General features: G+C 33.3%; 2 protein-coding genes across 2 annotated transcripts in view; one reads left to right on the top strand and one right to left on the bottom strand.

Moving 5' to 3' along the window:
- Nucleotides 1-3,195, bottom strand: part of LOC119829079 (venom protease-like) — a 6,276-nt gene extending 3,081 nt beyond the window's left edge. Inside the window, exons 1-3 of the mRNA XM_038351455.1 lie at nucleotides 3,057-3,195; nucleotides 1,650-1,750; nucleotides 61-197 (exon numbers count right to left, since the gene is read on the bottom strand). Of these exons, the coding sequence (XP_038207383.1) occupies nucleotides 61-197; nucleotides 1,650-1,750; nucleotides 3,057-3,117 (299 nt within the window). The 5' untranslated portion in view covers nucleotides 3,118-3,195. The remainder of the gene's footprint in view (nucleotides 1-60; nucleotides 198-1,649; nucleotides 1,751-3,056) is intronic.
- Nucleotides 3,196-26,481: 23,286 nt separating this feature from the next.
- Nucleotides 26,482-69,511, top strand: LOC119828928 (semaphorin-5B). Its single transcript, XM_038351244.1, has 20 exons — nucleotides 26,482-26,928; nucleotides 36,269-36,390; nucleotides 39,834-39,936; nucleotides 52,975-53,182; nucleotides 55,997-56,151; nucleotides 56,386-56,545; nucleotides 57,953-58,152; nucleotides 58,665-58,826; nucleotides 59,119-59,410; nucleotides 59,890-60,100; nucleotides 60,526-60,681; nucleotides 61,103-61,306; nucleotides 62,206-62,457; nucleotides 62,575-62,651; nucleotides 63,162-63,378; nucleotides 63,887-64,045; nucleotides 64,575-64,721; nucleotides 65,045-65,164; nucleotides 65,833-65,975; nucleotides 66,258-69,511. The coding sequence occupies exons 2-20, from the start codon at nucleotides 36,294-36,296 to the stop codon at nucleotides 66,492-66,494; spliced, it is 3,300 nt and encodes a 1,099-aa protein (XP_038207172.1). The 5' UTR covers nucleotides 26,482-26,928; nucleotides 36,269-36,293; the 3' UTR covers nucleotides 66,495-69,511.
- The last annotated feature ends 2,578 nt before the right edge of the window (nucleotides 69,512-72,089 follow it).

Raw genomic sequence — 72,089 nt, 5'->3', positions numbered from 1 at the left:
GTATCTATTACAAATGAATATAAAGTTTTAGGCAAAATATTGCAGGTACACAATACTCACGAATGTTGTATAATACAGATATAGTCCATAAACTTCATGAAGTCTCGCTTGAACTCATCTTGAATACAATAGTGTAAATGCCGGCAGTGGCCTGTTTTGCCATTCGGGAGCAGGCAGGCTTGGTAGGGCACATTTGGCTGTAAGATAAACATAATTTGTACTATAATCCTCTTACTAGACGCAATGATGAGCTCATTGTGTGGTAGATAATGTTATCTGCGGCTAAAAGTAGCGCGGATTCAAATAGTGCAGTGCAGTTTAAAATATTTTTATAGATTTTTGTTATATTGGAAAATACTATGAAGGATCTATGTTATAATTTTTTTATAACGCTAGAAGTTAGGTATAATAAGATGTAACAACAGCGACATAGATGTTTTACCAACCATCAGTCTTTTAAATAAAACAACGTTTTCGAAAACCACAACATTAAAGAATTTTATACAATATTCTTTAAGTAACAATATATACTCCATGCATAAAATTTAAATATTGCAAAATAATGAAAGCGATCATTCACTGCGAATATTAATAACTCATGTTTATTTTAATATGTCAGCACCTTCAGCCACGCATATTCACAAATTACGCTGACATAGTAATTCATTATAACCACCAAATTCAAGATCAAGCCGATATCAAACAATACGTATATATACTTATATTATACTGTATAAATACAATACGTATATACAATTATGACGCGCGGTTTCATACAAAACCACGAACATAATATACTTGTATCCGATATTTCTACCATTAAGGCAGTGGCGTTAGCACCCAGGCTACACCAGGGCTCCCTAATTTGTGTATTATAAACAATGTCCAGCTTTCCTTTCCAAAAAATTAGATGCAAGGTAACTGATTATTAGATTTAATTGTTTGATTTAAAAAAGCAGCCTTTGTTTGATTCTGAGTCTTTAACTTTTTTAATTCCAAAATTAGCTTAGCTTTTTTAGATTCAGCCACGAAAGCAAGTAAGACGGAATTTCGCATTTATAATATTAGTTTATAGTTATAATTCATTCCGATATTATGCAGATTAGGACACGCGGACGGTGCGTGGGAGGCGCCACACGGGCGCCAGACTTGAACTCAAATCTCACATAATTGAATTGCCCACTCTCTCCGATTTGATGATCATTCAAACTGCTTTTGCAATAGTGATGAAAATGTTATGCTTGCTTGACTGTGGCGCCGGTGTTAAATGGATGTCCTGCTGTTTTATTTGCGTGTTTTAAGAAGTATTGGTAAATAATTAAGCTAAAATATGTTATTTTATAGGTTATTAATTTTACTTCAAATTCAAGTTTTAACAAAAATGTATCATTATGAATTCTTTGAAATCTTGTTAGCTTTAAAATAGGTACTCTGTGAATACTTATTTTAAAGCTAACACCAATATACAAAAATACATTTAATAAATTACAGTAATATATTGTTCTAATGGAGATAATATTTTATATTCGCAAGTTCCTAGTTAATTCTGGTCTCTGCTCTAATTCTTTTATGGAGAACGACTACAGGGCTCGACCAATATGAATAATTATCAAAATTTTACGTACAAACCAAAAGCAGATATCATTTACCTGATTCTTGTTCAGTTCGACGAATCGTTTGGTTCGGCCGTGACCGATGTGCATGCCACCAGCGGCGACTAAATCATGCCATGATGGATCCAATTCATCAGCTGTAAAATATATTGTAGTGTCTATAATATTACGTACCATTTTTTATTGGATTCAATTTAATTTGCTGACAAATTTGTGGCCGGTAGTCATCCTTGGTATTTGTAAAAACATAATTATAAAACAAATACATGCAATTATAATCATACGAACAAAACGCACAGAACATATTTCCTAGCTTGTACTACCTATAGCTGATGATATACACCTTTATTTCGTCACCAAATGGAACTTATAATAACCCATAAGGCAATAAAATGTTACCGCATGGTTATAATTTAGCGACCATTAACAATTAATATGTATGACTCGAACAAATCAACAACCTGCGTGTTATGATTTAGTGTGATTAACGTGCTATGATAATAAAATTGATTGAGCAAATATGTTTAAATAGAGAACATTTGAAATTATATAAAAACACAATTAATTTTGATCTTTAAACTTAATAGTTTTAAAGGGCTGTTTGTATGCAATGAACGATACCATTTCGGAATCTTAATGAAACACGCATGTGTTTTCGGAATTTGGATGGGATGACCATATATTTTTTTTATACCGTGTTAGAATAAAGCTAATATAAAAGTAAGCAAGCCATGAAATTTGAGTTACATTTCTGTTAAAATAAACTATGGATGCGCGCCATGAAATTATTGTTTCAATATTGCTTGAATAATGTAACAAAATAAATTGAAAAAATTCTTTCATTTGAAGTATTACTTGTGGTTTTACCTATAGAAAGAATGGCGACGGTATAGTTTTTTCTTTGAAATTCTATTTCTTCTAACTTTCATTCTATCTCAATTAACCATTTGTCGTAATTTTAAATATAGATGACTAGCACAGAGAATTCATGCAACTCGATTATCTTACAATATTTTATATAGGCTAGTACAGTATTATGTAATCTGTGATATAGGCATATAAAGTATTATAAATAAATAAATAAATAGATAAATAAACGGACAGATAGTCACAAAATTGTCAAATTTACATATTGTGTTTTATAGTATATTTAAACGCATTGCTGAGATTTTATTTTCTATTTGTATTTATTTTTACAATTGTTTATAGCGACGTTTCTATTTCAAGACCTCAAATTCATGAATTGCGATAAGTGTCCGGTTTGAATTTAGTTGATGAATTAACGAAATGGATTATTTCTCTTTCTCTCCGTAAATTTGGAGCAACGTCTATTTTGCTTTGCAGACGTAACGGCTAGGTAAAAAAAACAAAACGTATACCTAATTCTGCAGATATACAAACTAAAATTATGTCTATGACCGTATAAAAATAAAAAGATCTTACAAATTAGGCTAGATCCCTCAGCGCTCAGCACCGCCACAAATATTGTCAGGAGGAACAACATGGTGGAAGACCTCCCAGCAACTAAATCATTATAAATTCATAATTGGGACGCCGGATGTTAGTCGTGATATATAATCCACAGGAAGTTACTTTGATAGCTCAAAACGTATCACCGCAAATTTTTATTTATTTTCGCATATTATATTTTATAAATTAATTAGTCGTAGGCGAGGAATTTTAACATGAAAAGCATTGTTCAAAACGGCATAAATATATAAACACTCCTGAGTATTTTAAAATCAATTTGTATGATGCTTTATGATAGGCAAGCTCGTAATTGAACTTATCACTAATCACTAACATAACCTATAAAGATACCATTTGCATCTACGTATATATGGTAAGTGGTATTTAAAAATACATAACTGTATGATTTAATACGCATAATAAATGACTGCTTCAGGCGCAACTTTATAAATACACAAGGCTTGATACCATATATGAAAAATTGAAAATTCAACGACCTTTAATTCGTAATCTAGTGACCGAAAGGGCCTTGATATAAACAGACTGCTTGTAGTATTGCTAATGTCTGATGTAATTTTAATTATAATTTATAAATGGTACATATTGGTGCTATTTATTGGAGTTACAACGAGTATGAGTTTGTACTGTTTATGAGACAATTTATTTTGAATCTGAGACCTCGTATAACGTAGGTAAACTTTCCTGCGTAAATACGAGTATCTCGTAGGCTATAAATCATAATGTAGAATCATTCAAGAAGCTTGTAGGTGTAAACAAACCAAGCAATTCATCGAACAATAGCTCTAAAATAAATCGTAACCAGCAATTATAAATAATATGAACAGATAAAAGGAATAGTGAATACGTCGTAATAACGTGGAGTGAACACATGTTGTGGGCGCTCGTAAAATCCCTGCTATTCAATTATACAAGTAATATTAACTGTGTGGCGAAATCAAAATATTACTCGGCATTCCTCTGAGTAATTGTTTAGGCTAAGCGAGATTACTTGAATATTTCAACGCCCATTAGCGGCGTGGGCGGCGAAGCCTTATCACTTGATATCTTTTATGACACTTTGACGTTACGATGTATGCGATTAGGTATCAGTTTTGCGTGAACAAATTTATTATCCGAAAATTTGTATTCGGTACACAACTAGCTGGAATTAGACTTGATTTATTTAAGGACGAATTGTTCTATTATTAGACCACAAGGTGCCAACGTTTGCAAATGCCGTCCAGTTCTGTTGTTGCATAATCTTCGGTAGCGTAAAAGTATGAAGCTGGAATGTGGAGCTAATTTGTAGGTTTTGAAACAATTTATTAATAGCTGCATTTTAAAACACGTACAATTTGCGTAATAATAAATGGTCACCTCACCTTTATAGTATGGTCGACGGCGATTGCGCTGCACTTTTTAAGATATGTTCTGTAAGTGAAACGAGTTTATATTTTTCTATGGATATTTCTTTTGTAGTATCTTAAACAATATTCAATTTGACATACTGCAGAATTAACATTCTCTTCGACATTTATTTCTTAGGACAAACACTAAGCCACCGGCCACTTCAAACGATTTACCATTGCATGAATTGTTACCCATATTCAGGTATTACCAAATTGAATTCATTTCCGTTGATAATTATTGGTTGTAATTAACCGTTAAGGTAATAAATTGACAATGGCGCCGGCGCAGGTGGACAGTCCACAAGGCCTTAATGCAAATACCGAACGCTAATGCTTTTCATACCTTCAATTTGGTCCAAAATGCCTTAAGCTATAGGCCGTAAACGACTGATTACAATATTTATCCTTTGAAACCACCAATTTGAGTAAACATCGATATAATCAATGGCAACTTCGATGTATGGTGCCTCGTAATGATAGTCTATGACTAGAGCATGGATTAGAGTCAACAAATTAGGTTCGCACCAATCATGCAACGAGTCGATACTTATTGCATGTTACAAAGAAACAAACTACGCATTCCTTGTGAAGTATTGTCCATTTTCAATTTGTCAATTAATATATATTGCATATAAATGGAAATTATATAGATAGCTACTGGCTATATTAGTTAATGCATTTATCGACCTGAAGCAGTGGCGTGACTGAAAGAGATAATTTATCCAACGTTATGTGATGCCTTCCAATAATTCTTTTATTTATATTGATGACCACGTCCTTGTTAAGAGATATTCGTAATTAACAATAATACATGTATATTGTTAATTTGTATTTGGATAATAAAAAATACAATCCCTTTTATTGATAAAGAACGCAAGTCATACGAACGCAGCTATTATTTTTATCTGAGTTCTTCTTGTAACAGTCTAAGGTTTACAAGTTGCAGTACTTTTAACTCGTTAGGTAAATGAATGTAAAACAGTATAAATTGAAGTGAAGGGAACGCGTAGGTAGACGCTTCGATTGCATTCGCTAGAATAAATTGAAATGACTGATGTCTATGTAGATGCTATTGGAGCCACGAGATCATTCGTCAGTCGTATTGTATCTAGACCACACGAGCCTGAGAAATTACCTAACGTATAAAGTAAATCTAGAATTTAATTAGAAATAACAAGAAACAGCTAGATTTGTTGAATTTAGATGAATTGAAGATTCGAAGTTGTTAACGCGTAGCGCAGATATGATGCCGATAATAAGCGGTTAAAATAACAAAAAGTTTCAAAATGATGTGCTAATTGTATCTTTTAAATTTATATCTCGGCTCTTACTTTGTGTATTATACAAACTCTTCGTGACTAACCTCTTTAATAGCACGTGTCAGAAAGTCGCACGCTCGACCCTCGGATGGGTCTAATTACAATTATGTAATTAGACAAGACTTTAAGTTGAGCTTTAAGTACATACGATTACTCCGATATACGTCCGTCATTTCCTGTAAAGAAACAAGTAATAAGAAATACAGTAAATCATTATGCGACTTGGTGTTCCGTATTCTTTGTTATTTGTTTGTCAAAATGTATTTTTCGAAGATTTTTTAATTTTCCAGATGATAGGATGCAGAGGAGATAAAATAATCAGGAGTTCCAAAAGTAGTGTGGAAGATTTATTTAGGGTTTTACTTGCACGTTAATCAAAACTAGGCAAGGAGGTAGTCGGATTGGTTTGGATATAAACAGGTTAAAAATAATGTTATAATGTGGGAGGAAATTTTCTAAGTTGCAGATTGCATTATAATAAAAACTTGTTTATTTATTAGCGGCATTTTGCAACTTCATTTACATGTATCTCATGATATTAACATAACGTGATCAGTGATAAGTATAGTGTATAATGTATTATGGAACTAGGCTCTTTTCACTAAGCCCTTAGCGGCCAGATTGGATTTTCTGGATATATCCAAACTCTGCATGAGCATATTTAGTGAAATATTCAAATAACGATATAAAATTAATTATTATTTCTAACAAAAAAGCACGATCAAATTTTAAAAACTGGTCCAAATTTAAATGGGACTACATGGAAGGCACCAACTTTAAAATAAAAAAAAAAATGATAAAAAATCGAGCGAATAGCAGCATATAGCAGAAAAGTGTCGTGATTCATTGCTTTTCATTTGAACCCATTTTGTATGCTTTTATTTTAAATTAAACATACAGAATATTTTTAATTTTCCTGGTTCTCAATTTGAACACTTTAGCCTTCACTTCACTTTAGCTGAGGCTTAAAAACATCGAGGTTTAACACGAATGTACGTAATACCACAGATAACATAATACTGGAAATACATAATAGTTAATAAGTATCTGTTAAATTAAACATATTTAATATCCCCATTTATTCCCAATTCCTTAACAGTCCATTAATTTCCAATATCCCTGCGATGAGAAGGTCCGACCGGCCTAGTTCTCATAATAGTATTGGCAGAAATTAGTGCTCGCTTTCTGAATTTGATTGACGAGAAAATCTCTATCTCCTTATGTATGTTCGTGTAAATAGAGTATTAATGCAGTAAATGTCTTGTTTCGCCCGTTTAAGCCGACTCAAAACTGATTGGACATTTTAATAACGCTGCTCCGATGAAAGTTGCATTAATAGTGGAACTTCAGTGCACTGGATCATTAAGAAAATGGTTGAGAATGAACCAGATCTATGTAGGGTTCTGTGAAATGCTTTTGTCGTTTCTTTTGGATGGATTTTACATCTTGACAATAATCACATAGGTATATTTTAGTGAAAATATTTAGATGCTAGCTAGCATACAAGAGCTGGATTATTTAAGCAGGCGCGCACTTTTAAGCATTGCCGCAGGAGACGACAAATGAAATTATATAAAAAACTAGCTGCACCCGGCAAACGCTGTTCTGCTTTACTCTTATTGTATAGGTATGAAAAATAGATGTTAGCCGATTCTCAGACATACCCAATATGCTTACCAAATTTCAGAGGAATCGGTCAAGCCGTTTCGGAGGAGTATAGAGACTAACATTGTAACACGAGAATTTTATATATAAAAAATATATGTATACAAATAAGTAATAACCATTGTGCAGTAGGTGGATATCGAGATCCATACAACATACTCGTACATGAGTTTTTTTAGACTATTTAATTAGATGGCGTTTTTCTTAAAATATTTTATATATAATTATTGAGAAGAGTTTGATGCAAATAAATGTGTAAGTAAATATGAATATGTGCCCACTGATGTGTACCAATTTAATACAAAGAAACACTTACAAGTCCAGGTTAAGGTCCAAGTGAAGGTCCACATTACGGGACGCTAAAACAATAAACCCGGTTTGCTAATTCGAAATGCAATTGTATCAAGTTTATATGTTCTAGTACCAATAGTGCAATAAGACTCTACATTTTACAATCATTAAAATAACATATTGTCGGTGTATAGCCGATGTTAAAGATAACGGAAACTGTTAGGCCTTCTTTACTTTGATTGTAAATTTGTATTAAATACAAAATATACTGTTTGCTGAACATTATACACTGGAATTAATAGAGATTCAAAACTATCAAACAACAATAGAAACTACATTTCAATTGAGAAGTTTGGTAGCAGCTATCTATATAGGTGTCTATACTGTCATAAGTAATAATTTTTAATCTATGAATTTCCAAATATTATAATATAAACTTCTACATTTTCCCATGAAAATACAAAACACATTTCTCTTTAATTCATTTTCTATCCTATATATTATACAGGATTCATTAGTATTAGTTTTGCAAACAATAAATATTTAGTACATTAATTTACATTAAGAAATCTCTAGATCACGTTTCTGTGATATAATTTCCGATGGCCTGACCACGTCTGTGACCTCTGATCTCATCTCATCTAGACCTCACATAGCATGCCTAATGCAGCCTTAACTACACTGTACATAACAAACCATTCCTTAGCTCGCTACTGATGCGCCATAGAATTTCAACTGCAGGCAATTATTGTTCATACGATATTGTGTTTATTTTGTGGAGGTTATGGTTCATTGCCTTGTGTGCGGATAGTGGACGCGTATTTTACAGGTATTTATGTATATTTATATTCATAATTATGCGATCAAACTAGTTTATTGTGTTTATAGTTTATTAACATGTTTTGTCACAGAAACGGGTAATTAAACCCGTATTTTATATACCCCGGTGTTTAAAAGTTTAAATATACATAAAATATTGATATAACACATAATATACATACGATGTATCGTATGACCTACTGTAATATGTTTCTTGATGCTCAAAAAAGTATGTTTCTCTTATTATCCTCTTATCTTAAATATATAGCTTTTACCTTTATTTTTTCGTTATTAAGAAATTGTCTCTTTGAACACGTAAACTTAGGTTCAAATAGTCGCAGTTTAAATAAGATTACAGACTCAAGATATATTTAGAAAAATACTTATTTATATGAATCATGCTATAGAATTAATCAAATAATTGAGAAATAGATTCAGGATTCCAATTCAACTGGGTTATATTTAGAAGAACATTGAGTGGGTATACAAGTAATACAAAGTATTACCACTGGAAGGTATAATTTCAAAATCCACGGCGGAAAATGTGGCGTCAGTTTGCTTTATCATTAGACTTGTTAGTATCACTGTGATTATCACTTATCACTCACCGCACCAGCTTTTCACACATATCGACTTTTTGTACGAACGCATAACAACATTTGAATTTCGAACAGATCGAATTTTTTCGTTTGAAAGTCAAGTTTCTTTGTAAGGAACCAGTTGGTTATCTTGTGTGAACGTTGCCGCTACGTTTTGAATTTTTTTTTAATTCTCGTGCATCAGTAATATTATAATGTTATCTTGTATAATTTAGAAAAGAAAAGAGACAAGTTTAGTAATAATTATAAAGTTATCACTAAACTGAAATAACAATCGTTAGACAATTTAAACTTTTATTTTGTATTTTAATTTGAGGATGTAATGAGTAGTTCTGTATCAGGTATTTATATATTTTATCAGCCATAAGTTTTCGTAAAATGAATAATACGATATAAGAAATTAAGTTGATAGGACAATTCCACTTGATGCCTTCTACTCATAAAAATGCGATCAATAAATGCAGTTTCGTTGAGAACGGGGGTCAAAAGGTGAAAAAACATCTTTAATTTGCCGCTTTACAACCTGTATCGATCACTGAATGACGGGACGTTGTTTTTAGTTGATTTTAAATTCTCGAATTTAAAACTGGTTTATTTCATTCATTTATACGGCTCCTGTTCGATCGATTGCATTGTTCGTCTGATCACGTACCCATCAAAAAACACTTGGATAAGCACATTTGTAGTTCCGTAGTGAAGAGGTATTATTCTGAAACGCTTTGCACACAATGTCGTAGTTTAATCTGAAATGAATAATGCACTTCTTTGCTATGTAATTGTCATTTATAGGTTTATTAACTACTTACGTTGTTATGAAGTTTCGCAATAATCGTTTAGTTTTACTACGTTGTTGAAATATTATATAAAAAAAGATTTTTACATGAAATCAATACTGTAGGTGATTTAAAAGAAAAGTTTTTAATTTATCTTTGAAAAAACCGCAGTGTTTAATTTCGCTGGGATGAAATCCAGTCTATTCAGGTTTTTAGAGTTAAAGAGAGGTGTTATTTTGTTCCTTATATGATTTTAGATATTAATAATGCAGAAGCTAAGAAAAGCAATTAAAACAACATATTTTAAGAATAGTGTTCAAAATAATATAATGAGTAATTTTTAGAAATATTAAGGATAAAGATGCGGTTTATTTTCCGTAGGATACCTTTCCAAGTGTGAATATGGAGTTTCAGAGAGATGTAAGAGGATGTACTGAAATAGTTCGGATTCCACGTCTCAAAAACGAAAATCATTTTTCGTGAGAACTATAATACATGTATATAAAAGATAAACACCAGGTCCAGCGAAAACTCGTTAAGTACCTTTTGAGCTTGAAATCTGATAAGATGAAATTGATAATATTTTTTGCGCGTTGCCTTTGAAGCTAACCTCAAGATCCGGAATAAGCACGTAGCGGTCAGGCTGAGGTTTGTCAGTAATTAGAGGAGTCTTTTTGCTCGTCGGTGTACAGTTAGCGTCCAGGGCGCTTTCCTTAGAAGGAGACTGGTCTCGACCCCAAGAATGCATCAATATTGTGCCGTTGGCGATGTTCCGTTCACTATCCGCTTTCTATTTAGTTCTGTTATTGACACTACAAGGAATTTCATTATTGGACAATTAAATGAATATATTCTATCTCGATTCTGAGTCAGTTGATGTTAGATCTATGAAATCTGTCTTTCTTTGAGAATTCTTTGAGTTGATTATCACCAGAATCAGATTTAGCTCTTAAGTCTGGTAATAATGCGTCGCTCAATGACCATTAAGGAAACAATTAAGTATACCAAGCGTACACATAAATAGCCTTGTGATTAATGTAATTTAAATAAACCTATTATGTGTCCGCTCAGGTTATGTAAAATAGATTGTAAAATTACCATAATCCAAATATTGTAACTTATGCTAAAGTTTTTTTAGGCGCTCGTTAACTAATCTCATCGCTTTTAACTCGCAAATCGATTGTGCCTTATTAAACAAAGCCGTTAAGGTACTCAGTATGATAAATTGTATTTAACCACATCGTGTTAGCAAAACATCGTGCTTCATTCGTCATCTATAATTAATTGTATTTGTTAGACGCATCGTGCGTGTACCATTCGCATTGAAGGTTTTTTAAATTCATTAAGACAGTGGTCACGTCGAAGCTCTTCGCTGCGGACGCCGGCCATTAAGAGGTTCAAGAAACTGTCATTAAAGCAATTGTACGCTCCAGTCTTCAATCAAAAATTCTTCGATAGCATTCTCTGGTTTTTTGCGCGTTAAACAGTCTTGCTTTATTTCCTTTCGTCGCGTTGCATTCACCTTGGCGAAGTGATTTGAATGATTTGGAATTACATTTGAGTTTTATCTCTAGAAATTATTAGAACTGGTTCGGCTTGTGGCTTTTTTGCTCAGCTTTATTGTACGTGTATGTCCAATTTGAGAGTAGAAAGTAGTAGGTATGTAGAATGGGAACATTTTGTGTGTAAATAGCTTCTTCCGGAGAAAGAAATTAGTTTTATAGAAATGCCAGTATTTTTTTATTACGCATTAAAATAACTAAACCACTTTTTCTAGGAGCTATGTTTGACAACTTACAAACATCGAATAAGTTGTTAGTAGTTACTTCTATAAACGTTTATAAATCTACCAATTTGTTGCTCTCTTGCAGTAGATAGGATAGTAGGTAGTGTACATGAACATATGAATAAAAAAAAGTATATGTAAAAAAGTATGTGAATATAAGTATGAATTATAAAAAAATGTCATACAGGGGACGGTGGTGCCAAATTGCATTTGATGGACTTTTATGAATCATTGTATTATCCAAAATCGGTGTCAATATTTCCCTTAATCCTAAATTATCTATGATAGAATATGATAAAAGATTATGTGAAAGGTCAATGGAAATTGAATTTCTATACCAGAAAGATCACCTACTACCTACAGTTACTTTCAAAGATAAACAAAAGAGTCTTTTATATTGAACAGTAAGATCATAAAAAAATATACTTTCATTAAAATTACTTCGGGACGATTACGATTTTTAAAATTTGTTGCATAAGAGAAAAATACCAGAGTTTTAAGATAGACCACATAATATGTACTATTAGTGTTACCTTTCGAGCTAACTTCTAGAAGGAAAAGAGCACTTGGTCACAGCACGTTGAGAATTACAAAGTATATTACTCAAGATTATAAGAAGACAAGGGCCAATAAATTAGTATTATCATATAAACGACATCCATTTTTACAGCTTTTTTACGACATTCTGATACTATATAAAGTGTATGGTCAACATCGGTCTATATTTTATTCTTCTGACATAATAGGTACATATAGACGACATCGCATTATGCTAATTTATAGAATCAATAAAAATATCAGATATGCTTCGCCATAGTTCTGGTTTGACGGGTTATAAATCTTCAGATTTAGATTTAGGGCATCTTGAAACCTATACGTGTATAATCTAACGATAACTATATCCTCATTCTACAATTTTTCGACTTCATAGCTAAACATGTAAGAAGAAAAAAATGATCAGTTTCACTAAAATAACCGCCACATAGAGTACAAGAGTGACAATAAGAGTTAAGCAACAAATTTCTAACTTAATTATCATATGAGGAATACTAACCAGGAGATTAAGATTAAGACAATTAAGACTTCTATAACATCGCCTAGATACGAAACCAAGCGTATAGTAGGTAGAAAATCGAATAGCCATGATATACAACTTCGTTAATCACTGATTAGTACAAAACATTAGCTATTTATTTAAATAAATAACAAAGTAAAAATCACTTCGCTGCAAAAGATTAATAATTATAGTAAACATTATAAAAACCTATTGCTTAAACTCTCAGTCTGTAGTAGTTACTGAGCCTATTGATATTCCATCGTGGGATATATATTTTGGTACCTTCTATAAAATGTGAATTTATTCGAGGTTCTTATACAATAGTGAAGAATCTAACAGTAATGTATCTTCAACGAACGAGTTTCTCTAGTCCCACGTCGGCGCCAGCATTCGTCACAGCGAATGGATAATTAATTGCAAGCATTATTCACGCCTTTTAAATTATAAATTTGTCACCCGATAGTATCTCTAATCCAGTTATTATTTAACTCCCATCGATTGCCGTTTCAAGCTGAATTACAATATTGTAATTTGCATTTTCTTAATGATCGAGTTGAATTATCTACGTCCAGAAATTGCAAATTTTTGATTCGGTTATTCATCATATTCATTACAGGTACTCAAAATGAAATATTCATATGCTATGAGAGATTTCTGACGTTTATTATACGGTTGTGTGTTTATTATTTGACAAAACTTAAGTCCACATACGAAGATTTCCTTCGTCAAATTATATAAAAATGAAACAGACGTCGACAACAATGACCACCTTATATGAATGATCTGTTTTTAGATAAACTTTATATCAATTTGAAAATTTGTTAGTGCTAAATAAATAACAAATTACCAGAAAGACCAACAAATTGAAATGTTAATATTTAACTCTTAAACTCTCTTTAGAAGTCAAAACAAAAATTAAGTTATAACGCAAATCAATTATTTGCAAACCTTTCTTGCTTTATAGATTCCTTGATTTCAAAATAGCTACTTATCAGTATTATAAAAAAAGTACAAACATGTAATAAGCTTATGTGATAGTCGATGTAACATATCACGTATAAAAAGGAAATCCGAATTCTATAATAATTGATAAACCAGGAATATCAAATTTTTCGTTGGTTTTCACAATAACAATTCGGCATCTTCGCAGACGAATTATTTTTATATTAAATACATTACGTAGGTACGTGCCAAAGTAATTGTTACCAGACGAACAAACATTAAAATTCATCAAGTCCCCCAAGATTGCCAAGTTTAGCACAAAAAAGCTTTGAATAATCAATAACGTCGACAATGTTTGAGAGACGAATTTTTATCGATAAATTTAATCTTCACATAATCTGACAGAATATTCCGCTAGCGTTGACTAATGTGCGTATGGAATAATAAATAGACAATAATACTTCATTCACAAAACTTGAACTTTTATATCATTTTAGGTACAATTCAAACTTAGACTGAATAGGGTACCTTTTAGTGAAGCGCGGTCCATCTCAGACCACGTCTTAGCTTTGTTTATGTCGTAGTTGACAACTTAGCTGGTGGTTCTCCTGACGTAAGCGATCACCACCACCCATGAATATTTGCAGAATGACGGTTGCTGCAAATGCGATTCTCGCTTCAAGGAAAGAAAAAAATTGATAAGGATAAGGAAAGAAATTGAAGGAGAGAATAAGTAATGGACTGGGAAGGGTGAGGAAAAGGAATCGGCTATTCAGGCTTCCGGCCGGCTTCCCCACTCACCTTACGAAATAGTATCAGAGAGCATGCTATCATTATTTAACGCCGATCTTGTGTGGGGGCGTGGTGCATTCCCCGGTGCGAGCTAGCCCAATTTGTGCCGAAGCGTTCAAGCACGCTCACACACACAAAATACTAACCATCCGGCAAGATCGTGGTCAAGCGCTTCTCTATTGAAATAAAAAACGTTGTTAACATTTCACATTGTCGTAAAAACTCCGATGGATTGATAATTTATCTCGACTAAGAAGAGTAAGAAATAAAATATGGGATTTGCAGTCAACTTATACGAAAATTAAAAAAAGACAGTCTTAACATTCACTCGTAGTAAGCACTATTACGCAACATTTTTCGAATTTTTAAATAAAAAACCATTTAATATATCAATATAAATGTACACTCAATAACAGATCTACTTAAATATATATTATGTACACAAAAAATGATTAAAACGAATACACAATTCTCGAAGAGTTAAGTAAACAAGTTCGAAACTTAATTGCGGGCTCGATTACTTAATTTGCCTTAATGGCACACGTTTTAATGTAAAGACAATTATTAAACATCGACCAGGATATTAGTGAGGGCATTGAGGCAATCACAACTGAAAGCATTACCTGTGGCATTACCACCACTTCCCGGTTCCAATTAAATGCACATTCACGAGAAAATTGATAAAGAAATATTTACTTTTGGTCTGTTGCGCAATGTTTTACAAGCCCTATTAGTACTTGGTATTGTTACTAATTGCTGAGAAATAATTCAATTTATCATCTAAATTTTAAAAAACCAAAACTCTTACTATTTTACCATTTCCGGTAATAAAGAACCGAACGAGTAAACTCTATGCAATTTTTGAAACTGAAGGCTTAATATCAGCCTTCGCAGTGAAAAGTACTAAAAATTTTAATATCGTTGCGGACTTAAGCTATCTTTGGACTGCTTCAAATTGTCTCCAAACAATGAATTTGTTGCTGTCCTGTCGGATTTTCTTGCTATATCTACATTTAGCTTAATATTATGGAAATACACATTTTTAACAGATGGCCCGTATATTTGAAAATTATTGTATTTTGTGTTTTACTCTCTTTACTAATATAAACTTAAAAGCTTGGCGGGAAACACTAATGTGTGTAACTCATAAATATAATAAAATCAGTCATTATATAGGTAATTGGTAGTAACTAGTTACTTATAAATGGAGAAGAAAATTAAGTATGTATGTCAGTTTGCAGGTGGTAATCTCGATAATTTTTGAAACAATTTCATCATCGTTTTAGCAATCACAGTAGCCACGGGATAACTTTTTTAGTAAACAAATAATGTCAAGCGATAAAATAAGGTAAGCTTATTGATTACGAGGTTGAAATCCTTTTATATTATGTAATAAGTAAGAATCGTAACATATAAAAAGATTTTTATTTAATTACTCAATTTAATCTTATTTTTTCCGATTTTCATAAATGTGCAAAATATTAGTGTAATTTTTTCGAATGCGCATGCCAAAGCAAATGCCTAAAAATATCCGGATAATTACCTATGCCAATACATATCTACATTCAATTTATTGTTATTGATTATGGTAACTAAGGAATAAAAGTATTTAAAATTACATAAAATTTTTCACTTGGTAGATACGTAACAGTACCTCGTTAAATCTATTAGGTAATCAAATAGAAAGAAGAAAAAGTAAGATATAATTGACAATTCAATTTATATTATAATCTATAAAGATGTTAACACCTTGAGTACAAAGAAAAGCGAATCTTTGCAACACCCACGAGAATGCGCCCGCGGCAAACAGAAGTAAGGAGAAACGCTTCATTGTCCAACATAACTAGAACTTTCGATATGTCGCTAGTGATTCCACTTCGTTAGCCAGTTGTAAGCTGTCATGTTAGTACCGACATTTACCGCAGGTCAAGCTATGATTGCCGATTTGGTAGAAAGTCGCGGCTTACCGTATTGAGTGGGTTGTCCACTGCATCGTGTATTTAATATCATATCCATGATTAATGGTTTGCGTTAAAGAACACTTTTTAGGGCTATCATATAATATTGAGAGACGAGTATACAGCGTTGAATAACGTTTTTTATTTTATGTATTTAAAGTTTCCATACTTCTTATAAACAATTTTAATTTTGAAAAACAAATTTTGTTTAATGAACGATTTAACAAAGAACAGTTTCTTAATGGAAACCCAACAATAGAGTTATTTGAAATCATTAACAGCCATTGCTTCTTCGGCAATAAAAATGAAGTGGTAAAATTTAAATTGAAGGCAAATTTGACCTTAATTTCGGCCACTCAGGTTGTATTTAGCATGTATGTATGGCAATATTGTGGTTTATTGCATTATATTTACATCCGTTTTATATGAATTTTTTGTTGCTGAATTAATACCGATGCAAGTTACAATTTATTTTTGAAAATTATATTTCTTTATTATTCTATTTGGTACTGATCGGTTAGTTAAAAGCTATTGGTTTTTGCATTGAAATAGTGAAAGTTCCAGGTATGAAAAATAATATTACGGCTTTTTTAACTATAATTTTGTATTTATATTTGTATTATTTTACAATATGAAGTGCACGAGTGCAATTGATATGGTAAATTATCACGTATGATCGTGCTTATATCTATATGGTTATTACAACGTTCATTAAACAGCGATCTTAAATAAGATATGCACAATAGCACCTAGAACACAACATTTAAATGAATATAAGGTTATAAAATCGATTTTCCTGACATTCTACGATTCTCTGACCTTTTGGTATTAACATCAAGGCTTTATTCCATATTCTATTTGTTGTTTCGTGGTTTGTTTCTAGTAAAATATTATATTTATGATTATGAGAGTAGTATATTGTGTTTAATTAGATGTCATTTGTTAGTGTTATATGGCCCTCTTCATATATTATATCTGAACATATTACTATAAATAAATAAATTGGCGACAAGCGCAGGTATTTTATGTTTTTCGTTTTACGACTGAACTATATTTTTAACTGCGGTTAAAAGTAGCCTATGTCACTCTCTGACCTTACTATCTCCAAACACAATGTGCGATGTGAAGGAAAGACAAACAAACAAACTTTCGCATGTATAATTAGTCAGGAAGAAGAGGAAGATTAAACGAAGAAAAGTTTACCTTTTTAATGACTATTTATTTTTCACAAGATTACTGTGCATTTTTAAATACTAAAAGGATATAAGATTTCAACAATACCAAGTCAATGAAATATTCCTTAAATCTCGAATGGTATCAAATTTGATCCGCTGGATATAATTGCTCGAGAAACTAATACGCGAAGCCGCAGATATTTCTAGATATCTTTAGTCGTATTAAATTCTATTAAGTACACAGCCTTTCCACTTTGAAGGTTAAGCTTATAATATTTAAGTTCCATACAAATACACGTAATGTTAGGTTAGAAAGCGTAAAATGCGTCAAACGACGATAAGACACAAATTTAAGCGAGTGAGATCATCATTTGTTGTTGCATTTGCTTCCTAGTACTGCTATAGAGCTGGTTTGTAGGGTGATAATAATACAATAAGCATATTTACTTATCTGGAATACGTATATAGCGGTACTAATATGGATCCAACGATAGTTTGGTCCTCGTTATGTTGATTATTCGAAGGCAACTTAAAGCAAAGTGGAATAGAAAAAATGGATTTCATTTCGTTGGACAGTTGGCGACGAAAAGAAATCAGGATTAACAGTATTAATAAATTTCGAATATCACAACGCATAAATGTACTTGGATTTTACGTTATATTAAAAAAAAATGATAAATATCGAAATATTTCCAATGAGGCTTCATTTTTGTTGAGATCAATATATAATTTATGGTTAGCAGATGACCCGTCCAGCACAGACTTGTCGTACTATGTGTAGGACCTCTACCATTAGATATCATGTCATGCTATGTCTACTATGTCCATGACAGTAGTACTACTAGTATAATATTATGTTATCTGTGGTAGTACTAAATTCAGGGTGGAAAGTGATGGCGCTAGACGATCTATACAGCTCTATCTTTTTCCCACACTGGAATTAGTGCTTTAAGGCGTCATGGAACCTGTATAGACAGAAGATCGAAATATTGAAAAAAATGTAATCAATATACCACAACACATACTTCCAAAATATATAAGTTTCTTTTCAAAACGTCAATGGCAAGGTCGTTGATGTGTTTATGTAGATATTATAATATCCTCATCATTTTTAAAATGGAGAATGCGGGTACACTGTGTCACGTGCAGAGGGTAGATGTATGAGTACTTTTATAATGGGCTCAAATAACAATACATGCTTTATTATATTTACCGCGCTAATTGAATTTACCGACTGAAGTATTTAAAAGAACAGTAACAATTTTTTTATAATTACACACCATTGTTCTTATTACAACGTGAATCTAGGCATATATAGAGTACCCTTGTTTAATATAACTTGTTAAATATATGTGGTTTAAAACCCAACAATTTGAAGATATTCTATTTTCAGTACATATTTATTTTGTAGATATTAATTACTATTTTAAAACTTGTTTACGAGCCGTAGGTAGGTAACTATGGTTACTAGTATAGTATTATTTTATCTGTGCTATAATATTAACACACAATACATAGCTGGTTATGTTTATGAGAAATATCAAGTTAAGTAGTAATTTATCAACATCAAATACATTTTTATTATAATATTCTAAACACAAAAACATTTTCTTAATTATAATCTATGACAATTTATTATCTTATAAGCTTATAGCCCTCATCATAAAAAAAAACAAAAAAAAACTCGTTTATACTGTGCCTCAAGATTAAGTTACTGTACCGTCGAAGGTATATTTTACAAAACTTTTTGTTCTATTTAATACGTATGTCCCAAAATCTTGTTGGAAGGAACTGATCTTTGTACGCTCAAGGTCTTAAAAAACAAAGGTATAATGTTACCAATAAGCCATCGTTCTGACGCGTGTAACCACATTTAATAACATAACCACGTATAATCTGATTATTTAGTTAAGTTCCAATCCAATTACTGTAGAAAAAATCGACACGAAAACATACCCATGATTATTACGCTATTGCGTTGTAGGAATGCTTTTATCTATCCTATTATCCTATGATCACGAGGATCCGTTTGATTGTAATGGAATTTTTTTATGCTTTGATTTGATTTTACAGTTGTAGTTCAGAAACTGATGAATTTCCTGGTAAATCTGCAAAACGAGATATGCTGGGTTGTTTGTACTATTTTTAAACAATAAGCAAGTTTTTCAATTGGGGGAAGAACCGATTAAATTAAACGATATATGATTATATAAAAATACATAATCCCCTCATTGATACTTTTAGTTCTATTATGTAGCCTACATTTATTTGTTTTATAAGTAAGTTGAATAAGTACGTTTTGCCATTGAAGAGATTTATATCTTGTAACTTTTATAATAAAACTTAATCGATATCTATTGCGATGCTCATTGTTTCAGCTAACATTCTCTATATAATAAGCGACAATTAGTACTGTAGATTCTGGTTATAGACTGGCATACAAGGCATGTCTGCGTCTGCGAACTGTATCGGGCGTTAAGTGACAGCCTAGGTTCCGTTAGACTTATAGAATATGGTTTGTTGGCGGAGCTGTCACGGGCTAGAGATCAGCGAGCTTTCTTTTAGGTCGATGCTACACGAGTATTTAATGGTCTATCAACGATCTATGATTCTTATAAGAATTGAGACGTCATTGAAATCTGGTATGATGCTTACGACTTATTTCTACTAAAGTATTGATTTATATTAACCATGGAATTAAATTTTTTTATCCACACTTAAATTCAAGTTATAGTGTCTGTTGCCACAGGATGAATTTCTGTTTCTGTATTGATTTACTTCTTAGGATTAATGAAATTTGATTAGACAGCAGATTATATATTATTATCTTTAGGTTTCTACATTTTTCCATACTATGTACTTACATATATTAAACTTATGTAATATAAACAAATCGTCCTGAACTCGAGATTTATTTTCAATTCACCAATAAGTTCTGCCACCATTTTTAGCGTCACAACCAGTATATATAGACAGATGAGTAAGGATAATTGTTGTTGCATCCCTATATATGCATCCCTATAATAAATCTTCTATCTACATCACTTTAATTAAAATAAGATCATTCATAAGAGCCCTAAAGTGGGTACCCTTGTTCAGGTCGCTAGATACAATACCCTGTTCCCAGGACCTTGTTATTAAAGTCATACGGCTGTAAATACAGATTGTTAGCAAGACACTACATGGCTTGCTGACCTCGTTGGTGAAATTCTTAGGTTATCTCAGTATATACTGGGATTCTACGAAACATAAATAGAATAATCAATCAAGTTATGTATTCGTAGAAAGCGCATGTCGCATAGTTGGCCTAAGTCTTAACGGTGCACTCGTAAAAAACTTGGAAACGTAAATAAATTTTTATTTTGGGTTGGAATTTTCATTATTTAGGAGATACCCTTACTGAACAATCATTTTTTTAGCAATATGACGTAAACTAATGTTCAAATGTATATAATAATGAATAAATCATGTTAAAATAATATTATAGTCTCTGATCAATTTGTGACCAAGGAGACAATTTTCCAAAGATATCTGTTATTGTACCTATAAATGTATAGTTTAAAGGTAAAAACCTCCTTATTGTATTTATTTATTTATCATTTAATTCCATTCGTCTATCACATCTGCATCTATTTGATATGGTATTCTTTAGTTATATATGGAGCACGTCTTTTGTGAAAATAATTATATAACTCTTTTGTATCCTAATGTTTTAATAATATATACGTATGGTTTTCAGTTTTCTAAATTCATACTTTATTATATTGTTTGACTCGGTATGTGTTAATTATAATTTTGATGTAAAGCCAGTAGGCTCATGTATGTGAATGTCATAAGAATGTGAGCAAATAAGTTATTGTTTACCTTGTCACATATAAATTTGACTTGGGAGTCAGGGTTTAATATATTGTACAGTATTGTAATCTCAATGCTGCACTAGTAATAAACTATCGATAGACAGGTCGATAGGTTGGTGTGATAGACAGGTATGTTTTTTTTTGTTCCCCCAACATTTATTCCCCTTACTTGTATAGTACCTATTATGTTATCTGTGCCCTGATATTTCAAAATTTATCTATGGTAGGTGTAATCGATGATTGAACTTGTGCAAGATTTGCTTTTTAAAAAGAAATAATTAGGCCACTGGCAATCATTCCAAATTCTAAAATGGGACCAAATGACAACAATTTTGTGCTAAGTTCACGTCAATCAGTTGAAAACCCACGAAGTTATGGAGGAACATAAGCAAAATAAAATAATAATAATGAATCAGGCGAATTGAGAATCTTCGTTTTTGGGAACGTCGGTTGAAAATTGTGACGGATCAAAATATAAAAAATGTACGTATTTCAAGAAGTGGTACAGTCAACAAGTGATACCAGGTTATAGATATTTTACTGCGATGTTTTACGTGATTAATATGACATTATAATTAAACTACCACGGTGAAGATATTATTAAAGCAATATTTATTTTAAAGCAATGTTTATGTAAAAGTAAAACATGAACATGCACCACGATCCCATCATACTGAAGGTCAGCCGTGATGTAATAAAACCTAATAATATTGTATAACCCGTGTCATTAAATAAGCATTACCTAGACGTCGACCGCGATTTATAATACTATTCTTTAATGGCGCGGGTTATAAGAGAATTTGTTTGAAAAAACACAGGATTGTACGTGTGTGTTATCTTCATAATCCTTAGCTGTCGTCATAGATATCAGAGAGATTTACTGATAATGTGACAAGTGAGATAAGGAAACCAGTAAAGAAAGTAAAAGATAAGTCGTCGCATCATATCCAATTTCGTAATTTTTGAAAGTGTTAAATTTTGAACAATTTTTATTACTTGAATCGAATCGGACTTGATAAATTAAAAATTCCATATTGGTGTACATTGACACCGTTCACATCGATACAGGGAAACTGGTTGTTTGAACATGTTAATTAAGAAGTTTTATTTAATTAAAATTCAGAGAACTATCCTGAGCAACGTCACTACCGTCGGTATGAAATAACTGCCAGTAAAGTACTACGATTATATCATATTCCGAATATGATATTCGTTCGAATCATCGATGAGTTGTACCATTTGCCTCTCAGGTCACTACTGTTATCTATTCTTCTTTAACAATAATGAAGAGTTTGTTTGTTTGTGAACGTGCCAATCTCAAGAAGTACTGGACCGCTTTCAAAATTCTTTCACCGTTGGATATTGATCTGGTGTTATTGGCTATACTATATACATGTAGTTATCACTCATTATAAAATAACAGTAATAAGTAGTAATACTATTATCAGAAAAAGTTTGACTCATAGAAAAATACTACTCTTGATCAGAAAGTGTTTTGCATAGGAATTGAGAATGGAAATGTTTAAAAGTATTGCTATATAAAAAAACTGTGTGTTCCATATGCAGTTTGTATTAAAAAAAAATCAGAAAATGAAAAAATATATATAAAGGTTAAAATAAATACGCAACATACGAAATAGGTAGTTTGCATTTTGTACCTTTATTTTAAACATACAACTATTTTAGATAAGTCACATCTCTCATTAGTTAGTTAGGATTACATTTAGGTAACGTTAGCTATTTAGTAGACTGTGATTTAGGTACAGATTATTTAGTTCTAAAATTATTTATATATAATTATTAGTTTATTTTATAATTATTAGTTCTAAAATTCGTAATCAATTGTATGTTGTATGTACAATTTTATTTTGTTCTATTTCCTACATAGAGTGTAAACTGTTTTTTTTTATATAATTTACAAGGGACAACGTTAAACAACGTTAAAAGCATGTTATTTTTGTCTAACCTAGATAAATTTCCGTTTTATAGGTTCAATTATACATGCATACCAATTCTATTATAAGAACTGAAAGGTGCTGTGACAGAAATATGGTTCAGAATTTATTTTTTATCTCTAGTCTAATGACGTCAGGTGTATACTGCTTTCCTTAGTAAAGGTTACATCGCAACAATTAAAAGCTAAAAAAGGTTAGGAACACCTGTTACTTACATTTAGGTACCATGTTTTTTTAGAAACTACTGAAAAACAAACATTTTACGAATGGAAGTAATACTGAGCATGAAATTAAATGAAGACAAAAAACCTCCGAAACCTAAATAAGCCGGATGTCGTCGTTAAAAGCCAGTAAAAACATATTGTAGATGGTACATGCATCCTATTACGTATTTTTTCATTCCAAATTTTAGGTAGTAAGTCTAGGTATAAAAACTTAATTAACATTCCTCAAGAGTTTAAAATAAAAACTGTAGTCTATTACGATGTACGATTATTCATAGATAATATACTTCTAATGCATACCATACATAATCAGTTGCTATCAACTGCATAATTCGTTGTCATTTTAAATTTGTTCGCATTTCGTGTTTACATTGCGAATTATTAAACTCATTATGTCAATTCTTTTACAGATTCAAGATTTCACCTTATCATTACCACCGGCTATTAAAACCATATCCATAGAAGGACATAATCATATTATTTTAAAGTATTATAAAGTAAGAATGCGGAACTCTAAAAATACAAAAATATACCTACTTACAATAACTAGCAATGCAAATTATTTACACCTGTGTGACATTATCGATTACATATATACACATGGGTCTAAAAATAATCTTGATCCCAAAGTGTTTGTATATTGATTTTTTATCTTTTTTATTAAACTTGCGAGAAGGCATGATGGCGTTTAAATAACGCAATGAATACTGAATAAAATCATCATAATTTATTGTAAATATCAATGAGAACTATTATTGATACATTGGAGTTATTTCTAGATAGAGGTGCGCATTTTAAATGTGTATTTAATATTTATATGTATATTATTATGCAAGTGCTAGGTCAGATTGAAATAACTCGTTCATATATGAACTATTTGTTGTTTTATATAATAACTAGCTGTGCCCGGAGGATTTCCCGCGTATGTCTGTATCCCGTAGGAAAATCGGGATGAAATATGTTGCCTACATGTTATTTCAGATGTCCAGCTATCCACGTACTTTAATTGCAATCAGTTTAGTAGTTTTTCCGTGAAAGAATAACAAACATCCACACTTACATACCTACATTCATTCCGCCATACTTGCAAACTATCGCGTTTATAATATTAGTAGGATACATATTTTCTTATTATGAATAAGGCAAAATTCGCATTTTTAGCAAATTTGTGATGAATATATAGCTAACAAAGTTGGTATTCATCAGGTACGCTTTAGACCTTCGTGGGGCTTTGATTCCTTGAAGTATATAAGTACGTAGGCATAGCTCTAAGTGCGTTCTTTAGTGTGAACGCAGCATGAGTTTGGCCTTATGAGATGGTGAACAAAAAGCTTGTCGAGTTTGATTTAGAATTACCGAGCGCGAGGTTTCTGTTATAACTGGATTGAGAAATAAACATTGCAACTAAAAATCATATAATGTAGAGATTAAAATGCTAAAATGATTACGTACTATGCCTATGTCACTCAGTTAAGTGCCAGCTTTTCAATGGTGAAAGAGTGTTTTAAATCCGTAAAGCAGTTTTTGCGTGCAAACGTTACAAACGTACTAAACTTTCCTCTTTATAATATTACTAGCTGCGCTCCGCGGTTTCACCCGCGTAAGTCTCTATCCCGTAGTAATAACGGGATAAAAGGTTGCCAATGTGTTATTCCAGTTGTCCAACTACCTACATACCAAATTTCATTGCAATCGGTTGAGTAGATTTGCGTGAAAGAGTAACAAACATACACACATCCTTACAAACTTTCGCATTTATAATATTATTGCGATGGGATGGGATAATATTAGTGGGATGGGATAGTAGGATAGAGTAAATGTACGAGTAAAAATTATGCCGAAGATTCCGTTCTTTCGAAAACTCCGTTTCTCGCTGGGTACAATTATTGGTACGTGATCATGTTACTAAGCAAATGTCAAAACGTCGCTACTAAAATGTCTCCCAATTTTTATAACTTTATCAAAGTTACGATAATATAAAAACATGACCCTTGATAACTCTTCATGAAACCTTGTGTAGTGACCTATTTTGTGTTATTTTATACCACAACATTCATATTTGTATCCTGGGTCTATAAACCAATATAAAACTACATTTAAAACTTATAACTATTTTTTAAATAAAATTATATGAACGTGACCCCACCACACTATTTCCTTGATAGTTACGTATTGTGCTTTGGTCGTGCTAGATGTAATAATATAATAACTTTCTTTTCCTCTTATCGTTTTGATAAAGTAAACGGTAGTAAAGGTGAGCTTAGCGGTCGGTGGCCGCAAGGACGTCGGTGCGCGGGCGGCAAGTCAAGCACGCGCTTGAATGTGTGTGTGTATCTTCGCTTTTGAGTTTGGTTTGGCTTGGCGGGGAATGACATTGAAGACAAATGTTGCCCGTTTAAGATATTTTCCCAATATAAAGATTCTTCAGAGCCTTTACTACCTGAAGTAAATTAATATTTAAAAAAATATGCATAACTATTATTAAATACACATGGTACGTTTCTATTTGATTAAAAAATAGATTCAATAACTCTATTAACAAATAATATGGTTTCAAATATACATACTTAAATAAAATAATACAATTTATTACAATAATTTTTACAGTGTAATGAAAGTGTAATACTATACGTGTATTTATTATGTATTTCAATTACAAGATACATTGAACTATACACATGTTAATAATAACATAAATGTTGAAATATTTTAGGGAAATATCAATATCTGATACTAGCAACATTATCTGTTTAGTGAAGAGTGTGCGCTATACTGCGAGCACGGGGCGGCACACCGCGTATTCATTCACGCACACAGTTGCGTAGATCGTGGAGTGTGTTTCGGTACGGCTTGCGAGACGCGAGACGTTAGTTTTATTGTTTTTTTTCGTCCTTCCAGCAAGCCACCCGTTTATTGGTGTATACTTACCTGTTACGGTTCATGTTTTTAATACTTTCGTGTTTCTAGCAGTTTACGAATACTTTTTAAGTTATAAACAAAGTGAAATCAAAGTGGACACCAGATGTTGGGACAAATTGCATAACCTCGTTTCGGATCAACAAATAAATATAAACAGTGCTCGGGACAAGTTTTACTAAGAATTAAAAAACAAAAAATAAAGTGATGAATTATACAATGGCTTAAACTGGTAATTCAGGAGGAGAATGGGCCGATGTTACGCGAATTTCGATACAACTCGCAACTTCACCCACATAACATTTATGGTAAGTAAAAAGTTTCATGTTTTGTTTCGTAACATGTAAGTTTTTTCGCAAATGGCTATCGCATATTCGCAGATGTGCTCTTTATTTGTACGTCCTCGAGTTGCGAAAGTTTCATATCAGCTTTATTTATGTTTATAGTGATATAATGAGTTGAAAGTTTGCAATAGATTTTATAATCAGTTTGTGCTTATTAAATTTGTTATTTTATCTATATTCTATGATCTGTACTCAATAGTCATTATAGTTTTATTAATAGTGCTGTATTGAATTTTTTTATAACTAGTATATTTCTGACATTTGAGGGTACTTAGTAATTATATTTTTGTCTATGTCTATATTGTTGAGTATCAAGCAAACGTTGTTTTTAAATTAATGATATTTAATTAAATTAAGTTAAAATCTTGATTTGGTGTTTCCTTAATAGTGAATTAGTAAGTATATATTAATTTAAGTAATTAAAATTAATTTATAAACAAAATCTAATAATCTGTATGTAGGTAATGAATAAGTATACAAAGAAAAATTTGTCCTTAAGACCACCAAAAGTATTAACTGTTTAAAATAAATCCTCTGAAAAATATTATATACTAGCTGTACCCCGCGGTTTCATCCGCGTAAGTCCGTATCCCGTAGGAATATCGGGATAAAAATTTGCCTGTATGTTATTCCAGTTGTCCAGGTGTCTACGTACCAAATTTCATTGCAGTCGGTTCAGTAGATTTTGTGTGAAAGAGCAACAAACACACACACATCCTTACAAACTTTCGCATTTATAATATTAGTAGGATATATGAAATGAACAAGCATGAGCTTATTAAACAAAACAAGGACTTAATTTTCTGAGCTTTAAGTGATATATTTTAAATGAAGTACAAATTATCAACAATTACAGTTGTATCTTATTACAAAGTAAAATATCTACAAATTACCCGCATATGTTAGGTGCAAGTAAACAAAAAGCTATTCTAATGTCTTCATTATGAACACAATGGGATGTCTGAATGCAAATCGTCTAAATGAATACAATGCTAGACCATTACAAGTGTTGCAATTTAGATGAGGCCAAATTAATGATTTGGAACATTACTGATTGTTATCAATGACTTGTACTCTCTTGTAAACAATTGATGTAAATAGGCTTGTAATAATAGCTATGGTAATTTGTTTTTTAACATGTTCCATATGTTAAACTATGGGTTTTTATTTCATTCTTTTAATAAGTGTATGGTGTATTAAGAATTATACAGTACACCTATTATTTAAGGATTTATTATTAAAAGCTATGATAGCTTAGTCAGGATTTGAAACCAGGGTTGCTGGTTAATATATTGTTCTCTAGTTTATCTATCCATTAATCCATCATCACTGCTTAAAACAGTGAAGGAAAACATTGTGAGGAAACCATGTGCCCAAGAGTGAAATGACTGTATATTTTAGAAGTATGATATGATGAAAATGAATGAATAAAAAAATCAAATGTAGGTAGTATAGACAATTTGAGAACATGTGTCATCAACCAACATACACAACACTAGTGTGGTGGATTATGTCCTGAACCCTCATAGGATTGGTGTCCCTGCAGTATGAACCAATTTTTAACAATTTTGAACAAAATCATGGACCAATGTTGGTGACTATTTATTATATATAATATATTAATGAAGATGTCAATAAACCATATAATATAATTAAATAATTAGAAACATATAGATACATAATTACTTACTCCATTTATTATAATCAAATACAACTCCTTTAAATAAAGATTTGAGCATTGATCATTGTCTAAATCTTAAGGTCAAATCTCATGACCTCAAACTTGAAATCTTGTTTTTGTCAGGTGAGATTTTATCATCCTTCGTAGAAACCAAAATTAAAAACAGAACTATAGCTGCCACAAATCTAAATGCAAATTCCCGTAATTAACACTATATGTAGGATTATATTCAGTTCTTTTTTAATTCTGCAAATGAGTTAATTAAAATTATGAAAGTTTACACTTTGAATAAATTGTATTACAGACATAAAACATTCATAATACAAGGAAAGTTCATGTATAAATTTAGTACCATCGTTCTTTAATTGATGCTTTTCCTTACAATATAATCAGCAAGCTATATCGGGAAGATTGATTCTCTTATATTATAGGAAACAATTATTTTGTGTAAATAACACCTGATAATATAAATAGAAAGAATGACGCAACAGATTTGAAACAATTATCTAACCTTAAGTACACTAGTAGGTATATAGTCAACTAGACTAATGGATAGATTAATAAAGAAATATATCAATACAATTTCTACAAAATCAATACAGGAAACTTAAGCCCTTGAATATTGCCAGTGCCGTAATAAATAATTTTACGATCGACGCGATATCTTCGGATTAACCACTACCGGGGTTTAGCATTTAGACGTTAGTGCAACGTGTTTTACGTCTTAAGTCTTATCTATCCATAATGAGTTTGTTATATTCTAATATTAACCGTTCGTAATGGTCTTAGAAGTGATCAATTTCCTTCGCAGGCGAGGAGCATAGGTTTATATACGTAATAATATGAGCTGTGTGAGTTCTTACGTAGATTAATGATGGTAAATGATTTATAATGCATTTGTTTATTTTTTATTACGTAATGAGAATTTATTATCGTGCAAGTTTAAAGTCGAACTTGACTTATCTACGGTTGCGTTATGTTTTTTGTTAACCATGTTATTTTACATCACGGTGTTATCATATGACTGTCCCATAAATTAATATGAGTCACGTTAAGCTAAGAAGTTGCAAATTCTGGTGGTAATTAATACAAAAAGTTGACCTGACAGAGTGCAATAACATTGTGGCTTATCAATATTCTATCCTACTATAATCCTACTTCCTACTAATATAATAAATGCGAAAGTTTGTAAGGATGTGTGTGTGTTTGTTGCTCTTTCACGCAAAGACTACTGAACGGAATGCAATAAAATTTGATACGTAGACAGCTGGACAACTGGAATAACATATAGGCAACTTTTTAACCCGATATTCTTACGGGATACGGACTTACGCGGGTGAAACCGCGGGGCGCAGCTAGTTATTATATAAAGCTCATTTTGTATGCTGCACATTTTTAACTATTCTGGCATGAAAGCTTAGTCCCTTTGTATGTTTGCTCCGTTTTATAGAGACAGTAAATGTGTATCTTAAAGAGAAATTGTTTGGGAATTCGTTAAGAAACTTCGTCCTACCTGTGTAGTTTTACGACCGCTAGTTAAAAACGTAGCTTTTTATACAAGCCCGATACATTAAAGGTGTCTAGATTTATTACGGACGCAATAAAATCGCACCAATGAACTCAGTCCAATGTCCCGGGTTCAATGTTATTGTGTAAGGTGCATACAAACCTAGGTATGTAGAGAACCATTGTAAATAAAACCACATATTAAATCGTTTTGCAATATAATGCATACAGTTTTGTTCTTGGTTGTGGTGTATCAACTGCGATATTTTTCATTTATTATTTATATATTGAGTTCTAAGGCTCGTGCTATATAATATTATATAGTGCATGTTAGATTTCTAAATTCTTAAACTTCGATATATTTATTATTTATATACTGAGTCCTAAGGCTCGTGCTATATAATATTATATAGTGCATATTAGATTTCTAAACTTCGATATATGTATACAAAATATATTTCGAGACGCGACGTATCTAAGAGTTCTGGTACAACGTTTGCTTTGCTTAAGCACACTGAAAGTCAAACACATGCTGTGTTTATATGAATTTGGCAAATAGCAGTTCAGTTCGCAATGCACGGTTCACAAACCACATCTGTGTGCCCCATTAGCTTCCCAGAAATACTGGCTCCTTGTTTTCATTGGCACTGTGAGAGTCCATTGTTAGTTAGCCGCTATAGGCAATAGTTATGTTTTCAGCGATACGAGTTGATTGTGACCGACATGCTTGCAGGCACGTAGCGTGTACAGTGGAGAGGAAAAGCTTAAAATATTTGCTGTACAAATATGTTAACAAGGCAATTCTGAGGGCTGACGTGCTGGCAACAAGGGTCGCGTATATGTGGTAGAATTTATGACTGTCGACGCTTCCAATGGCTAGTTTGTTTTGGTGTTGTAATATTGTATTGACTGTACAAATGCGAAACCTTGTCTATGGCCGTGCTTTATGTTAAAACACGTAACTAGAATGTACGAGTATCACTTAAGTTTAATGTTGTCAGAGGACCAATGTCGAGGCTGACTGTAGTAAGATTGTTTTAGCATTCAATAATTTGTTGTTTGACTAGTGTAATAAAAGTAATGGTATAAAATAAGATTTGGCTTTTCTGCTGTTATTTTGGTTTATAGAAACGTTACTAATTGAAGTATTTTGGTCGATATAAGTGTAACTAAGCATTTACTTTTACGTACTATCAGTTGAGTAATTACTCGTGTGTTATCGTTATCAGTTAAGGAGTTTACTACCAGTGAGTAAATACACGTTATCAATACAGGTCAATCGGTTTGATGCACCTTATCAATAGTAAATACTTTGGAGAATGTTTATCTACGGTTGTGTAGTGTGTACGCTCGTAATGAAAATATTTATTCTATTAATTTAAAGGGATTTATAATCTGTCTCATTTCTGACAGCGCGGGCGACGCCAGCATGTTTTCGAGTTCATGTATGTTTATTTCTTTCGTTTTGTAAATGAATAAGGGCTGTTGCATTTGGGCTTAAGAGATGTATTTTGATATATGTATTTTATTTAGAACTAGCGGTCCGTCCGGGCTTCGCCCGTGTTACATATAAAGCCTTCCTCAATAAATTGGCTATGACTGAAATGATTTTTCAAATCGGACCAGTAGTTTCTGAGATTGGTGCGTTCAAACAAACTCTTCAGCTTATAATATTAGTATAGATGATAGCCACTGGGCTTAACAAATGCATAAGAAAAATAGTAGTATTTTAGTTCCATACATTTGATATCTGTACTTTTATTTAATTATCGTATAATTCATTACAAATATATATTGTGCACATGATCTACGATCCAGCAATCTACGTACCAAATTTAATTGCAACCGGTTCAGTAGTTTTTGCGTGAAAGAGCAACAATCACACACACATCCTTGCAAACTTTCGCATTTATAATATTAGTAGGATAGGATGTGTTATTATTAAAGTCGACTAGAAAATGATATCTTTGAAATAGGCCAAAGTGATGAAAGTTACCACCTTTAATTTTTATATTAGCGGTCTTAGAGGCCTCGCCCTGGCGTCACCCGTGTTACATATAGAAACTATAGCACTCTGAGATCACGTACCTATCTAATGGTGAAATAATTATTAAAATCGGTGTTTCCTGAGATCCTTTAAACAAGCCCTTCAGCCGATATATGTATATTAACTATTTAATTAAATTATTCAAAGTTTGTCCGAACTGATAACGAAATACTAATAACCCATTGTTTAAAGAAAACTTTATTTGAACGAAAATGGCTAGAAATTATACCTTCCAGGACCTTTTCAGTATCGTTTAAGGGAGCAGCATAAATACAAACAGTATGGCAGGTTGAAGCAAACTCTAAAACAGATATTCAATGCCATTCCAACAACGTGGTAACAAATCATAGAGCCCATAATAATTCAACTGCCCACCGCGACAGTTCGGAACAGGGTCTGTAAACTCCAATTAGGTTAAAACTGGTTATCTAAACAAATAACTGCCACTTGTTGCAGGTTAATCTTGAGGGCCTTTACACGTTATCGTATACGATATATCGGACTATGTCTGCCAGATATATTATTATGTGAATAGTTTGTATTACAAATAGTTTACTTATGAATTTTTAGGTGTCAGTCAAAATCTAAATATATGACAATTAAGGAAAATATTCGAGTATAGTGAATTAAATATTTTCACGACGCATTTGCGGTTGATGCGTGTTTATTTTAAGTTTCATAACTGCTAACAGTTTTCCTTATACGATTTTTGTCCTACCGTTTCTAGCTTATTCGAATAAGTTTAGTTTATACAAAACTAGTTGCTTGCTACGGATTCGCCCGTGGTACATATACCTATGTCACTCAGTGGAGTTGCAGCTTTCTAATAATGAAAGAATTTTTGAAATCGGTCTAGAGGTTTTTGCGTGAAAACACTACAAACACACATAAAGTTTCCTCTGTATAATATCGGAGTATATAGGTGGGGAATGTAATGCATATTTTTTATTAGATATTACAAACAGGTGAATATCGTATCGTGTCGGATGGTATAAAAAACATCGAGGGGAACCACGAGTGTATCAAATAGATCGTCTTATCGCTTATCCATATTGCTTCTGCTGGCACGCCCTGGTACTTGAAGTCGTATTTAAATTCAATTTTAGATCCAACGACTCTAAGCACGTGGAGTTTTAACATATTTAGTTTGTGCTTCGTTATATAATACATTGGACTAATTCAGGATTTATAGCTAAATATTTATTAACTGGTATTTAAATAGAACGATAGTATACTCCCAAAAAGGCAAATATTAGCATTGGTTTAAGCAAAATTAATACGATATTTAACACAAGAATTATCGAATAGTTGCTCAAATATTGAGTTAAAATTGGAACGTTATGTCAATAATGACGAGGATAATGCAAATGCTTAAATTATTTTAGCTTTTTACTTTAAATATCTAGTTTTTATAAAAAATCTTGTGTAGCCAACACGCATATCTCGTTTGGCGTATTAGAGAAATTGATTTTTTTTTCGCTTTTCTATACTTAAATTCTATTTCATTGCCATTCAGAGCTTTCAATTCATAAGAAACCTACGAATTAAGATTTGAGTTTTGTTTCCGGGACAAAAGTTGTTCTCTTCTGCTTTATAAATTTATTCACATCAGGTCGATTCTGGTACTATAACGCAACAAAAAGATTAATGTATACGTTTTATAGAGATTTGGCTACCTACATCTACTTTTATGAAATTACTTTTTAATGTTAGACTTCCACGATAGGCACGATTCGACACGCATAATTTTGCCGGATTTCTTTCAATTATTTTAAATCACGTACTTTCCCATTCAACCAGCAAAACATTAGATGCGCTTTAAAACAATTTACGTGAACATTAAAATGCATTCAACGCTGGGATATATTTGTAATGGTATCAACTCAATGGCGGAATTCTGTACGTGATTTCTTTACCGCTCCAATTTATATTTACGTACAGAATTGGCTCAGTCATTACTGCCTGAAGTAGATTAGGTTTTTACGTTACGCCCCGACAAAAAATTAATATGATTTATTATGTTGGTAGATAACTTATTTGTTAAGCTCGCTATTTTGAGACGAGGCCATTAACGTCCGATTCGTAAAAAACTACAAACTAGCTCATGTCCGTGCAGCCTTCATTACTTTGATTTTTTAATTGTTCATATTATGGCGGTTTTATTATACAGATTACGGATATATTATGTTTCAGCAACGGCGCCTTTGTTTTCTGTGCTATTTTTATATTGGGTGTTACACGAAAGTACAAGGTACGAATTTATTACGTTGAATGTATATTTTTTTTCAGTATTGCTATTGAAGTAACAAGTTTTAATTTAAGAATAATCAATTTCAACTGTTTAAACTGTTTTTTAAACTATAGTAGATATAAAAAATATATATATTGATGTCAAAGTTGCTTAAAATGCAGAAGATACAGGTCTTGATGCATAAGACGAACGAACCATCATTTGTTCTGCGTATTTCGGTTCTTATCTCCATCGTATCGGTGTTTGCTGTAACCATAAACTCATTGGTAATCTAAGGCATTAACACACTTCCGAGTCTCAAATGCATTTAGTACGTGTACGTGGCTTAACATAATTGATGAGTGCACAATATCTAGGTCGGTCTATTTAGCATACTCGAGCCGTATCTCGAGTTTATAAACATTAGCTATCATGTTTGTTTTATGAAGATAGCCTTTCAGTTTGCAAAATACGATCTAATGAGTGCGAAACTGTTATCAGAGCTATGAAGTAACGCTAACGAGATAGTGTCGCAAATCTCGGAAATCATATAATTATGGCGGTATTTTCTAGCGGAGTATTGAAGTTAATGTGTAGGATTGTGAAAGTTATATATAATCGAGTGGGAGGAATATTATTTTAAAACGATTATAGAGTGATTGTTTCCGAATTCTTTGTATATTAGTGAAAGCTTCTTTCGATACCTCTAATACACCTAATACAAACTTATTAGAGCTTTTGTCGGTAGAGACCAAATAACTTAAGTTGTCTACGAAGTTATTGAATTTATATTCTCTATGCTAATCATTCAAATTTATAATACGATATACGATAATATTCAAGCGGATTACGAGCAATAGTTTGATTGCGTTGGAGAAAATTAATATCTCGATATTGATTTCTATAGTTCGAGAGATAGCTGGATATTCGCTACTAGGAATTAGTATATTTTGAATTTCTTTATGAACTTAATACCATATAAAGTTAAAATATATTACATTTAATAAACATGGCTGAACATGTGAAATGAATAGGTAAATATTGATGGAATGATTTAATGAATAAATCGAGCCATTAAAAATTGATTCTCACTTGATATATCGCGTCCTGACTACGTTATAAATGAAATTAGATTTATTTATTAATCGGAAAATACAAGCACCACGTCCTAGACTATAAAGTAATATTAATTTGTCGCAATAAACGTCAATTTGAGAGAAATAGACGCGGCCGGTATCTATCTACTTTGATTGGCCATTAAACGTTTTTTGTACATCTAAGAACGAGAATCGAGATTGGTGTAATTGCTAAGAAGTAGATTTTAGACCACACTCGCGCAAATCACGCAAAAAATATCGTGCCTACCGACATTATGTGGAGTTACTTGGTTCATGCATGTAACAAATTATTCCAGCGACTTCACTTGTGAGTTGTCTGCTTTAAAAGAGGCCTTTGTCTCCTTTGCGTGTTGTCTATTTAAAAGGAGTTTTTATTGTCTGATTATGTGTACTCCGTGAGGAAGGATCAAAATTCCTTGTACACTTATCGATAGTTTTATCATATTGTTTAGTTAAACTTCTTAATTAATCCTTGTGAATATCGCATTTTATTTTCTATGTAATAAAACTAACGGATTTCTGGTTATGATGAAGGCGTTTTTGTTGTATGGTGACTAAGGAGAGCTTCAGTTGATCTCAATGTGAAAGTGTCTTATCCTTAACTCAGTAACGGTTAAAGTATAATATGGTCACTACAAATTTTAATAGTCACAAAAAAGGTTCAAACGGGCCATTCAAATGTTCACCATGTGTTAAATGTTGAAGTTTTATCTTTGTTGCAGCGTAAATAACCGTGAAGGCATCAAAATGTGGCGTGGATACCAGCTAGTTGCTGTGCTGGGCTGTCTCGTGTTGAGCAGGGGTGAACTACCCGAAGACGACTTCAGGATAATAAACAAGCAAGGTATGATCTTTTATAGTCCGTCTTAACAGAGCCAAAATGATCAATAAGTTTAGTAGAACAAGCGAGCGGTATTGAGGGATTAAATGCCAAAGGTCGTTTGTAGTAATAGAATGAGTAAACGGTATGCAATGACATGCCCACTAGTTTTAATAGTTTCGTGTAAATACTGCAGTATGTTACTAAATAAAATAAGCGACTTTACGTTGAGTCTTAATTAGAAGTGTGAAATTTGGGCCGGCGTTGAATGTACATAATTCATTTTAAAGGCACTGTGTGTACGTACCATTACTAGCACATAAGATCTCATGCCATAAAGCTCTCCATGTGATATTTATGATTGTTTTAATGCTCCGTTGTTTTGTTTCAAGGAACAATGCTAAAGCAAGGCAATGTGAACGCACGATGATTGGAATTGGTTAATGAATTTTCATGAATGTGTCCACTTATGGGCATTAGTTGTGTAGTTTATTTCAAAGAAACTGTCCCAGGACACGCTCTTATTTATTACTGTTTAGGAATAATTGGTGGCTGTTATTCTGTATATTTAACAATATATAATAGTGATTTGTATTCATAAACAATTACGTTTCTATTGGCAGTTTTAACAAATACAAGTACAGTTTTGCTTATTTTTTTTAATTTATAGAGAACTAGACATTCGTTCCGGCTCCGTTCGGATATTAAGATTCCTGTCTTATCTCAAGAGAGCATTGAACCGGGATATAAACTATCCTATCACCCAAGTTAGTTCATACCCTGTCCATATACAAAATTACATCAAAAACAAACAAACTTTCACATTTATAGCATTAATGTGATTAGTGTGATAATATTTCTCCAGTCTTAAAATAATACGCCGGTATGAGAAACGCAACATAGTAACTAAACCGTTGGCCACTGACTTCTCCACTCTTCCTTAAAAACAACGTGAACGCTGGAAACCCGTAAGGCATTTCATATAACCAAGATGGTTGCGAGATAAACCTATCATAATCTCCCTCGCAGTGTCTCTAAATAACAGTCATTTAAATCTATCACGCACAGTATCTCACAGGAAGTTGACAGACCTCGCTGGATGTCATTGGAAGACATTTCGCAAGACCTCTATGAGCTAGGCGATATTATGTAGCAGATAAATTGCTGTGATTCATCCTAGGTTAGACAGACAGAACGGGGCCGGGCGCCTATTGTCTAAATATAGTGTGGGTGTGTTATTAGAGATCTAACAAGCAACGAAGATGATTACGTTCGATTGAAGGATTAATTTGCATGGGTGATAATCATATTTTATCGACAATGCGCCTCCGCCCGCGAGCGTTGCTTCCTATTTGTGGGGTTTTAACACATTAACACAATGCTTTAATTGTGTTTAAGATACCAATTCGATCTATTCGTAAGGGATTGAAATATTCAAAAATGTTTGTTTTTAAACAATAATATTGCGTATTCGTTCACGAAAATTGTCAGCCATTCATTTTCATTTCAGATTTTATTATGACGAAAGTTTTTTTTTTATAATTACTTTATAACGGCATCATCTTACCGCTCATTTATAAATTAACATCGAGTATTGTACTGTTTATGGGAAATAACTTCGAAATTCAGCGCAATAACTAACCGAGTTTGACTCGTTTTATCGAGGCCGCGTGGACATATGATGCCTTAAAAGCCTTATATTTGCTAAACATAAGCGAATATTTGCTGTACTAATGACTTAATTTATTCAGTTTTGTTAATTTTTGGTAAACATTTTGTTTGATGTTCTTCGCCTTAAATATAGCGTTTGTTTGTAGTTTTATGTCTTCTTAAATTGTTCTTTTTATGCGTGTGAATGTGTAGCTTGAATTTTAAGCGGCTTAAATAATAAAATACGTAGCTTCGTAAATAGAGTAGACTACTAGTACTAGAGTAACAACATTTTCCGTTTTATTTGAGATAATAATATGTGACATTTAAATAGTATTCATTTGCACTTCAAAATATTTAAAATGATTAGAACGGAAATATTATTTAAGATTAAATGTATGCAAATTAACCAAAATTATAATATTTAGATTTTAACTCGTTTTCCAGTACAAGAATACGTAGGAGCCGATTCTTATGCAGCGTTAGATATTTAAATTTACGTACGTATAAGTACTTTATCTGTATTATTATGTTGGTCTAGATAATCTAATTTGACTGTATTGATGCCATAAATTTATATTCTTTTTTTTTTAATACCAATACTAGCAAAAGGGCAGGCGATGCACCTGATCGTAAGTGATCACCGCCGCCCATAAGCAATCACAATGTTGGGGCATTGCGATTGATTTTCCGGCCTTTTAAGAATTTATAAGCTCTTTCTTTGAAGGAGTCCATATCGCATATTCATAGTTAATACAACTTCCTAAACGTATAAAAATTTAATTTGCTTAATAAATAAGGTTTGCTTTATTTTGGGATGATTTGGTGTCTATTTTCACATCGTTAATTTCCAGCATCCATGAAACGATATGCGATAAAGACTACATTTGCTAATCTTTTAAAACAATGGTCTATATTTAGTTTCAGCGTACAGGAAAAATGATACAGAAAAAAGTTACATACCTCACGAAACAGACCGCTGTGTTTTCCACTAAAGTGTTCTAGTACTGAGCGACTTAACTTCAGACCTGTGACATTTTTTAAAGATAAATTAACCAACTGCTCAGGATATATTTCCTCATACGCCCACTAATATGATCCAATTCTATCACCTGGTTTTCCAATACTTGATAAGCATAACACGAAATAAGACAACTTCGATTTAATTTATAAGAGACGTAAATCGATTTATGTCTAATATTTTAGTTCTAAGTGCGCTATTCATCACATGCGATCAAATACTACCTAGATTTCACTTTTAAATGAAATATCTTAATAAATAAATGGTATTTAGTAGGTCAGTCCGAGATTCGCGTGTTTGGGTTGGATCTGAATGTATTGGGGTGACAAAAATATGTTATGAGAATAGAAAGTTATGTGTGTTCTCAGAGGAATGCCAATTTTGAAGGTCAAGCTGCATGTTACTGAGGATTTTCAAACATACTTACAATAAATTATGCAAGGTATCATGTTTCTGTCGAATTTTGTATGGGCAATTTAGGACGTTCCTATACTGTGTGGCTTTTTGTTGTGATGTTTTAATACTCTGTTATTATGTATAATAATTATCACATTCTTCTAGTATATATAATATAAAACATGAGCCGTAAAAATAGCGGCAACCTTTGATCAAGAATTCTCCATGTTTAATTCAAGGCTATTAAATGTTAATTATTTCATCGAACTTCATCTGTAGACAATTCGTCGTGAGTTTACAACCTTGCATAATAAATCCGATATTTGTAAGTTCTGTGTAATACAGATAAGATATATTTGGAGTTTTATGCATTATCATAATTTATCATCATTATTTTCAGACTTGTTGGCGTCAGATAGCGATATCTTCGAAGATAAGGATGCCAGATCATTTTCGCAACTGTTGTTCGATGTTGCAAGGGACCAGGTTATTGTGGGTGCAAGGTTAGTGGCGAAATCTGTCTATTACTGGTGATTTTGTGGTTTATAACACAATTGTGTACTTTACTTAGAATCAATTCAGAGTTCCGGAGAGAAATAAGGCCGTTTGACATCGCTTAGCTAATTAATATGTATCAAAATTCCTCAAATATATATAGACTTTAAGCATATGCTCATAAAATTACAAACTTATTTGATAAATTATTTTTTAAATGGATGCTGTTCATATGAAAAGAAATGTTAGTAAATTTATTGGTATGAAATTGTCAGAAAATTGAGACTTAAGAAAGGGCCTGTCCCCAAATCGCTAAGTCTATAGAAATATTAAAAAGATTGTTTTTCAAATACCACGGCGCTTGTAAAACTAGTTTTTTTATTGGCAAGCCCGTTTGCGTATGCGTGCAAATGCGTGGGAGTCACTTTATATTTAACATCGCCATAAAATAAGATTTTTACAATATTGTGATACATTTATGGCCAAATTTCGGAAATGTCTCAATTCGAACAGTGGGATGTTCCCATGCCAAGTCACTGTGGGTTTCTGATGTATATCCATATGGGGGTATCATAAATCGTCTCTTATCTTTAACAAATATGGGATTCTAATCTAATAAGCCTAGTGGCGTTAACGTTTTATAGATTTTAATTTAAATATTGCCTAATTTAGTTACGAGCGCGTTGTTTTCTTGAGATGCTTTACCAGAAATATCGGAATAGATTCAACCACCTTTTGGCGAACATACGGTGTTAAACTTTCTTTATTAGAAATGTCACTGAAATTTGCTCAGTCCGTTTAAACTAAATGTTAATACAAATGATATACATATGTTTAGGCGTAATTTAATTGCTTCATCTAAACTAAGTAGGCTATCTATAATCCCTGTTTTCTCTACAAGGTCGTGGTCTTTGTCAGTATTCTAAGGAATACTAATTACAGCAACTGGAAGCCGATGTTCGAGATAGGTCTATTTAGCTTTCGAGAAACAATGTTTAATTGATACACGTGTAATCCACATTAAAGATTGTTGTGGGAACGATAGTAATATAGGGTTTTTGATAATTAGGAACAGTCAATGTCAGTTCAGCTTGATGTGTCTGGATTTCTTCATCTATAACGTAGTTTCGTCCAAGAACTGTATATTTAATGAACAGTTAAGTGTCGGTTTATATTATTATATTCATATTTGGCTGGCGTAAGAGATTGTTTTCCGTGAACCGAAGAAAGTTATTGCAATTTTATGATTTTGGACTGATTGCATGAATACTGGCCCCGATAGAGGAATCATTGTTAAATCTTGAATATCTGTGTACGTACTAAGGTATATAAGAAGCTCATAAGTCAGTATACAAACTGGGTCTCTGTCTACATTGAAACGTTTTATTTTCCTATTGACCTCTTTTACTTCATCCATGGGAAATAGATTTCGACGTATAAGGCAAGGAATTGCCATTATTCTTCATGGGAATGTATTGAGTTATGAGTATATGTTACTTTTTCAATATTATGCCGTTGCTGCTTTAATAAATCTCTTGTATGTACTGCAGAGTCGTCGTATACATCGACTTTTGAAATAATGCCTTATGTATATAGAGTAGATTTTTGGTGTTAACAATTTTTACAATGTCAATGTTTTAAATTTGAAAATTTTGACTAAATTATTAAATGATTTTTTTCAATCACATTGGTACACTTTATATAATACGTTCTTATTACACGTAATTTTTATTTATAAGTATCTAAAATAGATGGAGGGTTTGATTAATTTTAGGTTTTTTTTTTCTCATTTGAAAACATAAGAACGCACTATGCCTTGCTATACCATAATAATACAATATATATAAGTAATGACATAACCTTGGAAATCATAACTTGAACAAAATAACATTGTTTTACGGCATCTTTATGTCTCTCAAACAGGGTCAAAGTCAATTTCAATGTCTGTTCATAGATGTCAAAAGGAAGTATTTGTAATACACCACTTTACACTTTTTATATGATAACTAGGTGATATTTAATGAGCCAATCAAAAAATCAATCTTATTTTATAGTTATGTAGGGCATCGACCGCTTGGATTTAGAGCTATCAGAAAAGACATATCATTTTAAATTAGACGATTAAGCTAACGTCTCATACAAAAAAACATCTCATTTCATTAACCGACCGTGCTTTAATTAAGACAAACGGCCGTGAAACATAATCCAAATAAATTAAAAAGTTCAATTTATACCTCATAAAACGCTATGTTAATATTATTTTGATGATAACACTGTTTGCACGGCCTATCCGATCGTTTGAGTCATTCACCTGTTTGTCGACTCGAGAGATATGTGTACAAACAAATCGCAGACGCTGGTAATGAATAATTATCAACATACTATGAACAATGGCCTGGTATTTTGGTCATTAAGAATACATTATGTAATTAATTGTGAGGTTTCTAAGGACTGGGTTTGACCTTTCGCAGCACGTACCTACGCGTCGTCAAGTTTGTCGTTATTTTGTAACATTGTAAGTCGTAAAGTATTATATTATATCCAGTATTAATATTATAAACAGTTTGAATATTAAATATAGAATGAAGATATAACATTGAAAGTTGTGTTAAATATTAAAATGCAATTAATGAACATTTTATACAAAATCTTAAGAGAACTTCGGGTAAGATAAAGTTAGTAGTAGTAATATTTGACAGTAAAATGCGTTGCGAAGAATTTGAAATGAATTAAATGCAATATTATGATATGTAGTTAGCTTTTTTGCTTTGCGTTAATGTAAGTTATTGGTTAGCCTACTATCGAATTACAGACAAGTACAGAACGATAAGTTATTTTCATTGCATATGTTATATAGTAGGTAGAAGTAGCATTAGTTTCACATAAGTAATGGGAATTGCCTAGTAAATGCGTTATTAATATCAATTATGCTGGATATAAATAAATATCACTAGGTGTCCATGGGTTCCACTAAGTAAGGGTCAACTCGTTTATTACTAAGAAGTAAAATATATAGACTTTTATGTACTTACGTGATTATTACCTTACGATGTTTGCGATAAAGTTCCTGTGCGTACAGGGCTATTAAATTCAACCAATCGTTGACTATTATGTTCAACAGGTCCATGACCTTTCTATAAAATAAGCAGTTCGTATGTAGCTTTTATGTGCCAATGGTGTGTTTATTTTGAACTTTGCAACAAAGCTTTGTTTGGTCTATGAAAACGCCTCTGCCTTATAGCAACTAAATTTATAATCTGTTTGAATTCGAAATTGTATATTCGGCCACGTACACGTCAGTAGTCAGTACATATAAAAAGGGGTAGTTATCACCACCAGCCCATATATGTTCTCACAGCATGTTACATGTCGTCGTATACGTACGATCCTTGGACATGCCGGATACCTTGAATAATTTGAAAATCAATTTATTTACTCCACGCTCGCCTGGTCTCGAATCCTCGACTTTTCAATTTTTTGAGTCCAAGTTCTTCACCGATGAGCCATAATAAAATTATTGAATTTCTTACAATTATTTTGAAATGTAAAAAGATCCTTGACAAAATAATAACTCGTGTAAACGTAAAAACTTCTTATCAGTAGTATGGTTATGCAATATCTTAATAAATATACAAACAAATTAAGTTATTTGTTGTAGATACGTGAGTCAATAAAAATTAAGGTTACATAAACAATAATATTGATAATGTTAAGTGTTAAAGCACATACGTTTTTTTAGGTTTAAATATTTTAATCATATAAAGACGTTGAAAGTTTCATTTTACTGTTACATTTGTCTGTTGCTTTTTACGACAAATTATATTGGTTACGATTATGATGTGTACAGCTTAATTAAAATGTCATAAAAAAGTCATCATGCGATTTGTCTTAATACAAAAAGCTATCGTCATTTTCTCTCTGTTCTGTCCATTTGTATTTCGCATATTAAATGCCTAAATATATAGGGTCCGCTTTATTTCTAATGAGCTTTGCTTTGGATTAAATAAGTTAATTTTTTTTGTTTACCGCACAATTATTCGATTTTTTTATGACTGTGCTGGTGGTTCACTTGATGGTAAGCGATCACCACCGCCCATGAACATATAAGCAAATACAGCTGCTGCTGCTTTAAAGGGGGAACGGAATAAGGAAAAGATTGACGACTGGAATGAATAAGTGGACTGGGAAGGGCGAGGAAAAGGAAAGGAGCTTCCGGCTCCCCCACTCACCTTACGCAGCACGGCATACGGTACATTATATATACCATTATACATACCAAAGTGTTTTTAATGGGCTACTTACAAGTCATTACGCTTGATATATAGGTACTACGGGCGAATAGTCGTAACTCCCAAGTAAGGGTCTAGGTAAACGAACCCCGCATTGCGTGTTAATTTGTCGGACCGTCGCATGTCGCGATACTGATAATTAATGCGTATGCGAGATGACAGTGCCGCACCTTTGCGGTGCGAGCTAAAAATAACAATTGCTAATTGCTAAGGCCTCGGACTTGGCGGTTGGATGGGGTTGTGTATTATCCTCCTAAGGGACGTGTTATAGCGTAAGAACTGTTTGGGTGATGACCGACTTAGATGGAACCTTTAGTTTACCCACGCGTGCGGAATAAAACTACTAGCCCTTAAGGCTACCATCGAGATTAACCACAAAAAAAAGTATGGGTTTGTTTCGTAATGTGGGAGATTTAGAAAATACCTTTTGTTAATTAACCCTGTAAGTGTGGTGTTAAATTCTGTGAAGGAAGAAGGTTTCGTTTAATTAATGCAGATTCATATGGGTTTATATAGCATAATGCTTTTTAATCAATGTTTTTTCAACTTATTAGTAGTAAAATCATTCAAAGTATTTCATTATTTCTTAATTTTAGTATTTAGTAGACATTCTTTTGCTCACCACCTGAAAAAAAAGAAATGCCAATTAATAAAATGACAAATTGTGTTTTTTATAAAAGCGTAAAGTATAAGCGCTATAAATAATAATTATTACAATGTTTGCTATAAAGTTCTCGAAAGCAAATAAATGGAATATTGTAAACCCGTATATTTTCCCAGATCATGTATGTAAATTGCTTACGGCTGGACTGTTTTGCAATGGTTGTAAAATAAGATACAAGTAAAACGATAGGCCCGGTTTCTGTTGCATATAATAATTATGCGTGACGGATAGCAGACGGCTACTTATAATAAAGGTGAGATATACAATATAAATATAAATAAAATAAGAAATAACTGCAACACTTGATTAAGTGGATTTTAATGCTATAATATTTATGGCGTAATGCAATGCGTACGCGAATAAAACCTCTTTGGATCTCCATGAAGACTTTCGAAATATAAAATGATCCTAGCCAGCAATTTTTCAGTTATTTTTTTTTTTTGGATTTCATTATTTAAAAATCGAATTCGATAAGCGCTCGTTCATGGCGTTATAGTCGGGCAACTGTCTGTAAAGACCTTTACCACAGCATGGTAATAAATTTTCCCGGGATAGTCCAGTGTGATTTTTATTACCGGCACATCTTTTTCGTCGATCCGTCGAGTCGTGCCATCAATAAAACGCTTGAATAAATAAATATGTACGTACGTCTTTACGTCGATGATTTTATTTAGGTTGATTGGTGAAGGGAGGCGTCAAGGATTGTGACTTATAAGGCCTTGTTTGAATTTTTATTTATTCGATGCTTTACGACTTACGAGTTGTAATGTTACGTGGATTCGGGTCATTTTTAATCGATTTTTGTTTTTGTTTAACCTTTTTTTTATTAATTTAATGACGCATGATAAGAAGTTAAGTTACTATGAAAATCTTTTCTTCGCTCGTCTCGGCTCCGGTCGGTTTATAAATAATATATATTATAGCCCTTATCACTCAGAAATAAAACAGCATTCTAATGGCGGAAGAATTTTTGAAATCTGTCCAATAGTTTTTGTATAAAAATATTACAGACATACATTCGAGAATATATTTGCTTCCTCTTTATATTATTAGTTTTGTTATTGAAATAACAGGACAAAGAATAAGATATTATTCTCTGACCACAAACGTCACAAGCAGCAAATTAAATACCAATGCTTAAGGCGATAATTTGTTATACTCTTGTACCTGTAATAAGTAAGATTTGCAATGAAGGTACCCGTTTTTATCGCAAAATCGCAACGATTTAGCGGAAGACGCTGATTCATATCTCACTGGAAGATTTTTTAGTCTTTTCGTGGTTTTTATTAGCCTGAATGACTAATTAATTTGTGTTACTATAGAGTAAGTTATTACTCGGTCACGCTACGTACATAAATATAATAGGACTCGTTCAGTTTTTTGTTGCCGAAGGTAACAAGCCAATTTGAAGGAGATGTAATGTGATAACTGTAAATGTATTATCATTTGTAAGTAATCACGACTCATATACCCTTTTATCCACATAGTTAAAAACGCGGAGGGGTAAAACGTAGAGGGACAAAATGAAGAACCCACAGATTTCTGACATTTTACTATAGAAATTGGAAAACTTCAACCTTTGACGCTACTAAATTTATATGCTCAAAGATGCATAACTTTTCACTGAAATACTAATCTAAAGCTTGTGCCTCTTTTTTATATGGGCTAGGCAGACGTCTGACTGCAATCCCACAAGATGGGAAGCGGTGACACGGTCTTTGATGGTAAGTCACGTCTACCTAAATAGAAGGTGCATATTAACTTGTCTCTTGAACATAACCATGTTGTATGTCTCTGAAAAGACCGAAGAGAATTCGTGGTCTCGATTAAATAGCTATTACTTCCACATAAAAAGATATCTGATCTATTTATCGTACGCATCACACACATCGACACATTTATGATCGAACATCTGCGTAATAAAACAGTTAACTCGATAAACGGAATTGTCAATTTGCACACATTAAAATGCTATTACACACACAAAAACAATAAAGCGGCGTTTTTCAAAGAGCCGAGCGTCACGTGTATCATGTCATATTAGTGTGTAAGTAACGCTGTGTACACTTAGGCCATTATAATGTTTGACCAAGTGGCTTCGGTTGTACTTGAACGTCTGTTGGCATTTGAGTGTTGCACTGTTTAGTGTGATTTGTTTGCCTCGTACTTGGGATGCGGGGAATAAAAAAATAAGATGGTTTATCAGTAATCATTATTTAGTAGAGGGTATTGAGAGATGGTAGAGGTTTCGGTTGCTTTTTTTTTGGTACCTAATAAAGCTTGTGGATAATGAGAACGATGCTAAAAGTACAATTTTTTACGAACATAAAGATATTATTTCAACATGTGTTCAAAACTAATTATGATTAACTTTGGGTAACATAATATGTAGAATGTAAATTTGATAAATAGGACATCGGCTAATGATCGCAAATCTATATATGTTACAATGAAACGCGAAATGTGTTGCCAAGCGTAAAACTCGAGAACGGGTCGACCAATTCGGCAATGTTTTTAAACGTTTTTGTTAAGGCCCAAGGAATGTTCTTAGAAAATAAAACAGTTAAGTACAAAACTTATCAAATAAAACGAAGCCTTTCAAATTCTGATTACTGAGTTTAACGGTTAATTAATAAACAATTTTATATCTTTAATTTTATCGTAGTTTTAGTTTGTTTAGTAATTAGTTACCTACATATAACAATCTTCATTCTATTATAATACGTGATATTCAAACGATTGTGACAGTTAAATATGTCGACTATTACAAACCTAGAAGCGATTTATTCATTTAAGCCGCGCAAATACGTAACAATATTTCATACTTAGCAAGCAGGTATTACGCAAAGTACAATGTAATCGCTAATGCCTAGGCTCTGCAGATTTATTATGTGCAATAAAATAAAGCAATGCCTATTTGTACGCACGCAGAGACAGTAGCAATAGTTGATTTATAGAATATACATAATGTAATCGCTGGTTGCGACCCGCTTTATTATCTATACTCATATTATAAAGCTGAAGAGTTTGTTTGAACGCACTAATCTCAGGAACTGCTGGTCCATGAACGAACATGCTTAATCTAGTTTTTTTTATTATCTGCTTGTTATAGCAGCAACATTAAATACATCATCCCTAAATATTTCAATTATCTAACTAACACGGTCATGAGATAGAGCCTGGTGACAGACGGACGGACAGACAGACGACTTTCTCTAGTTCTGTAAATGAAAGGGTCTGTTCACCTTGACAAATGAAAACATTTTCTTGATGATTTAGTGACGCCAAAATGCATATGTTATATTACTGAGTATTTAATCACTAATATCTCAATTGAGAGAACTAAAAAAGTGCCTAACTTGGAGATTAAGAAACTGCACTGAACTTGAAACGCATTCTTATGCTCAAAGGCCGAATGTTTGTAATTAGTTATGGAGTATTGTATAATTATTTTTAACAAAAAACTGAACCACCTTCAAATTGTCAGAACTAGGGAGATCACACGAAAAGCAACAACTTTGAAATAAAAATAATCATCAAAATCGGTTCACACAGACGAAAGTTTATATATAACAAACCCAAAAAAAAGGATATAGGTACAGCTGCACGCCGCGGCTCTGTCCGGGTTTTTCGTGATTGAAATAATGTAAAGTATCCTATCTTTTAAATTGGATCAAACTGCACCTGGTGTGCAAATTCGCTTAAAATCGGTTGAATAGTTTAGGGAGTCCATCATGGACAAACAACGTGACACGTAGGTAATTTATGTATATTAAAATGTACAGTGGACTTAAGAGATTTTTTAAGTCTTAAAAATAAGATGCTTTACCAGCGTTCATGTTGCCAAGCCCAGGAGAAAGCTGCAAGAATTATTGCACTGAAGTTTAGATCGCAAATAATTTTTCATCTCGCTTTATTTCAATAGACTTCATAGCCGCGTTAAGACAATATTTATGTAACTTGCATGGATAACCTTCGATTTCTCATTGTATATTAATATTATTGCTACAATACTGTATTGCACTGAAATTCGATATTCCCGGTATTATTTCAAAGCGATTGTGGTTCTACTAGTGTAATGATATCCTATTTATGCGTTTCTAGAAATATGAGGTCTGTTGTAATCGCATCTCTGATACTTGACGTTTATAGATGCATGTCTAAGGATTTATTAAAGTTATTGAACAATAATAATATTCAATTTAATTGTGTGCTCGTAAGTGGCACTAAGGCCAACTTCTAACTGCCAACACATCATTTAAATAAATGTATGATGAAAATGATCTTTGAATGAAATGAAAAACGTACAATTTTATACAATTTCGGACATTATTGACCGCTGTTTTAGATAAAAAACATAAACCAAAAAGGATTAAAGATAACAGGAGATTATGAGTTATAATTTTTATGAATGCCATTGACGTCATTATGTGTTTGTTTATTGTATTGTGGTATTTTCGCGTATCTGTTATGCAGTATATTGTTTTAATGCGAAATGTAATAGGTACTGGCTAACCTAAGTTAACACAGTGATTTATAAAGTGGAATACTTTGTTTTCCAAATAGGTCAAATTTTCTTTAAGACAATATAACCAACATAAGGGCTTACATGGCAGACTCAGATAATAATCTGTAACTCCGGATCTAAGTACTTATGAAGCAAGTGCTCAATTAAATTATACCACAAAGTACATAATTACTACAAGTTGTGGAGTCGAAATTATTCCATGTTAAATGCGAGGGAAATCTTGTCTCGTGTTACCAATAGCTTTGTTATTTACATATATTCTCAGGGTGACTTGATAAGTTGTCCGAAACAGAGGATATATCATATTCGTAGTCTCCTTCAGTGAATATAATAACCTGAATCTATTGTATCGTAGTTAGCCAAAAGTTCCACAGATGGCAAGCAAGAAGGGAAATAAATACAACTAACTACAATTAATTAAGAACTAAAGCATCACTTGTCGTATCCATAAACCCCTATATCGTTAGAACTTGAATACATAACTAATTGCTGGAAACGATTTTCTCAGATGACTTGCTTTCTTGTGCCGAAGATTAGCACAATATAAAACCGTCGCCGGTCAGATTGTTAGACAACCTGTTGAGGATGCTCATTAGCGACGTTAGCTGCTTAAGAATAGTGACATTTATAGACGTGTTTTTTTTGCTGCGTCATTTGTTAGAGCGTTTACCTGTCTCTTAGGGTTAAAGCACTCTTGGGAATGGACTTATTTCAGACGGATTGGAGCCTATTCCATTCCGATTCTGTTTGTTCCGTTTGTTCCGTTTGTTATTAGAAGGTAAACTTTGTAAATGCTTCTTGGTATGGGTATTTAATATTTTCAACTGATGTTCCCAAAACGAGGTACTGAATTGGACTTATATATATTTGGTTTTGTTACTCGGTAACTCCGTGACTTTCCGTTTCCAATTTGACTGATTCTGTTTTGTGTTTGTTATGAGATTGTTGTTATTGTTTGAGAAACCATTCGATACCTCGCTCATCAAGAACGTTAGATATCTTTTTTATAGAAAAAAAATACAAGTTGTAGTTGCGAATTATATCGTGTATATACGAGAAGTGATGTGGTATCGCTTAAGTATTTGAGGTATCTAGCGTAAATTCTTACATGGAGCTTCCTCCTATGCATGTATGTGGTCTAGTGTGTACTGACCTTAAAGTAAAAAACGTATGAGTAAGTCTCCTATATCCTTCCGCTTATTATCGCTAAGGATTGAACACACGATTTCCGTATTTCGAACGCTTAGTACCAAGTGCCAGGGAAGGGGTAGTCAACAACTCGTTAGCGCGAATAAATTTTAGCGCAACCTTATTTGTCAGTTGGGAGGAAGAGAAAATGCGATTTCCGATCGAATGTTTTATGGACGCAATCATGGGGTTATCGCTGGGTGTTATCATGAGTTAACGCTTATGTTTCACTTTCTATTTATTAAGCTGTGCTATGCGTGTCCAATTTCGAGATGAAATTGCGAATTCGTACTGTACTGTACGTTTTCCTTTAGAGTTACCTTAACAGCAGCAATCTATATAAAACATTGATAAAACTTACATTTATATTAGTTATGTGACGCCTATTAATGATACGCTTTTTATAAAAGAAGATGCTTAATTATACAATGATGTTATTCTTGTAAAATCTTTCGGTCTATTAACTGTCACCAAACATGTAAATTTATGAATGTCACCAAATGGTATCTAAAAAGTATTGTATTCTTTAATTTTGAGAAAAAAACTCTTGGATCACTTTTATCTACTTTAAACTCTAAAATGCAATGTCATCGAGTTACAAAACAAAGTATAAATTATGTTTTCTTGGACTATTAAAAGTTGGGTTTTATGAAGTTTCGATGATTTTTCTATATTTGTCTTTAAAAGTTTAAATAATGACACATTATGAAATGTTGTTTTGAAGATTATTATTTATTTAAATCATTTATTTAGAGGGCTTTTAAACTATTGTTTATGTCAGCCCCATTGAAACAAAAAAACTTATAAACTAAATACAAATATTGATTAAAATATTTTTGAAGATTGTATGACATAAAATAGTGCGTAGTCTACCGCCAGATGTTCAGTTCAGTGAGGTTACTACTTAATCAGATATAATTAGAGAGGCTCTTATATCAAGTACTGTTCGCATATGTATTATGTTACATACGTTATGCCTTACTTGATGCTTAGTAGGCGGCAATACGAAACTAGTTGCTTGTGTTGCGTGTTTACTGTGCAACTTGCATACGCTTTAGATGTGAAAACAAACGATACGGTTTTAAAAATACGCGACGTTCATATCATCATTTGAATTTGAAGTTATGATATCACGATCAGCAGGGTTAAGTCGATCGTAAAAGCCCCATATGATTTGTATTTAAGGAATTTATAAAAAAAGTTTACTGAAAAAAGGTTATTACCAAAAAAAAAAAAAAAAATTAAAAGCCTCCTCTCACTCATTTTTTTATTATATATTTATTTATAACAATATTCATCCATACATATATATGCCATTATCATTTCTTTCCCCTCAAAAAATTTAGGTTTACATATAACAATAATCATATATGGTACTTTGATATCAAATGTGACTTACTAGAATCCTCAAAAACAAAGAACAAAATAATAAAATTAAAATATTACTAGAAAAAATGTACTAATATTTTAATTTTATTACATTTTTCTAAAATGGTGGTTATTCAATGGAAAATATATAAGCATACTTAAAACACACGCCTCGTTATATCAAGGTTACTGCGTTGGTAGATTTTTATATAAACCATCTGTGGGTTGACGATTGTGACATTTCCTAGGTGGAATTTAAATTGCTCAATATTGATAATTTGTGCTGCCATTAATAAATATGTATAAAATACAAATTGCATTCGGATAACTCTAAAACATATTATATATCCGATAATAAGTTCACTGGAGAGGAATTAACAGAAATGATAATAATTTATTCAGAAATGGTCAAAATTGTGATTATTGACACATTTTAATATTAAATACATGCTAATTATTAGTAATAAAAATAAAAAGTGATTTACAGAAAAAATATTTTTGCAATTAGACTTCCCATAAAGACAATATAATAAGTGGTAACGTCACTTATTACTTTTTATATAAATCTGTTAGCGCTCAGTAATTGGAATTCGCGTAAAATCTATGGCTATAAAATCTATACTAGCTGCTCTCCCCGTCTTCGTCTGTGGTGCATTTCCGGGGTAAAAATTATCCTTAAGCACTCGGTAATAATCTAGCTTTCGTTAGTTAAAGGAAATATCAATAGCGGACCAGCAGTTACGGAGCCTTTAGGATACAGACAATCAAACAACTTTTCCTCCTTATTGTATTAGTAGGTACTAGCTGACCCGGCAAACGCTGTTCTGCCTTATTCTTATCATTTGGGGTTGTAAAAACTAAATGTTGGCTGATTCTCATATGCACACAAAATTTCATTTGAATCGGTCTACCCGTTTCGGAGGAGTAAGGTAACTTACATTGTGACACGAGAATTTTATATAAGAGGGTAGACACAGAGCACCCAATAACAAAACATATTTCTTTACAGAGATACCCTCTACCGTCTCTCTCTACGCGGCCTGCGACCCTTGGAACGCGCGACCTGGCCGGCACCGGAAGACAAGACCAAGCTGTGCCAGGACAAAGGCCAGACGGAAGAAGACTGCCACAACTACGTGAAAGTCCTGCTGTCTTATGGACATAAGCTGTTCGCGTGCGGAACTAACGCCTTCAGCCCCTTGTGTAGTTGGCGAGAGGTAAGTTGATTTGTCGATCTTTTTAACCGACTGCGAAAACAGGAGGTGGTTTTCAATTCGATTTTGTTTGTCTTTGTTACCATATAAATGGTAAGAGATTGGGAAGTATTGACGGCGGGAATAGAGGAATGGATTCGAAAAGGATCTAATCCTAATATAACATCTCAGTCTCCCCGTGACCACGCTCACTGTAAAGTGTTCGAAAAGTCAGGTTAATAATATAATGAATAAATTTTTAATTTCTAAAGGATAATCTAATCCTGTTGATGAATGATGTAGGGTTATTTATAGTGGGTTCATTTAATAGGGTCAAAATCATAATGCGATGAGGAAGCGCGATTTGAACATCTTTAGTGTTTTTATATCCCAACTTACAGCACATTTGGTTTTTTAAAATACAATTAACCTTCAAAACACAATTTATCGTACACGAAAAAGTCATACACACATTTTAACGAAATGCAAACGCAAAAAAGATTAAATACCATTAATGTACTATACTTGATAAGTAATAAAAACCTACTAGCTGTGACCCGCGGTTGAAACCGCGTAAGTCCGTATCCCGTAGGAATATCGGTATAAAAAGTGCCTATAGATTATTTCAGTTGTCCAGCTATCTACGAAGCAAATTTCATTGCAATCGGTTCAGTAGTTTTTGCGTGAAAGAGTAACAGACGCACACATACATATGCATCCATCCTCACAAACTCAACACAACCACAAAATGTCAGGAAGAGTCATAATAAATTGGGACTACTCAAACGCCTCCTATTTGTTAAAAAAAAACACGAATATGACATTTTCTAAAAAAGATTCCTAGCTAGATCGATTTATCACCCCCGAAACCCCCTATATACTAAATTTCATGAAAATTGTTGGAGCCGATTCCGAGATTCCAATTATATTATATAATTGCTCGTTTAAAGATATAAGATAAATGTAATAACAACTCGAAATGTCACATCCAATAGTAATCAAGTCATTCGTTCTCTTCTGGCTTGTAAATGAATATAATGTATAAATTTTTTGCATACACCCGAAGCTCAGCACTTCCTAGAAGCCATTGATAACTGGTTTGATCACACTGTCATTTAAAATGCACATGAAAGATCAAACGCATTTTTTATCAGCGCTATTCATACGTGAATAAATATGTATTGGTAGCTAATCACGAGTCTTGCTCATTTAAGTCTAGTCATTAATTAAAAAAATTGTTTCTGTACATGCTATTGATGTGGGTATAAAAGGAACTGGTATTGCTTTATAATAGCGAAATTAATATAGGTACTAGTTTGTGTGAAATATTATTATTTTTTAGCTTTCGTTTATATTTGGAAAACTATAACAAATATAAAAAGCGAAATACGCCAGAACTAACTACTTTTACTTCAGAAAAACTTATGTAGTTGTTTTAAAATCACTTTAATCGGACGGAATACGGAATCCGAGGGTTTAAATAATAAATTTGTATTTATAAATCCATCTTGGATTCATATAAATACTATAATTCTAGTAATTTCCACTAATTGCAAAACTACAGCGGACTTGCGTAAATCTCATACAATGAAGGTCACCTTTAGAATAATAACGGTAATCTTATCGTAATGAAATTAGGTGAACTATGATAACGAGGTATAAATTAGCTGCGATGTAACTTCCTAATTAGCGTCTGTAACTGGGGCAAGAAGGTTATACCAATACGGCGTAGAACGGAATACTCACTTTCGAATGTAATGAGATTTTATGGTGTACCAGTTGCACTTCCCGGCTCTGCCCGGGTGGTCATTTATAGTAATTGAAATAATGTAAACTAACCTATCTTTTAAGTCGGATCAAACTGCACATGGTCTGCCAATTTGATTGTCGGATCGGATCGGATAATGGGTTGAGTAGTTTAGATTTTCAGTTCGAAGAAATTATAAGTCTGAAGTGACCATAGCGATGATTTTAGCACATTTTTAAGCATCCCTACCTAAGTTGGACTTGAAAATTAATAATAATTTTATACATAACAGACTACACAAGTTCTTATCTATAGCTTTTTGTTTTGGTAGGGTACAAAAAAACGTAAAAATATATTTATTGTATTCAAATGGCGCTTGTCAAACAATAAGACGAATGGAATAATTTTAAAATCCTTTTAGCACATTTTTTATGGTAGACCGGGCAACTGAACGGTTCGCCTGATGGTAATTGATAACCACCGCTCATGAACATTCGCAGAGATAATGCCTCTGGGACCCTGGGGCTTTTATGGGGTAAGGGATAAGGAAAGGATTGACGACTGGAAAGAGGGAATGAATTGGTAAAGGTCAAACGGAACCGGCCTCCGACTCCCCCACTCGCCGTACGAAACAATTTTAACAGTTCAATTCATCTATTTAACTAGCTGCGCCCCGCGGTTTCACCCGCGTAAGTCCGTATCCCGTAGAATTATCGGGATAAAAAGTAGCCTTTATGTTATTTCAGCTATCCAGCAATCTACGTATTAAATTTCATTGCAATCGGTTCAGTAGTTTTTGCGTGAAAGAGCAACAAACACACACAAACTTTCGCATTTATAACATTAGTAGGATAATAGGCTTAATTTATTTATTTAATTATTTTATTTTTAATTAATGGAACACCAGCAAATACATATTACATTTAAACTACAGGCATTACATTAAATAATCTTGTCTTATGTATCAACATCAACCCTTTAAAGATTGAAATAAAGCATGAAAGTTATGGATGAATAGTCTTCAGGGCCCAGCTATGTACATATATTGCATGCTATACATGCTAATACATCTATTATTTCATTTATTCCAGATTGAATCACTGAGCATGGTGTCAGAATGGGTATCCGGGGTGGCGAATTGCCCCCACAATCCCCATTCCAACGTAACCGCCATTTTGTCTTCTAGTGGCGAGTATTATGCGGGCACGCCCACTGATTTCACCAGCTCTGACACGGCAATATGCAGGTTTGTGGGGACATTTTGATAAGATTGGTTATAATTTTTTTATAACCGTATTTTGATAGAATTTTTGGAGTCTTGACAAGATTTTTATTATTTGTAAATATTTAAAGTGAATTATGTTATTTTTATTTTACGTTTGTCAGTCAGTAATTGTATACCGTAACTGAAAACACATACAATTAAAAACTAATATAACCTCAAAAAGTACATCTTACAAATTACAAATCCATTTTCCAGGAGTCGAGGGGCATCCCCCAGAGACACAGGCATGCTACGGACAACGCAATATGACTTGAATTGGTTGAATGAACCCCAATTTGTCGGAAGCTTTGAGGATGATAATTTTGTTTATTTTGTCTTCAGGGAGGTCGCCGTCGAACATTTAAATTGTGGAAAGGTATTTGTTTAAGTCAGAATGTAATTAATGATATCCTTCCTACTAATCCTACTAATATTATAAATGCGAAAGTTTGTAAGGATGTGTGTGCGTTTATTGCTCTTTCACGCAAAAACTACTGAACCGATTGCAATGAAATTTGATCCCGATATTCCTACGGGATACGGACTTACGCGGGTGAAACCGCGGGGCGAAGCTAGTAAGATATAATATAAAGAGCTCGTTAACTGATAAAATGTTAATTTTTTCATTAATTTATTTAAGTATTAATGTGTATAATTAAGAAATATAAAAAAAGAAATGGACACGTACATAAGTATTACATTTCTTTTTAATTTGATCTAAATTCAATGAATAGTTGATTTGGTTTCGTCAATTATTTAGCAAATTAAATTCTCTAGTCATAGCGAAATAGCGTATAATTTCTATAACAACATACAGTTATCCATTAATTGTGTATATCAAACACAGTAAAATGTAAGCTTCTTAAATTGTTTGCAATTTATTACTTGGATGACATTGCAATACAATACAACAGTGACTTTGATCGTTAACTCAATGCAATACGGTTTAAACTCGATTGTATCATGACGAATTGTACGTATGGCAGGAACTTACTTTACAATTCAAAGTATTGGTACATTGTCAAACGCATTTACATTTTTATGGAAGCAATCGTACACAAATAACATACGTATTCAATAGTCCATTTGACTTTGTGAATGTAAATGGATTTCCTTGCAATAAAACCAACATGTGATGGATAGTTGGTAATTGTGTAGTTAGATATAAAATTGGTACAAAGAACGAATAAAGAAAGCGTTGTTTATTTATGATAATTTACAACTGCACTTTCACTACAAGTTTCACTAAGATTGTGTGTACACATATTTACATACATAACTATATAATTCACATAATAACACTGTGATGTGAAACGGTGATATAATTGAAATGCTCTAAGTGAATAACGTTAGAAGCGTGTGTTTAATTTGTATTATTATTGTAAATGGAGAATGTAGATTATGTTTGTGGATATTTCCTATTACATAAATAAATTACAAGTAGTCTAAACAAATAAGGTTTGACCTAATTTTTGAGATCGTTATTACCTGAAATATAATTGTTATTTTAGGTATTATATATTCAATTATCCCTTATTTAACTTGATTTTTTTTATTGAATCAACGATTAATTTAAGGTTTAGTTTCTGTATCAAAGATTGTTTCTAAAAGCGTAATATAAACTACATTCAATTAAAATTCTATCACTTCTTTAGCTACATTGAAAATAATATATATAGTATTTGCTTTCTCTACTCTACTTGCCAGTTTAAATGACATAATAAAAATTTGTACCAAAGAGTAATCAGCAAGCGATGAAAGCAGCTCTAAATCCACCTTTCAGATAATTTACTCTCGCATTGCGCGTGTGTGCAAGAACGACTCAGGCGGTCACCTGGTAATGAAAGACAACTGGAGTACGTTCCTCAAGGCTCGACTCAAATGCTCAGTGCCCGGTGACGTGTCGTTCAATTACGATGAAGTGCAGAGCGTCGAATATCTACCGCAGGAGAAGATACTTGTTGCCGTGTTTACTACGCCTGTGTAAGTGAAAGAATTAGAATCATATGTAATTTATATTAAGGAGGCGTAGTTTCTATATATTGAACTGATGGTGGAACAGTATTGTCCGGCTCGAAGGACCATTTGATTATTTGGATCATCATCATCAGCCGATATTTGTTCCCACTGCTGGGACACAGGCCTCCTATGAGGGTTCAGGCCATAATCCACCACGCTGGCCAAGTGCGGGTTGGCAGATGTCACATGTCGTCGAACTTTTGATTCTTGGACATGCCGGTTTCCTCAAGATGTTTTCCTTCACCGTTTTAAGCAGTGGTGATGTTATCTACATGTGCAGATAAATTGGAATATCAATTTATTTCCTGCATGCTCGCCCGGTCTCGAACCCCGACTTATCGATTTTGAAGTTCGAGGTTCTCACTACTGAGTTACCACTGCTTTTTATATTAATTATTTGGATAGATAATTAAAAATTATGATGTGTTACTAATATCTGTAGATAATTGCTAATGTATTTTTTTCTTTTCCAACAGTAACAGTATAGCCGGTAGTGCTGTGTGTATATACAATATGTCAGACATACAGGCCGCTTTTGAAGGGCCATACAAAGTACAAGACTCGCCGACATCTACTTGGGAGCCCAAGTCACCATCTAGACAGGCTAGAGAACACTTTAGATGCATGCCGGATACTAGGTAAGTTAAACCTAGAAACATATTATGTTTAAAGATGATTCTACCACGTTTCAACTTATTATTATTTTTTTTAATTAATTGTAGCTGTTATAATTTAAAAGTTGAACGTTTTTTTTGTATTACTTTAAACATATTTATTTATGTCTGTATTTTTTTTGTTCATACTCGTTAAACAGGTTGTGGTATTATAAATATTCTGTATACCAAATTTAAAAGTAATTTAAAAACTAAACACTTATGAAATTTTCCACACATTTTTTCATTTTTGATAACTTTAATATATTTATTCCAGACCAGCAATAGAATACCATCGATATCACCTAATGTATGACGCTATCCGGCCGATATCAGGCGAGCCCGTATACAAAGCGACGTTAGAACGCTTCACGCACGTAACCGTAGATGTTGCCAACACAAAAAATGTGGGAAAGCAGCTCGTAGTGTTCGTATCAACAGAGGAGAGTTATATCGTGAAGCTGGCAATACTGCCGCGGTATGAGGGAGCGTGTGTGGTCGAGATATGGAAGTTGAGAGATGCTATCGGTGGTTATGATGTGATGACAATGCAGTTTGTCAAGGATACGGTAAGTTTTTATCTACACTACCTCGTACTTAAAAATGTCAAGTCAATTTATTATACTATAATCCAAATACAATATGATAATATAAGAATTCAAGTAAAAGCACACAAATAAGATACGTCAAATCAGATCTTTCACAACAATTTGAAGATATTGTTATCGAAATCTTTAATGGAATAATGATTGCAACAACAATTTAGAATTGTTTGTTTTTCATTGAATTTATGTATTTATTTAATAATTATCTATTTGCCCCGGATTCGCCCACGGTACATATATAGCCTATGTCACTCAGCGCAGTTGCAGATTTCTAATGCTGAAAGAATTTTTAAAAGCGGTCCAGTAGTTTTTGAAACAAACAAACAAAACTGCAAAATCTTCCTCTTTATAACATTAGTGTAGATTTAAAACATCCGCATAACCTGAATGAAAAAATTGAATGTTGTTTCTTACTCTCTATGTAATAACGAATTGTCCCACAGATGTCGCTATACATAGGCAGCAGTACAGGCGTGCTCCGTATCGGCAGCGAGCGTTGTGCCCGGTACAAGAGCAGGTCGAGCTGCGTGGGCGCCACCGACCCGCACTGCGGCTGGGACGACGCGCGGGAGGTGTGCGTGCGCGCGGCGCCGCACGTACAACATTCGTACTTCGCGCAGAACACGGCCGCTTGCCCCACTGTGAACACGCCCGGTGAGTCGGGGGGGTGTTATGAGAGCCTGGTATTTGAAAATATATCAGTTATATGTGGTTCTTTCTAACTTTGGTTGGAAAAATCATTGCGTATTTATTGGTTGTGCTTTGTTGAGGCGAGCGTCCATACAAACAAACGTAACCCGCCGCAACTCGGTTTTCTTGAGTTTATCATAAAGTATTATTTAGGAAATATTAAGGTCTTTATACAAGACACAGCTGTTAAGCACTTTTTCAGAGCTTTTTGTCGTATTTGTTATAAACCAAAGTTCTCCGTCGTGTCGCAATAAACTTAAAAGCTACCGATTGTTATTTTGTTTTCACTAAATCTTAGCGTGGTTTTCGGGAAAGATTTTAGTATGTCATTTACGATGATTAAACCTGAAAGTTGGTCAATACTAAATATACTTGAAAACTTTTTTCAGTCGACGGCAGCTGGTCATCCTGGTCCGAGTGGGAGGCGTGTATGCAGGACGGCACGCCGCGGGCTCCGTACGGCGACGACAAGCCCGACATGTGCGTGTGCCGCACGCGCAGGTGCGACAACCCGCGGCCGGCCAATGGCGGGCAAGCGTGCGCTGGTGAGTGCCAATGTGTGGAAGTTTTATTGTATACAGACAGATGTACGTACATATAGATTATGTTATCTTATATATAAAATAAAAATAATGCGTATTACTTTTAGGAGTTTATAGTTGATGGGATCCATAAAATCATAAATCATAATACTCAAAAGCTAGTGATTACTTTGTTAACAATAATTTGAAGCAATTTTGACTGGCCTATATTATACAAAATATTCGATACTTAACACCGTTTCGGAAAGCTGTTTTTACAGAGAATAACCGGAAGAATGTAGTTAGCTTTTTAAGAATTATATTAATTTAAATATAATTTTCATTTAAATATATTTTCCTTGTCCTGAGCTTGCTAAGCGTCATAATTTCATAGAATTGCTCAAAATGTCACAAAATTGTAGTAACATAAGCTCAAAATTTACAGGAGCCAGTATAGCAGTGACGAACTGCACAGTCCACGGTGGCTGGTCAGCGTGGTCATCCTGGTCAGAGTGCTCCACCACTTGCGGGATCGCTGTGAAGTCTAGACGCAGGACATGCACGTCGCCTGAACCTAAATTCGGCGGACGGGTGTGCGTGGGACAGGACGTGCAGGACTTGTACTGCGCTAATCTGCCTCCTTGTCCAGGTGTGTGATTTGTGTAGACGACCTGCAAACTATGCCTATATAGTATCTTTGGAAATATTTGTGGTTCTTTGTGTATTTTTGATTATTCTAGCGCTCCTCTAACTAAGTTGGGTGTATTCAAAATATAATTACAAAATTATTTTAGTTAGTTCATTAATAAATTATCCTGTTTATGGTTTTAAATAAGTTAATCTTGACTGCAGTGTTTGTTTTTTTTTAATATTTTGCTCTTAACTTAAAATGTTACATAATGATAAAATAATTTTATTTGCCTAGGCTATAAGCTAAAGTTGTGGTTATATGAAATCAGTATCTATACTTATATTATAAAGCTGAAGAGTTCGTTTGATTGAACACGCTAATCTCAAGAACAACTGGACCGTTATGAATAATTCTTTTAGTTTTAGATAGCCCATTTTTTTGAGGACGGATTAAGGCTATATATGTACCATCGGCGAAGTCGGGGCGGACCGTAGTAACCAATAAGAGCGGACCATCATTGAAATGATCATTGAAATATTGTAAGCACTAAATACAAAAAAAAAAAAATACATAAATTCTCTAATGTTATTTGTATTGCATGGCGTCGTGCCGTATTTTATGTAAACACACCACATACACCTCTTACTCCAGTAAACGCACTCATATATCTCGAACACACCAATCGTACACACACATTAACAAAAATAATACACTACAATTCATATGCAACAATATGTGTATTGTTATATGTATTCTCGCTGACCCGGCAAACGCTGTTCTGCCCTAATCTTGTAATTTAGGAGTAAGAAAAATAGATATTGGTCGATTCTAGCCGTTTCGGAGGAGTATCGTAACGAACATTGCGACACGAGAATTTTATATACATGGAGATAACATATATAATATCCATTGATCAGATCCGGCGCTGGCGCCCGTGGACGGCGGCTGGTCGCCGTGGGGCGCGTGGTCGGCGTGCGCGGGCGCGGGCGCGGGCGCGGGCTGCGGCGCGGGCGCGGGCGCGCGCGAGCGGCGCCGCGTGTGCGCCAGCCCGCCGCCCGCGCACGGGGGCGCCGACTGCGAGGGCGCCCGCCACGAGCGCCAGCCCTGCGACCTGCGCCCCTGCGAGGTGCGCAAGGCGACCGCGTGGACCCCCTGGGTGCAGATCTTGGGTGAGTTGCAATTATTGATGGTAGTAATGTTCTTTGATGATTTTTTTAATTAATCAATTATCACACGTGCCAGATACATGTTTTTTCCTATCTAACAAATCATCTTTTTATGAACAGGTAATGCAACAGACGGCAGTTACACAGAAAAGCGATTCAAGTTCCTATGTAAAGCGCCCACACCAGAACAAATAAAGGTAAGTTGAATTGTTGCTCTACTTTCTGATCTTCTTAAAACTACCTGTTCACTCTGGCTTATATTGTTATATATAGGCTGATAATATTAAGTATTACTTTTAATTACTTTTGACAACGAGGACTAAACTGCAGACAAAAGCATGAGCAGTATAAATAGTGTACACAAATACATTTTTGGTCAGCCTTTGATAACTAAATATTTGATAAATTTATAAACAGAAAATACAAGCATACGAGAAATTTTTGAAAGATAGAAAAAAAATTGCTCACGACGGGATTCGAACCGTCTTTTTACCAAACTGTAGGAACGCTTAGCATCTCGGCAACCCGTAATTCCGCCTCAGCAATCGAATTTCTTCCTTTCTTTCGACTTCATGTGCCCGCCATAGTCTATATCGTGATCTTATTTCGTTTTATTTCTTTGAAAAAATTCCACTTATAAAGCAAGTCAATGCTGTAAAACTAAAAATTCAATACACGCACATAATGAACCGTCCACAATCTGGCAGCTGTCCCTGGCGCGCGAAGAGGAGCGCTACTGCAGCCCGCACGGCGCGTGCAGCAGCTCGCCCCCGCAGGAGGGCGGCTGGGAGCCGTGGGGTCCGTGGGGGGCCTGCTCGGCGCCCTGCGGCGGGGGCCAGCAGCCGCGCGCGCGCCGCTGCCGCCGCCCGCCCTGCGAGGGGCCCGCCGACATGATGCGCGCCTGCAACACGCATGCGTGCAATGGTAAATGTACAACCTACTTCTTAATATATAAGCAGCGGTGGCTCAGTGGAGAGGACCTCGGACTTGTGTTCGATAAGTCGGCGTTCGAGACCAGGCGAGCGTGCAGGAAATAAATTGATTTTTCAATTTAGCTGCGCATGTAGATAATATCACCACAGCTTTAAACGGTGAAGGAAAACATCGTGAGGAAACCGGCATGTCCGAGAATCAAAGTTCGACGACATATGACATCTGCACACCCGCACTGGGCCAGCGTGGTGGATTATGGCCTGAACCCTCATAGGAGGCCTGTGTCCCAGCAGTGGGAACATATATGGGCTGATGATGATGATGACGATGACATTTTAATATATATAAATTACTTGTCCCTAATCAATGTCATAATTTAACAAATTAATAACGATTCCAAAAATAATTCAGAAATATTGCCGATTACGCGTCTAGATTCAATGATCAAAATGTTTTAAAATTATCGTTTATTTGTTTAATACAAGTATATTTGTCGCAGGCGAGTGGTCATGCTGGAGTGATTGGAGTGAATGCAGCGGCAGTTGCGACAGCGGCTCCACCGGGCACCGAACCCGCACTAGGATGTGCTTGTCGCCCGAAGGCTGCGCTGACGCAGGTGCGGCGCTCGAGAGGAGAATCTGTGTTAATACTTGTGCAGGTTCGTAACTAACAAATGTAAATTAATCACCTCACACACGCACACACACACACATACTCAAACAAACAAATGTACTTTTGTATACAATGAATAAACTCACTGCTGTATGCATTACTATTATTATTTTTCCTTAAGAAAGCTATATCTTCTTATGTTAAATTTTAAAAGATAGAAATAATTCAATCACGAGGCGGGATTCGAAAGAATTTGGATTCGCAAAAAAACGCGCTTTCGAATCTCGCCTCGTGATAAATTTTTTTTATTCTTTAAAAAAAAAATTCATTTATAAAGAAGCTTGATGATGTGGAACTAAAAATTAAAGCTCTATCTTTACTCAGTAACACTGGTTATTTTTTTTATTGGATCAAACCGGGCGAACTCGGGTCGAAACAGCTAGACCGTATATAAATACGCAGTCAGTCCCCCCCCCCCCCCCCCCCCCCTCCCGTGTTTCAGAGTATTTGCCAGATCTGGCACGTGCGATAATTTATATCGTCATGAATGTTAATGCATAATATGTTTTATTTAGATACAGAATCAGGTTGGGGCGCGTGGGGGCCGTGGGGCGAGTGCGAGGGGGGCGAGCGGGTGAGGCGCAGGAGCTGCGAGACGGGCGCGTGCGTGGGCGCGCAGCTGCAGGTGGCCAGGTGCGACGCGGACAACGATATGGACAATGGTGAGTGCGAGCGAGAGGGAGAATGCTGCCGGTGTATGTGCGAGATTGACTATTCTATCTGTGACGTCATCAGCATTCTGTCATTTTCATATTTTTTACTTACTTTTTCGTTACCTAACAAGGGATAAAATGCAAATATGGTTGGAACGTATTGATAGAAAAAATTATGTATATTTATTGTGTTGAATTGGATATGTTTTTTAATTAAATTAAATTTGGAGTTTGAAACAATTGTCTTGTACACAGTTTATTGTTAGAATTTCTTTGTAGGTACGTAAATCTTTACAATTTTTCTTAATCAGAAATGCTTATTTTTCCATCAGAATTGTACGCGATGCCGGCGTACAGTCAAGGTGTTGAAATGGCATCTTTCGTAACTCTGCGCAGTGACTCCCTCAGTGTGGGCGGCATTGTTGGTTGCGTTGTTGCTGCTTTTGTTATGGGTGAGATATTTTTATCTGTTTTTTTATACACATACTTTATTTTATGTAATGATGATACATTGAACTAGGTATAGACGGATTGACATAATTTGCTAAGATGAAAATGATCTCTGATCTGATCTACACAGTATTATATGAGATCTTTGTATACTTTTAATAAGTTAATGATGTTTTCGAAGTATAAGCTATTTTTTAACGTTCATGCAATTTTCAATCCTACTATTATAATAAATGCGAAAGATTGTAAGGATGTGTGTTAGTTTGTTACTCTTTCACGCAAAGACTACTACTGAACCGATTGCAATGAAATTTGGTACGTAGACAGCTGGACAACTAGAATAACATATAGGTAACTTTTTATCCGGATATTCTTACGGGATACGGACTTACGCGGGTGAAACCGCGGGGCGTAGCTAGTTTGCTATATATCTGCAACATATATAACACATAATGTATGTGTCAGGTATAATCAATAATGTCAAAATTTTAAACTTTAATTTAACAAATTCCGTAATAATTAATTGTAAGAAATGAAATCAATTGAGAATCTATAGTTTATTATAATATCGGTGTTGAAATTCCAGGAATATATTTTACAGTCTCCCCAACCCGTTATTAAAAAAAGCTGTATCATCCATATCTATATACCTATTTGATATTTTATCCAGGTTGCCTAGTCTGCCTTGCTGGTGTGATATTCTGCCACCGCCGAGGGTCCCTCCCGTGGAGGAAGCAACCGAGGGTGCCTTCCAGCCCTCACTATATTACGGCGAAACAGAACAGCTACGTCACTGTACCTTTGAAGGAAGTTGTAAGTATATCTTAGTTAACAAAATTAATCATAAAAACCCTTTTAAAACAACCACGACCCACAAAGGAATGCGGGTTTTCTAAGATCGCTATTTGTCACATCATGATTTCACATCACAGGTTACTGATCACAGGTGATTTTGAAAGATAACTTTAATGATTTTTTTCCACTGAGATTGTGTTATGAGATTACATAAATGTCCAACAATTCCGACAATCTATCCCCCTCTTAAAAAATATACTATACGTTTATCAATTTTTAAAAATCAAACATTCCTTCTAGCCTCGCAAAGCGAAACGGCAGCCTTCGTTCTCAGGCATCGGTGGGACTAGCGGTATACTTCTATCGAAAAGCAATAATATATCTAACGCTAACAACCACAATACGGCCGTAACTACCCCCAAATTGTATCCAAAAGCAATTGCAAATGAATACGATACTATGGGCACAATAAGACGACATTCCAATCAACCGAATAATAAAAACAATTTGGATGTTGAAGAAGATAAATTTTATTGAACGAGTCGTTTTTGTAATTGACACGTGTTTGTATTGAACATTTTTATAATTGAAACGTTTGTAATGACCACCTTTGTATCTAAAACATTTGTATTGGCCACCTTTGCATTTGAAACATATGTATTGGCCATCTTTGTATTTGAAACAATTGTATTGGCGATCTTTGTATTTGATACATATGTATTGGCCATCTTTGTATTTGAAACATTTGTTACGGAAAACCTTGTAGGTGATATTGAATGACTGGTTAGAGCTTGATGTTCTACCATCTAGAATGATTTGACATTTTTTTTTACTTGACGCCTATTATTTTTTTAGGCTTTGTTTTTTTTGTAATATGAAATGAAGGAATTAATGGATACTTTCATATATTATATTTATCAATTAAGCTCGAAAAGAGAAATGAATGTATATTGTAAAATGACGTATTTGTACATATCAAATAATATTTGTATTTGAGTCTATTATTGACGACAGAATTTCCTTATTATATATAAAACTGATGTATTTTAATAGTGAAATCGCGATCGTAGTTAAAGTTATTAAGTCTATGAACCTAAGTAATTACTTTCGCTTCGACGTCTATTGGCAGCTGAACACTGTTAAGAGCTAAGTTATTTACTTATTTACGAAGTTATTTAGGTCAAATGGCCGTGCCATGGGACTTGTAGGTAGTATAGGAAGTCTATTGTTATCTTTTCATCATCATCATCAGCCCCCACTGGTGACACAGGTGTCCCATGAGGGTTCAGGGCCCTAATCCACCATGCTGGCCAAGTGCGGGTTGGCTGATGTCACAACTGTCATATCTTCCATATCTTTTCGTAGTAGATTATTTTCGGTTCTGATCTCGGAGATTTTAGACAATAGATGTAAATTGCAACTTATCTAAAATCTGCTATTTGTAAAAATCTACTCACATTATCACTTGCTATTAATAAATAAATATTTGAATTTTAGATGTTAATAATGTAGGGCTTCGTAAGTTATTCATTTTAATTATATTGGCTGGAATCTGAGACTTCATCTCTTCATGTAAATTGAGTAGACATATACAAATCTTTGATCTTTATCACTTTGAAAATATTCATACAATTTCGTATGAAAATGTTGATAGCAATTTGTTTTTATAGAAATGAAGTTGGCAATTCTAATATTTCTTTAATTTCAGACTTAATCAAGTATTTTAATTCAAATTTCCTGTATAGAACATATCTGTTATACCTAAATTTATTGCATTATAATTATTTCTTACGAATTATATTGTAAATGTTATTTTTTTTATATATTATCTGTAGTAAGTTTTAGAAGCTCAGTGCCATGGTGTAAATGTATAGAATAATATTAAGTTTAAACATTATATAACAAAGCCGATTGTGCCATGTATGTTATTATATCTAATTAATCGCTGTCCATTGTTTATAAGTGCCTTCAATGTATAATATTTTTCCAATTTAAATGTAAGAGACTAAAATTTGAATATCAATTTGTAATGAAGAATTATATTTGAATGTGTATTGGTAAAGATTGACTTGAATAATTTATAGATATTATATCAATGAAAAAAATAAATGCACGCTTTAAATGCTGCCTTATCTAAATTGAGAGTATTTCACACATGCATAGAGTAGTGATAACTTTTGAAATTTATTTAAAATTAAATATAAAAACAAGAATATATGACTAAAGGAGTGAATGAGGAATGCAGTTCCCATAAACAAATATGCATTTATATAGTAATGAAAAAAATCAGTGCAATAAAACGTTATTTTTCCAATACTGAAAGTTCTTATAACATGTAAATTAAATGAAAAATTTATAAAAGCCCAACCTCATTTTGTGTTGACGGCCATCTTGGATTTGAAATTTGTGTTTGTGTGTATTAGTGAGTATATTTGTGCTGACATGAGGGAATTGTTAAAAATGATTTAACCCATCTTTATTTGACGGCGGTTGTCCCTAACTGATTATTATCGATCATACCTAAAAACACTCCCGACCTTTCAAATAAAAAGAGACATCAAGATCAGTTTATTCGTTCGGGAGCTACGATGCCATATACAGCCACACCCAAACACACACAGACAAATCAAACTAAGAACACTCAGTCGTTTTGAAAGACAATGTGTGTGTGAAACGACTCATAATATGTATATTCTATACACAGCACTAGTAGTACAAAACCGGTGCCTTAGCCACGCGTATACATACGTATCTTTAAAAAAATATTCCTTATATTTTATAATTTAGAAATGATCACTTTTATATTTTTATATGAATTGTTGAACTTTCAACGTTATAGTGGCTCATGTTGAGTCGAATGTTATATTTTAGTTTATATCATATGTTTAATAGTAAAATATTTGAATGCTTGTTATAAATTGTATAGCCCTGAGTTGTGTATGTGGATTGAAAGTATAAGCTATGAGCTATGTATTATTCGATGTTTACGAGACAAATTATGTACGTGTTGCGTCATTTAAAAGTACAATTTGCTAGAATTTTCTCGACTTTACTAGAATTTTCTAGTAATATTTAGTATGGTTTTATATTGAAGAGATTTATTTATATATGAATAATGTAACGTTTGCCTATACGTCTTCCCATGTCTTTCTTTTATCAGTGAGTTCTACATTCTTTGAGTAATTCTTATAATTATTTTTGACATAAATTAGAATTATTTATTTGAAATTTAATCTAATTTCAATTCTGTTATTGCATGAAACTCGCAAGACTGTGTGACAGTAATTGATGAGCGATAATTAAATACTTTTATTCGATATAAAAACATAATTTGGTACTTTTATATGACGTCACAATGTATCCTGTATTATGTAAGAGGCTTCTCACGAAACTCACCGATTAAACGTTTTATTGTTAAGAGATTAAAATTGTGATTCGTAAAGATATGTAATAAGAGAATAAATTGATAAATTGCAGGACTTGTGAAAATATCGGTTGAGCTGTACATTGTTATTACGCTAACTACTTAAAAGTAAATAAAGACTGTCGTATTATGCGTTGGTTTCATTTTTGGGTAGTTCATCGCCTTGCCGCGGTGTTGCTGCAACTCAGGCTGAGTTTTTAGCTTTGTTATAATTATGATTGAGACTGACATATTATTTTTTTTTTCTGAAACATTGCCAAATCTGGGTTACTTTTTTATCCATTAAAGCGTGGATAATACCAATCAATAACTTCTTTTGTTCCCTGGACAAAAAAGCTAAAATGGCTCCCTATCTCAAGATTTAGTCTTTATAGTAAATTTCATCAAAATCCGTTCTGTGGGTATTTTACACTTGAAAGCGTACAACACAAAGTTAATTTCGCCATCATTCAAGGCTTATAAGATGCAACCAAGTATCGAAAGAAGGATTTTAGGTTATAAACATAGGGGTTGCCTGGAAGAGATCACTAAAGTGATAAGGCCACACCATTGTACATAATTTATACCCATTGTTGATATTTATGTGTAATAAAGGTGCTAAATAAATTAAAAAAATGTAGAATTAAGAAGGCGCTCATTGGATGCCTAATCTAGTTTACAAGTAATACGAAAACATAATTTATATTCAGGTGACAATTTTTATAGCGTATTTTAATGACATCATATAAAACCATTTTCAGCAATGCTGGAGCAATTTGTGTGAAAGGCAAGTATATCAGATCGAATGCGGAATTAACTGCCATTATAGTAATGAAAACTGCATCCGTTATGTAATAAATTATAAGTATCTGCTGTATTATATACCGAACTATTGATGCATTAACTCATAACGTTTTAAATAAATAGAAATAAATAAATTTTAATGTATATATAAATTACCTGTCACATTGTTTGTCCGCGATGGACTCCTAAATTACTCAACCGATTTTAATCAAATCTCCACACCATGTGTAGTTTGACCCAACTTAAAAGATTAAGAGAAATATTTTTTATTATTTTAATTAAAGGTTATAACTACCCGGACGGAGGGGTGACGTGCAGCTAATATATTATGTCCGATATCAATTATGTTTTAATATTCTGTTGGTGGAATCATTGTTAGTTAAGATACAGATGTCGCTTTTCATAACCACGACCACGTTCGCTGTAAAGTGTTCGAAAGTCGAAACGTCGGGTTAATAATATAATGAATAAATCGCGTTTAAAATCCGTTAAAAAGTCTTTAATTCCTAATTGTCAAAACTTGTTTAGCTTTCGAATCCTATAAAAACTCGAATCACTCAGTAACGGCGCGCATACGTAGGGATTGTACCATGGTGTTCAAACCTTTATTCAATGTTCGGTCCAACTACCCTCACTTTGTTAATAGTCTTTGTGAGTCTTTGTGCGATTTGTTATCAACTGACTGCATCAATTAGGCAGTTGTGTAGAACTGCAGTACATTTTTTATTACGTACTAATATTTAATGTATCCTTACAAATATATGATCATTAATAATAAAATTATGATTTTCTATAAGGTGCTAAGAGGGCATTGGTCAATTATTTTTTACTATGAATGCCTTTAAATTTAAACATTTATATATGCTATTAGACTTCCAGAAGCATTGTTAAATCGTCAGAACATATATTAAGAGGTCTTACTGCTTTTTTTATAATAATTGTTATTACCTGATATAAGAATGAACCGTTATTATCTACATCTTAATCCGGGCTTAGACGTTATCTATCGTTTTAATATACTACAAATCCATGCATATTATAACTATAACTACCTAAGGTTAGACAATGGTTTGATATGTTTATTTCATCTCGAGCAAATCTGGAGTAATAGGCTTGCAAAGGGAATGTGTTTATATTTAGGTGCAATATCAAAATTCCAATTTAGAATTCAACTAATACAATAATAATCTATAGTTGATCACGAAGCATTGTCTTAATAGAGACATAATATCTAAATACTTCGCAATTCAATTACGCATTAATTCAGCTAAATATTGGTAAACCACGCCAAAACAATTATTATCCATTATAAACACTGCTCTGTAAACAAACAGATCGATATTGTATAATCTAAGTATTGACGCGTTATAAATATTCAGACTTGTCTTATTTTAGCTGGAATACGAAACGTAAGTTGTGTATGATTATTTATTAGTTTAATGGCATGAAAACAACAAAGTATTCACATAGAAACTTACTTTATCCTATCCTACTAATTTTATAAATGTGAAAGTTTTGTAAGGAGGTGTGTGCGTTTGTTGCTCTTTCACGGGAAAAACTGCTGAACCGATTGCCATGAAATTTGGTACGTAGACAGCTGGACAACTGGAATAACATATCGGCAACTTTTTATCCCGATATTCCTACGGTGTATGGACTTACGCGGGTGAAGCCGCGGGGCGCAGCTAGTATCAAGTATATTACTACATTTTTATTTTCAAGTACACGTTTAAATACAAAATAAAAAATAACTACCAACTTACATATCAAAATAAAATACGCAATAAATTAAATGACATGTTCAATGTGTATAAAAATTTAAAATACTTTTATGCCTTGTAGCCTCTGAGCTTGCTCTACATTAAACAAATTGATAGTCACTTGCATCTAGTTATCGGCTTTTAAATCCTCAATCGTCTGAAGTC

Source organism: Zerene cesonia, chromosome 9, assembly GCF_012273895.1.
Source record: "Zerene cesonia ecotype Mississippi chromosome 9, Zerene_cesonia_1.1, whole genome shotgun sequence".
NCBI lineage: Eukaryota > Metazoa > Arthropoda > Insecta > Lepidoptera > Pieridae > Zerene > Zerene cesonia.
This window is presented reverse-complemented; position numbering and strand designations above follow the sequence as displayed.

Coding starts and splice junctions, on each gene's coding strand:
- LOC119828928 (XM_038351244.1), top strand. CDS start 36,294: ATGTGGCGTGGATACCAGCTAGTTGCTGTGCTGGGCTGTCTCGTGTTG. Junction 53,183..55,996: donor CCTTGTGTAGTTGGCGAGAG/GTAAGTTGATTT, acceptor CATTTATTCCAG/ATTGAATCACTGAGCATGGT. Junction 60,682..61,102: donor TGGCGGGCAAGCGTGCGCTG/GTGAGTGCCAAT, acceptor CAAAATTTACAG/GAGCCAGTATAGCAGTGACG.